The sequence below is a fragment of the Sorex araneus genome, chromosome 3, assembly GCF_027595985.1.
Source record: "Sorex araneus isolate mSorAra2 chromosome 3, mSorAra2.pri, whole genome shotgun sequence".
Classification (NCBI taxonomy): domain Eukaryota; kingdom Metazoa; phylum Chordata; class Mammalia; order Eulipotyphla; family Soricidae; genus Sorex; species Sorex araneus.
In genome coordinates this window covers 73,667,990-73,729,275 of record NC_073304.1, presented here as the reverse complement: position 1 = coordinate 73,729,275, position 61,286 = coordinate 73,667,990, and the positions used below count along the sequence as shown (strand labels likewise).

The following is a 61,286-nucleotide window of genomic DNA, read 5'->3' as shown; positions in this document are numbered from 1 at the left end:
AGAAGGGCTGCATAGAGTGATTTATGGGACTTTTATTCCACTGGAAAGCCAGTGTCATTGAGAAGAAACCTTCACGATAGAGGTCCTGTTAGTGTTCTTTTCTCTGCTACCTCTCCCAGAGAAGATTCCTTGGAGATAAACTCACTTTAGAGACCCTCAGTCACGTATCTCTTATGCCTCCCTCAGTCACATAGACTCTTTGTCCTATTCATCACATAGTTCCTGTTGGACTAGGTTAGCCTGGTTAGGTTAGCTTAGATCAGAAGGGGCACAAGCTGCAGCCCCTGTTCATCTCCCCCGCCCCCGCAGATTACTATAGGGCTGGATCCTTGGTCCCTCTCATATACTTCTTACCTCTTCCCTGCCTCTGCCTGGGTCCCACTGTGGGCTTCCCTAAAAGGATGTGCTTTGGGAGAGTCCCAGTGCTGCACCGGCGGAGAAGGGTGGGTGATCTGAGTCCAGAGGTGAGATTTCACGGAGGCCGAGCCCTGTGGGGTAAGGAGAGTTCCAAAGGGCCATATAGTCAAACCATCCCACAGTTCCTTTAGCCTGTGAGGACACAAAGGCAGACTATGCTCAAACAGAAGGTTCTCCCCAGGCAGGAAACAATACTCTTGGTGAAACTCTTAGAGATTTTCTCATGCCAGCCCAGGACAGGTGGAGTGTCTGTGTGCTGTCACTTGTGGGAGGCCAGGCTGAGGTTAGAGCTGCATCTCACTTGTCGGCTGTGTCTGCCAGATCTCAGGCCCATGCTTCCAGACAATTCTGTGTGAAGTTTAGTCCTCGGACAGTGTGTGAGGCAACTCTATGCCATAAATGGATGCGGGGAGCTCTGGGGTAGAGACCGAGGGTGGGAGCAGGGGAATGTGGGAAACAGGGCTGTGTGAGGACAGTGCCACCCTAGATGTGGGCCTGACCTTTCTCCAGTTGAAGGCTGACCTATCGGATGGTGAGGTCCTCAGGTAGAGCCTCTCTCTCCTCTCCTCTCCACAAGGAAGCCTGGGGGTGTCAGCTCCCCCAAAGAGGCTGTGAGTGAAGGCCCACAGAAAAGGCCTGCCTTGGCCCCTTCTGCACTCAGAAGGGAGAGGGAGTGAGCCACGAGACCTCTTGGGAGTCCACAGCTAAGGTTCCACATAGCTGAAAGGACAAAACACTCATCCCATTGCTCTAGGAGGCCCCCGGGAGAAACTCCATCTCTCTTCTTTGCAAAATAACAATTAAGCTCATTTTCCAAGCAGCAGCCTTCAGAAACTTTCACAGGAGGCTTTTAAGCATCAGGTTCAAATCTCCCGTTAATGGTTTGAGTGGCCCATGAGGCTGTCCCGTGGGGTTCCCAGAAGCCAGAAGATGAAAAGAATAAGGAGGCAGGAAAGGAAGATCAGGGAGGAGACTCAATAAGGCCAGCACACACACAGAACGGCCGGTCCTTCAATGACCTGAAGTCCTACTAGTTAAAGATACACTTGCTTACAGGAAACACTTTATACCAGTACATTTGCATGTTAGTTTTACATTTTCCTTTGCTTATTCCTAAGCAAAAGTCAGAATAGTTTTTGAATGAGAGGATCTGGGATGGGGGCAGTGGGTGGAGGAGGAATGTAGTGTCTCCTTTTGTACCACTTCTTAGTGGTAAGTTGGGGCCTTGGGAACCTGAGCAACTCAGGTGTGGGACTGATTCCTCACTAGTAACCCTGATCAGAGAAATAGGGATTCTTTAGGGTTGGGGAGAGGCTGAGTCATGATCGGCTGTGTTCAGAACTTACTCTTGGCTCTATTCTCAGGGATTACTCCTGGTGGGGCTCAGGGTACCATATGGGGTGCTGGGGATCAAACCCCAGGTCAGTCTCATATAAGGAAAGAAACAATTCTTGTACTGTCTCTCCAACCTTCAGCAACTGGAATTTTTTTTTTAAATTGAATCATCTTAAGAACAGTTACAAAGCTTTCAGGTTTAAGTCTCAGTCATACAATGATCAAACACCCATCCCTTCACCAGTGCACATGTTCCATCACCAAGAACCCCAGTATACCTCCCCTCCCACCCCCCAACCCTGCCTGTGTGGCAGATGATTTTCACTTTACTCTCTCTTTACTTTGATTACATTCAATTTTTATCCAAAAACCCAATATTATCATTTGGAATTTTCCCCCAACAATCAGACCTGCCGAAAAGGCATCATTAGATCATTGTTTTCTATTGCTGGTAATGAAGAGCATATGATGTCGCATGGCCCCAACAGTGGCTGCATGGTTTTGGAATTTTGGTATTTTAGTAATTAAGTCCAGAGTTATTTCTGCCAGTGGCCACTGTGTTCTGAGATTGGTTTGTGTGCTTCTGGGATCACGGCTGTTCAGGAGTGGAGGAGCCATCTGTGGGCGGCCGCTTGGGGTCCAGTTTGGACTGGGAGCAGGGCCGGCTCTGATCACCCATTGCAAATTTCCCATGCGCCCCATCACTGAGCAACTGGCAATTTTGAATCTTGCATATTTTGGGTCATATTTTACCAGGATGATGACATCCTGTCATCTAAAACCAATGGTTTTCTTGGCCAAAGGGATAGTTTATTGAAAACACCAAGAATCAGTCTCTGAAGTGTTTCTTTTTATAGGCTGGAGGGGGGAGTAGAGGAGGCCAAGCACAAGAAGCCATACTCTCCTCTCTGAAAACTATAACACAGACCCCACATCAGTTAGAGCTATTTCCAGAAACTCCCTCCAATTCTCTACTCCCTTTCTCCATATTAACTAAGTTAATCAACAGCCCCCTGCCAGATCTTTGCGAGGCTCACTGCCCCTCATACTCGGCTTTTGGGGTTAAGCATTATTGCAGGTATGACCCCATAAGAAGTTATAAGATACAAGACCACTTGATTGGTATGGGGGCTGTGTTTTCTTGAAAATGTTCCTGATGTCTCTCCAATGCACCCAATTTAGTCCTTTTCCAGAAGAACTTGAAAATGTTCTTCCCCTGCCTTGGGAACAGCAATGACCCCTCACCCAGGTAAAGAGACAAGAAGAGACGAGAGAGTGGCATGGCCCAATTGTCTAAGAAATTCCCGAGAGGCCCCCAGACCTCCTGAAAACCATTTGGAAAGCCCTGCTCTCCCATTAAAATGAGCTCAGTGTCTGCACTGGGGAGGCAGTATAGCATAGTAGCAACAGGAACTATTATCTGATCTCTATAATTCAGATGGATGCAGCCCAGCATTGGTAGTCATGGGAGCTGGCACAGTCTCACAGCAAGCCTTAGTGCCCTGTGGGACAATTCTAGGAAGCACCAATAGCTGTCAAGCTCTCCCCATTAACTTGGGACAGTAAGGAGGTGAGACAGAGGAGGCAGGTGTGGGGAGGGTGATGCTTATTAGGTAAAGTGGGGTAACAAGGCCGAGCCTTCCAGTAGCAGGGGAAAAGTGCCCCCATGTCTAACCAGTTCTATAGTCTGGTTCTCAAAGGCCCTGTATTAACCCCCAAATGTCTTGGGGGTGAAGGGAGGCGTTGTTTCCATCTGTATCAGCTCCTATCTTCTCAGGGAGGGAAGCAAAGGCATGAGACACAGGAGAAGCAAGCAGAGCCACCTAAAGTCAGGCTGGCTGAAGATCCCTAAAAGGGCAGGCCTTTGTGTCTCAGCTCCCATCTTGTAGTGTATCCTTAGTACAAAGCTGGCTTGGCATCTTAGGGGCTGGGAGGAAGACAAGGATGGTGGCGCCATGATCAAAAGCTGAGCTTTGCGGTCAGAGGCACTGCATCTCGGGAGGGGAAGCTCTGACTCCCCCACGAGGAGCTTATTTCCCAGGAGTGTTCTCAGGAGTTAATTTCCGAGGCCCAATAGCCTTTCTCTACAGTCTCTTTATTACCATGGAGACAATGTTCTGCTCTGACCAATGAGGAGTCTGAGCTGCAGGAACCATGACAACCTGTGGGGGCTGGAGGGACAGCTCTAAAGCACCTCTCAGACCTGAGCAAGGACAGGCGTGAGGACACTGTGATTGTCACACGCAGGGTGAGGGGAGGGAGATGGCCCGACGCTTCCCTGTCTCCCCCTATGAGCAGTGAGGGTGGGGGTTTGGTGGTGGCTGGGACGGCTGGATCTAATGTTCATCGTGCCACGCTTTAGGCTTTTCCCAATGTGTGTTTTCTGGGCCCCAGTCTGTCCAGTGAAGAGGTGACAGAGACACAGTGAGCCTAAGCAGGGCCCCTCGGTCCAGCCTGGGTGAAGAGAGGAAGTCATCTAGGAGATGACTCACAATGAAAAACAGTGCTTTGGGCTGGTGTGACAGTATGGGGGTAGGGCTGTGGAGTCAGATAGGCTTGGATTGAAGTCCACTTTCTCTGCATTTCTAGCCATGTGGTCTTGAATAAGTAAGTGACCCTCTTCTCCTCTCCTCCCTGGGGTGGAGATGATACCTCCTGTGTGGTGGTAACTCAGGGTGCAGGGCTTATGGTGTGAACCCTGACAGCAAACTTCTCTTTTCTGTGATGCAATCGCCAGATTTAAGCTTTGATGTGAGGAATCCAGCTCAAAGCAGGCACTGGCCAGAAAAATTGGGGGGTGGGGGAAAGGTTGGGCTAGTCAGAGTCCACATAAGAGTCAGATCAGCATCCTGTAACCCAAAACTCCTGCTGGGCCTGAGCAATACTACAGCAGGAAGGGCACTTGTCTGACATGCAGCAGACCCAGGTTCAATCCCTGGGCACCACATATGCACCCCCGCCCCCGCCCCCTGCCTGCCAACAGTGATTCCTGAATACTGAGCCAGGAGTAACCCCTGACCATGGCCAGGGGTGTCCCCCAGATAAAAAAACAAACCAAAACGGAAAAAACAAAACTAATAAAACAAACTCCTGCAAAACCAACCTCCCTGCAAAAACAGAATGACTCCTTGTTTTACAGATCCTGGTTGATTTAGACTTCTGGGACTGAAATAAGTGTCTTTCTTTTCCTCTGTTTTTTTTTTTCTCTGTATCTTTTCTCCAGCTTTAAATTCTAGCTCTTATGATTTCAAGAATAAGCCCCAGAATTCTTAGACATCTTCCCCCACCTCAACCTCTAGGGAAAACAAGACCCCAGACCACACTTCTCTCTCTTTTTCTGCCAGTGGCTTCCTAGAGACCCAGGTGTGCTGGGTAGTTTTCAGATCTCAGAAGGTGGAAAGCTCTTTTTAATTTTATTTTTTGATGGTACCTGCGCTAAAGGGCATCATGCAATCATAAAAAAGAACTTCAATTGCCTGTTCAGTAGTAATAGTAACTTAAAAGGGGGAATGAATAATCCCAGGCTTTCCTAACCCATGATATTTACATCACTAGGCTGGAGAAGACCCAAAATGCTGGCACAAAAGCAAAGCATCAATAGTTCGGGGCTCTACATAGTTATCTCTTATGATTACTTCTGGGTTCAATGTTGGCCAACTAAAGCTTGGTTCTGTGCATGAGATTCCTGCAAGTGACTGGTCATATAAAAGCAGGGTAGGGTTAGGTAGCAGACAACTCACCATATCCAATCCTGGAATGAAGCTGTTAAAGGTATTTTAGTTAGTTTTATGGGAGTCTGGAAGATAGAGGGAGCAAGGGGAAGAAAGGAAAATTACAGAAAAACATTGCCTGGGTTCCTTATTGTTGAGACTCTGGGGCAGACCAAGGCCATGCAAACGCTGGGTGCTGTGTAAGGCTGTAGCTGACTGTCATAGCAACTTCCACCCACTGCAGGAGCTAAACAGATTTGAAAATCGAGTTCTCTGTGTTCGTGCACGGATGCTCTAACAGAGACACCAGTCCAGAGGTTGCTAGGAATTTTAGGGGAATTGCATTGTGCAGACTCCGAAGGGCAGAGGATGACAAGTGGGAGGAGGGTCTGGGATCATCACTCTAGGACGTTATAGGGAATAAATAACAGATTCTGTAACGGTTAAGGCATCCTGTTCACCAATCAGTACCACATATGGCTTCCTAGCACCGGTAGGGGTCGCTCCTGAGAACAGAGCCAGAAACAACCCCCTGAGCACCACGGGCTATGGTGTAACAGTACCTCCAAGCACCACCTATCCCCCTCTCCACTCATTTAGTTAAACACAGCGCTTTCCAAAGTCGTTCATGACGATTAGTAACAGGCATTCAATTTTCCAACACCAGTCCCACCACCACTGTCACCTTCCCTCCACCATTGTCTCCATTTTCCCATCCTGCCCCCATAGCAGGCCACAACAATTTACTTTATATTGCTTGATGCCAATAAATAGCTAACAGAATGATCAAAACACATTTCCTTAAAAGAAAATCAGTGAAAAATGTATCTCATCACAGGGACATTAAGTCCTTGTTTGAGGGATTACCACCAAGATGTTGTTACAAGTTAAGCCTTCTGTGTTCATGTTTTTGTTAATCGAGATGGGTTGGCTTGCATGTGACATCCCGTCCAATCTGGTGTGACTACTGGATGGTCAGTTTTGTGAAGCTTTCCAGAAAATCCAGAATTTTTAACTGTCCAGCTGGAGTTAAATTTTTGACTGGGCTGTGTACCAGAAATTTTTTTATGGCTAGTTTATCTCTTTTGGGATTTATTTATGAGTCTCTGGAGCAAGGCCGTAGATGAGCTTACATTGCTGAAGAAGTGGTTCATGGGCACAGTTAGCAGGGCTTCCGGAAGTACAGGAAGGTGGAGGGAGGCATCCAACCCCAAGAAGGCCTGGAGTTATCAACCACAGGAACCCGTGTACTTGAGTTTTTCGGCAGGTATAGTTCTCCATCAGACTCAGTCCTGAGGCGAAGGAGTCCAGCTGGAGGCATGGCTGTGGCTTAGGGGTGTGAGAACAAGCAGCTGCTGGGGCTTTGTTTGGGCAGGTGCTGGCCCACCCTACTCTAAGACTGCCCTTGATGACTCAGCCAGGAATGGGTGTCTGCGAAATTTTTGTGGCTAGTTGATCTCTTTTGATATAGGTCTCTGGAACAAGGTCAGTAGGTGAATTTACATGGAAGCAGAGGTGGTTCATGGGCCAAAAATTAAGCATTAAGGGCGTAAGACTCTTGTCTTTCAGAGCCTGAGTGTTGGTACAACAGGGAACTTGTCTTGCACACAAGTAACCAGTATTCAATTCTTGGAACCCCATATGGTCCCTGGAGCCCCACCAGGAATGATCCTGAGCACAAAGCCAGGAGTAATTTTTGAGCATTGCTGGGTATGACAACCTTCTCTTTCATCCCCTCCCTCTCCACGATAAAAAGACACTCATCTTTCATGTGGCTGACCCTGTTTGTACCCTAGTACTGCATGGTCCCCGACACTATAGGAAATGACCTGACCCCTATGTACAGTGTCCCTGAGCACTACTGGATGTGCCCCCCAGCCCCAAGAAAACCCTAAAGCCAAACAAACAAAAAGCAGTTCCTAACACTTTCTTGAAGATGTTTCTCTTTGGTTCATCTGTACCCCCTGTGTCTTTAGAGTACAGAGACAGCACCCCTTTCTACTTTCTCTAACTGAGTCCCTTGATTCAATTTTTTTCCTTTGGGAAGATAAAGAACCAAGTTCCCAGGGCTGGAGCAATAGCACAGCGAGTAGGGCATTTGCCTTGCACACGGCCGACCCGGATTCGATTACCAGCATCCCATATGGTCCCCTGAGCACCGCCAGGGGTAACTCCTGAGTGCAGAGCCAGGAGTAACCCCTGTGCATTGCCGGGTGTGACCCAAAAACCGAAAAAAAAAAAAAAAAGAACCAAGTTCCGGGAGGTCCCCCACCCATGATTTCCTTTTTATGGTAACAAAGACCTCTAGGATCCTGAAGAAGGTTTGATTTTGCCACAAGGGCAGAGGGTAGGGATTCAGGAAGTACCCATTAAAGAGGTGACATTTGAGATGAAGGGCTTACAGGACAAGGAGATACTCCAGCGGAGACCCACATGAGGAAAGATACAAGGTCTTTGGCTCTCTATCCCTGCCAGAGGAGAGCAAAAGAGAGGAGCCATGTACTGGAGGAGCAGGAAAACTGGCCCCAAAGAAATCAAGCGTTGAATTCAGATTTTAAAACCAGCAGTTCAATTAGCTTAATCATGGCTGAATAAAATGGCTGAATAAATAGTAGTACTCCTACATCATAAAAGTAAATAAATGAATGAATAAATAAATAAATAAAGACCAGCAGCTCTTCTGGGCAAGCCATTGTCTTATCTTATCTTTTCTCCCAAAGCCTTACTCAGAAAGCCTGGTGTAGGTGGGCAAGTAAGATGAAGTATGCCTTAGGGACCAGCCCAGGAAGTGATTTATTGGCTGTTCTGGTTCCCACTGGCCTGCGACTGGCCCTTCTAAAGATGTGATTCCCTGCTCTCTCCCCTTCTTGTGACCAGGCATGCAAGACAGTTGCTTTAAGAACATGAGTCTGCCATCTTCCCACCTGTCACCGGTTGCCACTGATGCTCTTTTCCAGTCATCGTTCTGTCTCTCATTTGATTGGCTCTTGATGGCGGTGGACCAGAACCTTGGAGGCCCCAAGGGACTCTCAGCGGGAAACAAGGGGAGACTGAGGAAGCATGCATTCCCTCAGCCATGTTTGGTCCCCTTTTTTGGCCCCCTATCAACCTTCTTAAGACCCTCGTCTATTTCCATTTGCTACAATAGACTCTGGGGCAAATGAATTGTGGTTTTAAGCAACTATGCTCTGGGTACTTGTAACGAAACATGCCTGCCTTGAACTGGAAGTAGCAGTGACCTTGTTCAAGGCAAGACGGTTTTGGGTCCTTGTTCTTCCCAGGCAGTCTCAGACACTCTTCTCCAGCCCAGACCCATATAGAAAAACTGTGCGCATGTTCTCTGTTCTCCATGAATTCACCCTGTCTCTCGGCTATGGACTGACTTACCTCTCCCTCGATGTTTAAGGGAAGGACAGGTGCAGGGAGCCGTGATGGGAGCTGTCACTCCGGAAGGAGGACGGGCCGGGATGACTGATGGGTGCCCGTGCTCATTCTCCTGGTTAAAGGAGCGAGACCCAGCTGTGTCCTGTCAGAAGAGGGGCCAGGGAAGACAGTCAGGCGTGCAGCTCCCTGCCTGTCTCCGGGGCGACAAAGCTTCTGGATGACCCGCACAACAGTAATGAGATGGAAATGAAGAGCACTGCAGAATAATGAGCGCGATAAAAATAGAGACACGGCTAAGGAAGGGGCCAGAGCTGGGGAGCAGGAGCAGGAGACCAACCCAGAGAAGGGGATAGGGCACCCTGGCAAGGTTTCCGGCACAGCATACAACCCCAGGGTGCTGACAGGAGTGATCCCTGAGCACAGAGTCAGGAGTCAGCCCTGAACATAACTAGGTATTGTCTGACCACTTCCTCCCCCCTCCACCAAAAAAAAAAATGCCTAGTCTTGGGTATAACTGGTCACAGGGCTCCAGGATCTGAGAGAGCTTGTGGTGAGTCTGGACTGGAGGAGAAATTTTCCACCAACCTGCTCTGTTCCAATTGCCTCTGGCAGCACCCTGAATTTGAATCTCTCATGAGTGAGGGGACTCGGCGGTCTAGACAGTACAGACATAACCGAATGTGAGTATGGATTAGGCTCCAGTAGGGGGACTCCTCAGCATCCCTCCAATGACCAGCGTACACAGCAAGAGAGCGCTTTCTCCTGTGAACTTTACGGAAGTGGAGACCAGGAGGGGAGAGAGAAGGACTTGGGTAGGGGTGCATGGTGTCTGCGTTCCTGCCCCAGGAAGAATGAGTCCAGAGTCTGTGGATGAAGAGAGGCAGAGAGAGGCAATATCTGATTTACTACAGGGGACCAGCAAGTAACCTCTGAATTCAATGTCTGCTATCCTTGGGACTCACCCCCAGGAAAAGGACAGAAGAGTGAAAGAAAAAAAAAATCTCCTTGAGTTGGAGAAGACTGTCTGCTCAGCTCTCACACATATTTAAGGAATAGTACATCAGGTAGAGGCTGACGTGGGATAGTACACTGGCATGCATGAGGCTGACCCAGACTGTATCCCTGGCACCACACATGGTCTTCAGAGTTCTGTCAGGAATCACAGAGCACAAGGTAAGCCCTGAGTACAGCTGGGTGTGACACCCTCCCAAAAAAAAATACAGAAAAATAACACACCCAACTGTGTTTGTATTTGCACGTCTGTTTCTCAACATCTTGATTTGTGGGAATTGGTTTCTCCAGGACAGGAGCAGGGAAGTGACCCAAATTCCTGGTCCCTCAAGATGGAGCACCTGGGCTAAGGTGACTCCCGAGGAGACAGCCACAGTATTTTACTGAAGTCACTTCTCGATAACAGTGAGAAAATAGGATGCTTAATCAAATATAGTTTTGAATTTTTTCTTGTAAGTAGCAGTAAAGTCAAATTCAATTTTATTCTCTATCGCTTTCTACACCCATGTGCCCGCAAGCTCCCACGTGAGAGGGCGTGAGCTCTGCCAGCCATCCTGAAGTGCGTCGGCCTAGGCAGGATTGGGCTGTGGGCAGGAGCTCTGCCAATGAGCCCAAGGTGTGTCAGCATGAGCAGGAAAGGGCTGTGTGCGTGTCCTACTGTCCTATGGCAGCGTGCTCTGTTGCAAGTTGATATGAAAATACCTCTCAGGGGAAAAACAAAACAAAACAAAACAAAACAAAGCTGTAACTGTACCCTGGAATGATCATATTCCCTGAGGATGGGTCTTTGCCTCAGTAATCAATAATAATGATCAAGACTCGGAGGGGCTCTCCTGTCAAGCACTGTCATCTACTGTAGACTCCTGCAAGTTTAAAGCAACGAAGAAATGGGCCTGCTGAGGACCAATTCTTGGCTAGGAATGTTCCTAAAACTCAGAGGCAGTTTCACACCCAGTTGAGATGAAGCTCACCCCTGAGTGGCTCCGTCTCTCCCACTGCTGGACATGGCATTACACCAATACTGTCATTTTCCTCACTGGTCATAAGCATCGTCCTTTCTCAGCAACACCTTCAAGCTACCACGCACTCTGGGAAGAAAAGATGCCCTGAGATCCCCACCCACCTATAGTTCATTTGCATCTCCTGTCCTGACCTCTGTCTACAGGATTTATTCTATCAGCCCTGTGGCTGCAGGTCCCCACCATGGTTTCCATGGGGATCACTCCCAGGGACGTCATGGTTGAAGCCCAAAGAATAATTGCGCTTTCTGGTTTCAATCTTTCTAAGGCACTTTAATTATGGCCTGTATTATTTAAAAAAATGTTTGAAACTTTGTTTAAACACAGTGGTTAACAGAGTTGTTCATAATACAGTTGCTTCAGGTATTCAATATATCACACCAATCTCACCACCAGTGTGACCCTTCCCTCTACCAATGTCCCCAATTACTCAATCCTTTATCCCCACACCAACATGTCTCTTTGGCAACCACAAAATTACTTACTTTATATTGCTTGTTACAACATATATCTCATGATGGTGTCACTAAAGTGGTCTGAGTATTACTGACTAAATCAGGTGCTAGCTGGGCCTTCTTTGTCACTGTTTTTGTTCATTGAGCTTAGTGGGTTTCTACACAACTTTCCCATATAATTTTTTTTTTCTTTTTGGGTCACACCTAGCGATGCACAGGGGTTACTCCTGGCTCTGCACTCAGGAATTACCCTTGGCGGTGCTCAGGGGACCATATAGGATGCTGGGATTCAAACCTGGGTTGGGCGCGTGCAAGGCAAATGCCCTACCCGCTGTGCTATTGCTCCAGCCCCACCCATCTAAATTTCTGAGTGTCTACTGGACTGTCAGTACTGTGACATTTGGAGATACCTAGCTGCATGCTCTGAGAACTGCCACATCTCTCTTGAATATACATTTCTTTTTTTCTAGGGGGGGAAGCAAGTTTTTCTTTTTTCTTCTCTTCTCTCTCCCTCCCTCCTTCCCTACCTTCCTTCCTCCTTCCCTCCCTTCCCTCCCTCCCCCTTCCTTCCTTCCTTCCTTCCTTCCTTCCTTCCTTCCTTCCTTCCTTCCTTCCTTCCTTCCTTCCTTCCTTCCTTCCTTCCTTCCTCTTTCTTCCTTTCTTTCTTCCTTTCTTTCTTTCTTTCTTTCTTTCTTTCTTTCTTTCTTTCTTTCTTTCTTTCTTTCTTTCTTTCTTTCTTTCTTTCTTTCTTTCTTTCTTTCTTTCTCTCTCTCTTTCTCTCTCTCTCTTTCTTTCTCTCTCTCTCTTTCTCTCTTTCTTTCTTTTCTTTCTTTCTTTCTTTCTTTCTTTCTTTCTTTCTTTCTTTCTTTCTTTCTTTCTTTCTTTCTTTCTTTCTTTCTTTCTTTCTTTCTTTCTTTCTTTCTTTCTTTCTTTCTTTCTTTCTTTCTTCCTTTCTTTCTTTCTTTCACCATCACAAAGATATTTATGATTGAGTCTCAGTCATACAATGTTCCAACACACATCCCTCCACCAGTGTACATTTCCCACCACCAATGTCCCAAATTTCCCTCCTCCTTCTGCATCTGCCTCTGTGACAGGCACCTTTCTTATTGCTCTCTCTCTCTTCTTTTGTGCATTGTGGTTTGCAACTGGGTGGTGACTTTGGGTTGTAGATGTGACTACCAGGGTTTCCAGAGGTACTGGGAGGTGGGGGCAGGTAGCCCATCCCAACCCTGAGAAGCTGAAGATTTCAGTCACAAAACCTGTATACCCTAATTTTCAGCAGATTAATATCTTGGTGAGGTCCCTCCCAAGATGGTGGAGTCTGACTGGGGGCATGGTGACAATTCTGGATTGTGGGAGCAAGTGACTGCTGGGGGTTCTGTTTGGGCAGGCACTGGCAAACCTGCCCCCCTCCAATGTACACTGTACAGCCTTGCTCGAGGTCTGAGTAAATATTTTAAGATTTATTTATGGTCTCTGAAGCAAGGCTGGTAGAAAAGCTTCCATGTTGGCACTGGAGTTGGTTCACGGGGGTGACTTCCAGTGCTTCCAGGAGTATAGGAAGAAAGTGGGGTGGAGAGAGGTAGCCCATCCCAACTCCGAGAAAGCCCGGAAATGTTAGTCACACACAAACCTGCATACCTGAATTTTCAGCAGATTAATATCTCAGTGAAGTCCATCCCGGGACAGTGGCGTGCAGTCGGGGGCATGTTGCCGATTTTGGATTGTGGAATCAAGCAACTTCCAGGCTCTGCTTGGGTGGGCACTGGCAAGCCCACCAGTCTCCAATATACCCCGTTTGTACAGCCTTGCACAGGTCTGAGATTAATTACCACTTCTGATCTCTTTCAAGACTTTTTTATGGATCTCTGAGCCAGGCTGATAAATGAGCTTTTATGGCTGAGCTGGATGTGGTTTGTGTGCGTAACTCCCACATACTTAAATTTTAGTGGTTTAACTTCTCAGGAAATTTGGTCCTGAGTTGTTGGAGTCTGGCGGAGGCACAGCGGTGGTCTAGGGGGATCAGGAAGCCCGAGGGCACCATCAGGCTGCTGATGCACTTACCCCATGAGTACAGGTTGACCTGCTGGCAGCACGGTGCTTCCAGGGCCCCAGTAGTGACAGCAACAGGGGACCCAGCGGGATCCAGGACCTGGTCCAGGGCTGCCACAATATGCAGCTTGTGGGGCTGCAGCCACCATTCCAGCAGAACCTTACCAGGGGACACACCCACCTCCCCATCTTTGGTCTCCAGACAGTTGGGCGTTCAGGGAGGTTTTCCTCTATAACATCCTGCAGAAGGTGCAGCCTGGTCAGGGAGAAAATGGTGTTGGGGCTGCCCTGCTGGTGACTAATTGCCAGGGTCCCAGGTGGGGACCCAGAGCACCTCCTCAACTCCAGGATCTCAACCTGGTTGCTCTTCAGTGATGCCAAGTTGGGCCTCGGGAGCCCCGTTTAGATCTGTTAAAACTCTGCCATTGCCCATAGCGCTGGGAGCTGGGGGACCTCCGCTACCCCCATCCTCACACGTCCCACTCTGGGCTGTCTCTCTGCAGTGGGTGATTAGCTGGTTTCCTTTAATGGCGCTCTCCCTGAGCCAGAATATCCAAGTGGGTAATTGTGTGGCAGAAATAGTGTGGCCCCATCTGCTGTTGAGAGAGCTGAGAGCTGCTGTCCCTCTGAGGGTGCTTGCTGCTATTTCACCATCTTCTTTCAAATATAAATTTCTTAACCCTATACATTCTTAACCCTTAACATTTGCTGAGTATGACACAGGAAAGCCTGGCAAGCTACTCGTGGCGTACTCGATATGCCAAAAACAGTAACAATGAAGGTCCTCATTCCCTTGACTGTGAAAGAGCCCCCAGTACACCATAGGGCTACACTAGCATGCAACAGGGACGAATGGAGACATTACTGGCACCTGCTCGAGTAAATTGATGAACAAAGGGATGACAGTGATATAGTGATCCCTATAGAAAATCCTACCAAACATCCACAATAAGCCACATCCAAAAGTGAATTTTGATGACATTCCTTGCTTCCCTAATGCCATATCATTCAACCTTATGTTGGAGGTTCTAACCAATGCAATAGAGAAGGAGTGAGAAAAATATATAAATTCAGAAGGAAGACAAAGACTCTGATATGTAGTCTGTAATAAGATACTAGAAATAATAAAAATATAACAGTTTCTTAGCAACAAATTCAATAGGCTAAATCAATGATATTACCATACAATGAGATAAATTGTTTTAAATGTTTCAAAAAAACCATCTTTTACATTTATAGAATCTGTAAGATCTGCAGGATTGAGGCCTGAAGATGGCTTAAAGGAACCTGCCTGGCAAACATATGGTCATGCATTTAAATCCTGCTGTTTCACATGTACCAAGCACAATCTTGACAGCTCTCCTGCTTGCACGTGACCATGACCCCCAGCAGGACAAGCAAAGCTGAGGATCACGTTACACCACGTTTCACTCTTGCACCACAGTCAGGCATGTTTAAATGCCACAAAGGGGGAGGGGTGCAGACCCCAGCGCTTACCACAACTAAAAATGATGTACAGGACTGAGAGCCAGGAAATGCAACCCCACACAAGCACATGTGTGAGCATGACAGGGACCCTTGGGGAACACCACAATCAGGCCTTGTGTGCCTCAATGAGAGCTGTACCCGGCAAGCACATGAGCAAATGACTGATTTAAGGAGTATACACCTGATGACTACCACGGCTGAGTGTGTGAGCACCATGGTCTGATGCTCCTCTCGCTCAGAGCCCCACAGCTAACAACTGTGCAAACACCACTGCTAGATAAGTGTGTGAGCCCTGGTCATCACAAGCCCCCAAAGGGGCTTCTATTCTAGTTGTAGTGCCTGACTGGTTTGTTTTTTAAGATAAAGCAAATAGGGAAAAATGTTAATATTTGTTAGATGTAGTTGTTGGCAGCATTACCACTGTTCTTTTCTATTTTTTTTAATTTTAATTTTTTTTATTGAATCACCATGTGGAAAGTTACAAAGTACTCAGGCTTATGTCTCAGTTATACAACATTCAAACACCCATCCCTTCACCAGTGCCCATATTCCACCACCCAAAACCCCAGTATACCTCCCACCCCCACTCCCCTCACCCCAACGGCATAACTGATGAATTTCACTTCATTTTCTCTTTACCTTGGTTACATTACATATTTCAACACAAAACTCACTATTGTTGTTGGAGTTTCCCCCCAAGAAGGACAGCCCTACTACCAAGGAGGCATTTAATAATTAGTTTTCCATTGCTTAGAATGAAGAGATATGTAGCCCCACTGCTCCAAGTACATAACTTTTTTTTCCCTTTTTCCTTTTCCTTTTCCTTTTTCCTTTTCCTTTTTCCTTTTCCGTTTTCCTTTTCCTTTTTCCTTTTCCTTTTCCTTTTCCTTTCCCCCCCCCTCATCCCCCTTCCCGAGCCATGGTGGACGCCATGCCGAGTTTCTCCCCGAAAATGGGAAACAACCGGGAAAGAAGGATATTTCCTCTTCTCGGCTGGTGTGGGACTTTGCTTAGTTCAGTCTAGAGAAATGGCTGCTACTTTGACTACCTTCAATATTCCAACAAAAAACTCACTGTTGTTATTTGGAGTTTCCCCCCAAAGTCAGATCTGCTGAAAAAGGAACCGTTTCACATTGCTGACAATTAAGAAATGTTAAGTCTGTATAAAGTCCAGGGAAAATTCTGCCAGAAACTGCATAGCCCATCTCACAGTCCCAGTGCATTGCTGTAAGAAGCTGCGCTGGATGCCAAAATGTGTTAGAAGGTCTCTGGAATCAAAGTCTTTAGGCGCAGAGGGTCACCACTGTTCTTTTCTATTCTTCCAAAATATATCACAATGGACTGGAACCAGAGCCCAGCAGGAAGGGCACTTGCCTGGCATGTGGCCTGTTTGGGTTCACCCCATATGGTCCCCCCGCTTGTTGGGAGTGATCCCTGAGTACAGAGCCAGAAGCCAGGTCTTGACTGCGGTAGGGTGTAACCTGGAAACAAAAACAAATTTCGTAATTGAAGAAATATATGTCAGATGTAGGATAAAAGCTCTTCAGAGGTCAGATATGCACATTTTTTGAAGCTTTTGGGCATCAGTCTATGTCACAGCACAGCACTTCTGCATCAGAGAAACCGAGTCACAATGTTTCCCTTGTCAGGACTCCAGCAGAGTTTCCAAACATACCTTTTGGAAATGTGACACTTGAAAACAGCCGAGGTTCTAAACAAGTGTCATGGACAAGAGCATATAGTTGGACCAATATGTAACAGGAGAGTCAGAGGTGAGTTGGGTTGACAACAGCCTATTGACATATTTCCTTAGGGTTGTGTCACTGTAGTACCTCACTGACACACTCTGCTTCCCCAGTTTTCCCAAAGGGATGCTAGAACTTGTGCCTCTCCTTTTTTTTTTTTTGGTGATATATAAGTATTTTTTTTTTGAAGTAAATAGATTTTGTTCAGAGGTTTCTTTTTTTTTTTTTAAACTTTTTATTAAATCACCATGTGGAAAGTTACAAAGTTCTCAGGTTTATATGTCAGTTATACAATATTCAAACACCCATCCCTTCACCAGTGCCCATATTCCACCACCAAAAACCCCAGTATACCCCCCGCCCCCACCCCCTACCCCCTACTGTATAACTAATGAATTTCACTTCATTTTTTCTTTACCTTGATTACATTCCATAATTCAACACAAAACTCACTATAGTTGACATAACTCTCTCTCTCTCTCTTTTTTTTTCTTTTTCCTTTTCCCTTTTTTTTTTTTCCTTTTTCCCCCTCATCCCCCTTCCTGCGCCTCATAGTATGGTGTACGCCACGCCGCGTCGGCCAGCGTGGGGCTTTTGCTTAGTTCACAGTCCAGAGGTGGCTGCTACATTAAAAACCTTCAATATTTCAACAAAAACTTACTGTTATTATTTGGAGTTTCCCCCCCAAGTCAGACCTCTTAAAAAGGAACCGCTTCACATTGCTGACAATTATAAATGTTACGTTGGATTTCTGTATAAAGTCCAGGGAAAATTCTGCCAGATGCTGGAACCCCAATTCCTAAAGCTGTCTCTGGTTCCCGCTCGTTCCACATCCACCAGCTCTGCAGAGACATGGGCACCCGGGCCGAAAACCTGGCCAGCCGGAGCGGAGCCCCGGCCCTGGCGGGGGCTGGCCCTGTATCCTGTGGCTGTTTCAAGTTCAAAGCACACATTTTTTTTTTTTTCCCTAGCGCCAAAAGTTCATACCTTCTCAACGGACCCACAAAATGTCGGACCCCACGCCGTCTCCCGGAGGGGAGAGAGACCAAGAAGGAAGGTTATTTCCTCCATTAGTCGGCGTGGGGCAAAAGCTTAGTTCACAGTCTCCATACACGGGTGCAAGCATTTGCTGGAACCCCAATTCCTAAAGCTGTCTCTGGTTCCCGCTCGTTCCACATCCACCGGCTCTGCAGAGACATGGGCACCCGGGCCGAAAACCCGGCAGGCCGGAGCGGAGCCCCGGCCCTGGCGGGGGCTGGCCCTGTATCCCGCGGCTGTTCAGAGGTTTCTGAGGGAGGGAGGAAGGGATAAGTGGGAGAGAGAATAGTAAGAATAACGCGCTCAAGAGAGAACGCGGGCTTCTCCAAGGGTGGAGGAAGCTCTACACACATCCTAGCACGGGATAAGAAAGCATGAAAGTACACATCTCAAGGGGGGAGATGCGGGCGACACATGTGCTCGGGTACCACATGTGCTCTGCCACGTGGGCACAAGCAGCACAAGGGCTCAGGCAGCATATGCGCCTATATAAGCATTTTTTAAAAATGCTGGAGCGATAGCACAGAAGGTAGGGCATTTGCCTTGCATGCGGCTGACCCGGGTTTAATTCCTCTGTCCCTCTCAGAGAGCCTGGCAAGCTACCAAGAGTATCCCGCCCGCATGGCAGAACCTGACAAGCTCCCCGTGGCATATTTGATATGCCAAAAACAGTAACAAGTCTTACAGTCTCGGGGCTGGAGCGATAGCACAGTGGGTAGGACGTTTGCCTTGCACGCAGTCGACCCGGGTTCGATTCCCAGCATCCCATATGGTCCCCTGAGCACAGCCAGGGGTGGTTCCTGAGTGAAGAGCCAGGAGTGACCCTTGTGCATCGCCGGGTGTGACCCTAAAAGCAAAAACAAGTCTCACAGTCTCACAATGGAGACGTTACTGGTGCTGCTCAAGTAAATCGCTGAACAATGGGAGGACAGTGCTACAGTACAGTGTTATTATTATTATTATTATTATTATTATTATTATTTTGCTTTTTGGGTCATACCTGGCCCTGCATAGTGATTACTCCTGGCTTATGCACTCAGGAATTACTCCTGGCCGTGCTCGGGGGACCATATGGGATGCTGGGAATTGAACCTGCGTCAGCCATATGCAAGGCAAACGCCCTACCTGCTGTGCTATTGCTCCAGCCTTAAAAATTATTTTAAGCACCATGTTTTACAAACTGGCATTGTCAAGTGATCACAAGCCTGAGTTCAGCAGCCGACTGGGATGCAGACAGATTTTTCAAGGTTTTATTCACACACAGAAACTCACTCATATAAGGGACTCAGTGCTGAGAGTTAGAGAGCTGGGACTGCTCCCTGGGCTCGGAACTCCAAATGCTGGACTAACACTCCTTTTCTACATTGACTTCAAGGGCAAATAAGTTCTGTGTCACATTCCTACCATTCCCATTCTTATTTAAGCGAAGCAAATGTACAGAAGCAAATAGAATGGTTAATCCTCCCTATCCATTGTTGGTTGTCAAATAGTCTCAAAGCAAGTATGGTCTCAGCGTGTACCACTCAGCACAGGTTATGCAAACATCTACAAGTTCTCAATGCAGTTACTGCCTTACCTGCAGCCAGGCATTGAGACACTCACACAGGCGCCCTTGCAAGTTAACCTGTTTTTCTTTGTTTTTTTGGCATTTTTTGGGGTCACACTTGTAGTAATGAAAGGGGTTACTCTTGGCTACTTGGGTTACTCAGGAATTACTTCTGGCGGTGCTCAGGGGACCACATGGGATGCCAGGAATTGAGCCTGGATTGACTGCATGCAAGGCAAATGCCCTACCCGCTGTACTATTGCTCCAGCCCCTAAATTATTTTTCTTAATATTGAAACTTATGACCCAGAAGCACAGAATGGAGTCTGTCTATTCAAAATATAGAGTTGCTGTGGTCCTCTTTCATCATCCATTCCCTCTTCTCCTAGTAACTCTTGGAGGTCATCAGACAGACTCCTCCAGGTCTACTATTCCATCTAGCACTTCCTGTTGTTGTCTCACCCCCATAATTTTGATCTTCTCAATTTGGGATGTCACAAGCTATTCTATTTCCTCATTTGGCTCAGACTGACCCTATTATCCCTGACTTATTTGTATAGAAGCAATAGGTCTCCTCTAAGGGCATGCATAGTCCTCTCTGTTTTAGGAACAGGAGGTTCAGACCTCTATGATTTTGCAAGACCATTTCTGCAAGGGAGTTAAGGGACCTTTCTAGGTGACCTATATTCTGTTTCAGAGTCCCCAATTCATCTACGTGTTTTGCTCATCTACTTGTTTCCCCTGAGCACTGTCAGGAGTCATCCTGAGCAGAAAGCCAAGCATAACCCCTGAGCACTGTGGGATATGGGATGTGGCCCAAAAAGGAGGGAGGGAGAGAAAGTGTACAGGCTTCTCCAGAGCAGGATAGGCAAAGAAACAGATAAGTGAAATATGTGTTTTGGGGGAAAACAGGCTTGAAGAGCAGGACCCCATTACTATATTTTAAATGTGTTGAGCATTTCGAAGTGGGTAGGGCGTTCGCCTTACACACGACCGACCAGGGTTTGCTTCTTCCGCCCCTCTCGGAGAGCCCGGAAAGCTACCGAGAGTATCTCGCTCGCACAGCAGAGCCTGGCAAGCTACCTGTGGCATATTCGATCTGCCAAAAGTAGTAACAACAAGTCTCACAATGGAGACATTACTGGTGCCTGCTTGAGCAAATCGATGAGCAACGGGGTGACAGTGACAGTGTTTGCTCAAGGTGTTGTCTAAGTGATGGCTTCTCAAGTCTCCACCGCTGGGTCCGGTGGAGTCATGACAAGGTCCTGTAATCTTGGCAGCATTTCCCATTCCTCAGGCTCCAGTGGGGATGGGGGTGGTGTTGTGCTAGCTGGGGTCTTGGATGGGTCCAGAGCTTGTTTCACAGAGTCCCAGTTGTCCTTTAACAACTGTTGTAATGTCTTTAAAGAACACATAGGGGGGACAATAGCCACGCAGGAGGGCACACCTAGAGACATTATAGTTTCTGAGGGACAAGAGTAAAGTAAGAAACAATTAATTTTAGCAATCCAATGGGTGATGCATGCATATTTCTCAGGCTTCTGCTGGATGTAAGCCAGCCAGTTTCCAGGGGTGCCTGGAGCAGGACTGAAGGTTTCTCTGCTCTCCGTTCCACCAGAAATGGAGAGGGTTGGTGGGTTCTGACTGGCTCAGGCTGCAAGATGACCTTGAGGAGGCCAGGCAGAATCGCTACCTTCAGGTTAGAGACTATTGCTTGTCCAGGGCTTATCTTAAATCAAGCCTATTAAAACATAAGTATTCAACCATTCCTGTAAATCTTGAATCTAATTTTTACAGAAGACAAGTTGCTGAAATACAGTTTTCTCTCCACCTTCACTTTAAGTTTGACAGGTGGCTTAGCAAACCTGTCTTGTTCCTTTGCATAAACACAGCAAGACTGAGGAACTCTTCATTTGGGATCCCTCATTATTTAGTGAGAGGTCCTGAGGGCTGGCTAAAGATAGAGCAGGAATCACATCAATAACGGCATTAATATTTACCTGTTACTTCAGGGTTACCTAGCCAATGTGAAGATGTGAAGATCAGGTCCCATGATAAGATGAAGGTGACCTTGAGCCTGCAGGGTGAGCTGGAGGAAGTCTTGGGCCTCTCACCTTTCATAGGAGTGTCCTGACAGAAAGGAGTCCATCCCATCCCCTCTGCAGGCTGGGAGAGATTCTGATTTCCACAACAGGGCCCAGGCTGTGGTCAGTCATTTCAGATCTACCAACTAGTTGCTTTCCATAGAAGAGACAATTTCCAGTTTGTCCTTGTTGATAGCCTGCTCCTAGGGTCTCCCGAAGGCTTATAGGGTACTCGAAACAGTACATGTTAAATACTTGCTCTTGTCATTTAGACTAATCCCTTTGACTGTTTCCATGAAAGAGGGCTTTGGGGTTCCAAAGCTGGCTTTCCTGTCTACATGAGGGGTAGATCCTATTACAGAGAGGAATGACTTTTTAATCTGGATTTATGCAAACCAACATAGTGCTGTGAAACATCAAAAACATACTGAAGGTACAAAGAAGAGAAAAACAAATACTTCACTTTACTTACAATGAGATGCGGGTCCTAGTCAAAAGAAGCATTCGATCTGTAGAGACAGAGCATATAATTTAACAATATAATGTCTAATTCATTTAATCCCATGTGAAAACCTTGATTTCCAGTTATCAAAGAGCACTGTAACAGGTGTCCAGACCATCCCTCTAATATCTTTTTTATAGACCTTGCCCAAAAGGTACTAGAACAATTCTCAGATATAATTTAAAGAGTTTTCCCCCTTTTTTTCTTTAATTGAATAACCATGAGATAGTTACTAAGCTTTTATGATTGAGTTTTAGTTACACAACGATCGAACACCCATCCCTCCACCAGTGTGCATTTCCCACCACCAATGTCCCCAGTATCCCTTCTGCCACCCTCACCCTACCCCACCCCCTGCCTCTATGGCAGGCACTTTCCTTCTTACTCTCTCTCTACTTTTGGGCATTATGGCTTACAATGCAGATATCGAGAGTCCATCACATTTGGTCATTTGTCTACTTTCAGCACACATCTCCCATCTGAGCAATCCCTCCAGCCATCATTGACATAGTGGTCCCTTCTCTATCCTAACTGCCCTCTATCCCAGCACATGAGGCAGGCTTCCAACAATGGATCAGTCCTCCTGGCCCTTGTTCCTACTATCCTTGGGTGTTAGTCTTATACTATGTTATTTTATATTCCACAAATGAGTGCAGTCATTCTATGTCCCTCTCTTTCTGATTCATTTCACTTAACATGATACTCTCCATGTTGATCTACTTATAAGCAAATTTCATGACTCCATTTCCCCCCCTAACAGCTGTATAGTATTTCATTGTGTAGATGCACCATAGTTTCTTAAACCAGTCCACTGTTCTGGGGCACTTGGGTTGCTTCCAGATCTGGCTGTTGTGAATAGTGTTGCAACAAACATACAAGTGCAGATGCAATCTCTAATCTGTTTTTATCATCCCTGGGGTATATTACCAGAAGTGGTGCTGCTGGGTCATATGAAAGCTCAATTTCTAGTTTTTTGAAGAATGCCCATATTATTTTCCAAGAAATCTGGACATTTGGCATTCCCAACAACAATGAATGATAGTTCCTTTCTCCCTGCATATGCACCAGCACTGATTGTTCTTCTTCTTTTTAAAAAAATTTTTTTTGGTGTGGGGCTGGAGCGATAGCACAGCAGGTAGGGCGTTTGCCTTGCACGTGGCCGACCCGGGTTCGAATCCCAGCATCCCATATGGTCCCCTGAGCGCAGCCAGGGGTCATCCCAAAAAGCAAAACAAAAAAAAGTTTTTTTTGGTGTGTGTGGGGGTCACACCTGGCGATGCACAGGGATTACTCCTGGCTCTGCACTCAGGAATGACTCCTGGCCGTGTTCAGGGGACCATATGGGATGCTGGGATTTGAACCCGGGTCGGCGACTCCTGGCCGTGTTCAGGGGACCATATGGGATGCTGGGATTTGAACCCGGGTCGGCTGCGTGCAAGGCAAACACCCTACCCGCTGTGCTATCGCTCCAGCCCTATTCTTATTCTTCTTTATGTGTGCCAAAGAATTTCTTGTAATAATACAGCTTGATCAGTTCCTTTCGTTAAAACACAATCTCAAACCTTCTACACATTCCTTTACATTCTCAAACTTTTTCATTTTGTCCAATAATTTTCCTTCATTTCATTTCAAAACCAGCTTCATTTTAACAGGATTCCCTTCCTTTTTTCTACTTTTGATATCTTCATCCATTATCTTTCTTACTTAAAATATACATTTTTTTTTGCTTTTTGGATCACACCCGGCGATGCACAGGGGTCACTCCTGGGTCATGCACTCAGGAATCACCCCTGGTGGTGCTCAGGGGACCATATGGGATGCTGGGATTCAAACCCAGGTTGGCCACGTGCAAGGTAAACGCCCTACCCGCTGTGCTATCACTCCAGCCCCTAAAATATACATTTTCCTTGTAGTGACATCTCACAGGTTTAACCTCCTTATTTTTACAGAACTTAATACAGCTTGATCTCCCAAGAAGTTTGGAAGCAAGATGCTAATCATTATCTCATTTAAGATGACAAAACTGTACTCTGCAGTATTATTTCAAAAGCTTTACATCAATTTCATAGATATTAAAAAGGTTACAATGCCCACAATTAAAGGTCTTACAGCATACTACTCTTGGCAACAGTTTACTTCACATTAGGAATTAGTCAGAAAACGTATTAAAAGTTTTATCTTTAGAATTCTGAATTCTAGGAAAACAGATATAAAAGGATTAAAACACTCACAGATTACCAAAAAACAGTACAGATTTCACACTTATGAATAAAGTTCTCTTAAGGTCAAGACTAGGTTTTGATGCTTAATGCATGCACACTTTCATGTACTATACAGATTAATTAACAATATATCCTCAAAAGACTGGCAACAATGATTTACCACAATTTAAAGAAAAATTATGTAGTCTTAGAATCCAATAAAGTTAAAGGTGGCTCGTTGTAGCAGGCTGAATTTTAAAATTAGTCTCCATTTTTTTTTGCTCACCATTTAGTTTAGAAACCTTTAAACTTTCTTATGGTCCAGGACAGTCAAAAAGCACCTGAACCTTTGCAATTACCACATACAGACAGAAAATTCTCTACAAACACATACACACATACTTGAGCAATCATTTTGCTATTTCCCCAACCCAGGGGGATAACTGAGGCGGATGAAGAAGGATAGGACTGTCTCCAGGGCCAACTGAGTCCTGTAGGTCTATTGAGACTATCCCATGTTTCTCTACCTCCCTCCCCACCCCACTCCCACAAAACCCCTCTCCAAACAGGTTGGGAAAGAGTTCGTTTTGTACTTCAAAATTGACTTTAACCTCAATTTTTTCCATCTCCAGTACACAGCTCAAATAGTCACACATGCAGTTTAAGCTTATGTCTTTAAACAATCCTTGAAAATAACATAATATAGAGAAAGGGAACACAATTTTAGATCCTCTATGTTTACCTTAGACTGAAGGTCAAATATTCCTTCTGGTTTTCTGCTTTATCTCCTTTTTTTTTTTTCTCTCATTTCCCTTGAGATAAAACTCTTCTGTCAGAATGTTTTAAACCTTAAATTCCTTTTTACCACAAATACATATTTTGCTTTCTGGATATTCTCTATTCAAAAAGCATTCAGGACTTCTAATTCTTAGACATCAACTTCCTAACTTCAAAACTGTAACCAGAGTAAGACAGTGATCCATCACATTCTCAGTTCTCACTTGCCTCAGCTAGGAAAGGGGGCTGCTGACTCTCTTCAACTGCAAGTCCACTGATGTAGCAATGACAAGGAGAGTGGAGGCAGCACTGGTGGCTGCTGGGGTGACAGTGTGGGGTAGAAAGGCTTCAATCAGGAGGGAGTGAATGATATCAATTCAGATGACAGTATAAAGGGTCTGATCAGGGTGTCTGGCCTTTCTCCACCATTCACCCAAGACCACCAAGATCACTTGATAACACAAATTAATACAAATTAAGAGCCACAGTACCTTGGCTCGGCCAATCCACACCAAAAGAGGGCCACTCTAACTCAACATATGTAAGACAAAATGATTAAGATTTTCTTCTTTCTTCTCTAAGACTGTCCAGTGATTCATCCTTGACTATTTCCCATGTTACCCACCTTCTCCTCCAAGTCTTTACGGTAACTGAAATAAGCTCCAAGACTGTCTTCAAAAAGAAAAAGATAGAGAGAAAAAAAATTCCAAGATTACCCATTCAGGAGGATGGAGATAGATAACGTCCAGTGGTTGCCAGCAATGTCTCGGGGCAACCTGCCTATCAGGACTTAATGCTGCTTCCAGCTTTTGACCAAGGCACTAACCAGACATGAATGCATTCACCTGAGTCCACAGTGTTGAGGCAATCTGCCACTATACAGATCAACAGAAACTAGATGACATAGTGAATGGGAAACAGAGAAGAAACAGATTATACAAATCAACAGAGGATGCAGACCAACCATCAGATAGACCGCAAAGAACACAACTATGGATGGGCAGTGCTCAAATACTCGTCTGGTCGGACTTCTGTCTCAGGATCTTAAGGTCACCTTGGCATTGGAGTATGGATATAATCCCCCCACCTGGTTGCTGCCATTTACTGGAGTTCACCAGGGCAAATCTCCATAAGTCTTTATGTCCACTGAATGGTGGGTTAGAGGCAACTCAAATTCCTTAGTTGGACCCATGGGACCAACACACTCTCTCGCACTTGCTTCCTCTCAAAGGAGGTGACAGAAGTAGAAATCAGAGAAAGGAAAAGGAGTTCAGAGACCAGAAGTGAGCACACTCGCCAGGTTCCAGATAATCGGCTGGTTCCAGAGACCTCCAGAGGCACAAAGAAGAATCAGTCACAGGAGCAGAAAGGCCAGAGAGCTTGGTGCTTGGTGGAACCTCCAAAGTTAAGTGGCCACAAGCTTGAGTTCAGTCACTGACTAGACACACACAGACAGGATAGATTTTTTAAGGTTTTATTCACACACACACACACACACACACACACACACACAGAAACTCACGCATCCAAGGGACTTAGTTCTGAGAGTTTATGGTTTATGAGCTGGGACTGCTCCCTGGGCTCTGAACTCCGAGTGCTGGGCTAACACTCCTTTTCTACACTTACTTCAAGGGCAAACAACTCCTATATCACATTCTTACCATTCCCATTCTTATCTAAGTGAAGCAGTTGTACACAGCAAATTGAATGTTTAATCCTCCCTATCCATTGTTGGTTGTCAAATAATCTCAAAGCAAGTATGGTCTCAGCATGTACCACTTGGCACAGGTTATGCAAGCATCTATGTGTTCTCAATGCAGTTACTTCCTTACCTGTGGCCATGCATTGAGACACTCACATAGGTGTCCTTGTAGTTAACTTCTTTTTTTAAATATTTAAGTTTAGGACCCAGTAGCACAGAATGGAGTCTGTCTATTTAAAAAATGAGGTTGCTGTGGTGTTATTTCCTCTTTAATCATTGGTAGAGTTTTATACTCTACGGGCTGGAGTGATAGCACAGCGGGTAGGGCGTTTGCCTTGCATGCGGCCGACCCAGTTTCGATTCCTCCATCCCTCTCAGAGAGCCCAGCAAGCTACCGAGAGTATTCCACCTGCATGGCAGAGCCTGGCAAGCTACCCGTGGCGTATTCGATATGCCAAAAACAGTAACAATAAGTCTCACAATGGAGATGTCACTGGTGCCCACTTGAGCAAATTGATGAACAAAAGGACGACAGTGTTACAGTTTTATACATACAAATTCCAGAATCATTCCTTCTACCAATATGTCCGCTTCCCTCCACTATTGTCCTAGTGTCCCTTTGTTCCCCAGCTGTGGTAAGCTTCCTACTGGAAACTAGTCCTCAGTATTGTCTCTGGGGCATTTGTTATTCTCCTACCATGTTTATTTATATTCTATATATGAGAGAGATAATTGTGTGTTTGTCCCTCTCCTTCTAACTTCACTAAGCATGATACTCTTCAGATCCATCCACATAGCAGCAAATTGTGTGATTTTATTTTTTCTTTTAGACAAGTAGTATCCTATTGTGTATATGTACCATGGTTTCTTTAATCATTTGTTCTTGGACATTTGAGTTGTTTCTAGATTTTGGCTATTGTGAATATTCTAGTACCACAGTGGTTTGGTGTGTGTGTGTGTGTGTGTGTGTGTGTGTGTGTGTGTATGTGTGTGTGTTAATTATAGCATTATTTACAATAGTGAGTATATGGAACAACTCAAGTTTAACAACTTGTAAGTGGATAAAGAAAGCATGATACAAGTTCATAATAAAATTCTGCCACTGTCCCACAGTGATGGGGTATCTGGGAGCGATGGGCCATTCACAGTGTAAGACTGAGTTTATAGACACGAGTGTGGACCATTGATTGGGAATCAATAAACATGGGCTAATGACTTGTGTTTAATTGACCGGTTTATTTAGGGCAAGCAAAGATTATATGGAAGTAAAAGTGGGCAAGTGGTAAGGGGGGCAAAAGGGAAGGTCAGTGGCTTTGTGGCAACATAGAGTTGAGGATACAGACTCAAGAATCTCCAAGCTCTCTAAAGAGTAACAAAGCTTATTCTCCTTAAAGGTTTCCAAAGACAACCATGAAGCTTCCAAAGGCAACCATGCCAGTCCTCAAGCCCAGCCAAAGGTGAATTATTAGTCTATACTATATTAGTCTATATTCTCTTGGAGTGTTAGGCCCCTAGCATCCATCCATTGCCATTGTCTTAACTTAGAATCTAAAGCCTTGTCTTTAGGGACCCTGGAGTGATCCAGGTTACTCAGTCCAGGTGGCTTGGGAGCTGCACTAGCAGAAACTCCAACAAAATGCTACTCAGTTAAGAGAGAAGATGAAATCTTGCAGTTTACTGGAACTTGGATGGTATTTGTGGAGTTCATGCTAACTGAAGTTAGTCTAGGATGGTGGAGCTGTGGTGTAGGCCCTGACTCTGATGCAGATCCCGCATGGAGGCTGCTGGGACCCACCTGGGAGGGAGGGGCTGTTCCTCCATTGGAGCTCTGCCTCCCTTTTGGAATAGGCTCAGTGATATCAGCCAGAGGTGAGCCAACCTGAGATGGTGAGCAGCACACCGAAGGTCCCCACAGAGTTTTGATTACTATAGCTTTAGAGTATAGCTTGACATTGGAAAAAAGATCTCCCATTTTGTTTTCCCAAAGATTGCTGTGGCTGTTCAGGACAAGTTTATTACCCCATATAAATTTCAACAATCTTCGATGTCTGTTTTTAAAAAGTGTCATGGATATTTTTATAAAAATTGGATTGAATCTATATGATGCTTTGGCAAAATTGCCGTTTTCACAATATTGATCCTTCCAATTCATTAAGAGAGAACGAAGGGCTGGACTGATAGCACAGCAGGTAGGGCGTTTGCCTTGTATGCAGCTGATCTGGGTTTAATTCCCAGCACCCCATATGGTCCCCCGAACACTTCCAGGAGTGATTCCTGAGTGCAGAGCCAGGAGTAACCCTTGAGCATCGCCTGGTGTGACCCAAAAAGCAAAGAGAGAGAAAACATATTTCTATTTTCTTGTGTCCTTTTTTATTTTTAGTAGTGGTTTATCGTTTTCTTTATATAGTCTTTCACCTCTTCTGTTAAACTGATCCCTAGGTACTTGATTTTTACCTTTCTTCTTCTTGTTGTTTTTAGAGATAGGCTTATAGAAAAGTAGAAGAGAAAGAGGAACTTGATGTGAGATTAAATTCAGTACTGTTTTTTTTTTTTGAGGCACAATTGTGAAAGGTATTCTAAAAAATTCTCTCCCTTTGGGGCTGGAGTGATAGCACAGCAGGTAGGGCGTTTGCCTTGCACGCGGCCGACCCGGGTTCGAATCCCAGCATTCCATATGGTCCCCCGAGCACTGCCAGGAGTAATTCCTGAGTGCATGAGCCAGGAGTGACCCCTGTGCATTGCCAGGTGTGACCCAAAAAGTTAAAAAAAAATTCTCTCCCTTCAATTCCATTCACTTTTAGAAAAACCGTGCATTTATGTACAATGATTTTGTACCCTGTCACTTTATTGTATAAGCCTATTGTTTCTAGAAACTTTTCTACAGAGTCTTTAGGGTTTTCTAGGTATAGTACTGTGTTCACAAATAGTGAGAGTTTGACTTCTTTTCAATATAGATGCTCTTAATATTATTTAACAAAAAATATGGATGGCACTGAAGTGTCAGGCCATGTGCACACATGTACACACACAGGCACACACACACACACACAGAGTCTGGCCCAAGCACTGTCCACTGTCTACCCTCCTTCTCAAACTTTCCCTCTAAAGGCACTCATCACCCCATGCCCTCTGGCTGTATGCTTCCTGGGGATTCTTCCTTCATTGCCTCTTTGCACTCCATGGGCCTGTGGTTACAAGGAACTTACTGAGACAGCTTTGGCAGTAGGACAATAATGCCTTGGAGGGGTGTGTGTGGGTGAGCTCAAGGATACCACATTTTGATGAGATGTTTCATGACTCAACAAAGGGCTTGGGACTGGGTGGTCAGGGATCAGCTGAGCTTGAGGGATGTGCCATGAGAGACAAGAGGAAGTGGAAGGAACACTTATATAGCCCAGCATGGCCTGGAATCAGTCACACTCCAAACTGCTGAGTGCCACACTCTGTTCCGGACCCAGAGAACAAAGAGTGCTGAAGTCCAGGATCCCAGGTAAGCAGATCTTTTTCTTGCAGGGGTCTTTCTGGGTCCTCTGAAGGTTGTAGAGAATGGAGGAGCTGGGTCTTCTGGGAGCTGCACACCTCTTCCTAACACAGCTCCAGCTCTGTGAAGCTTTAGGATGACTTCTTCTTCTTCTTCTTTTTTTTTTTTGCTTTTTGGGTCACACCCGGTGATGCACAGGAGTTTTTCCTGGCTCTGCACTCAGGAATTACTGAGTCCTGGCGGTGTTCAGGGGACCATATGGGATGGATGCTGGAGATCAAACCCGGGTCGGCCGTGTGCAAGGCAAATGCCCTACTCACTGTGCTATTGCTCCAGCCCCTCAAGGATGACTTTCAAGGTAGCTAAAGGTCAGTGGTCAGACTGGCCACCTCCAAGAGGATCAGACTATGAACAGAGAGTATTGATGGGGAGATTGAAATTTCTATCAGCAATGGGGCGGGGATCCTTGTTCCTTTTATAGGGTTGTTTTGTTTTTGTTTTTGCTTTTTTTTGGGTCACACCCAGCGATGCACAGGGGTCACTCCTGGCTCATGCACTCAGGAATCACCCTGGCGGTGCTCAGGGAACCATATGGGATGCTGGGAACGGAACCCGGGCCGGCTGCATGCAAGGCAAACGCCCTACCCACTGTGCTATCACTCCAGCCCTCCTTGTTCCTTTTAAACCAACAATATCAGGTTGCGTCCTTTTCCCTATTGTGGTAGCAAGTAATGTTAGGACCGAGACCACCCTTCAGTATTCAGAGAGACAAAGAGTCCAGCGGGTCTGCAAAACAGTAGCAGCCATGGGCAGAGGCATCCTTTGGCTGCTATCCCTACTGTCAGAGACCCAGGCTCCTGCAGGGCAGGCCTGAGAGGGTAACAGGGCCACACCTGAACTTGTACTTGTGCCCTGCTGTCTCCAAAGTGTGTCTAGAGGCTTCCACAGTGAAATTGGGACACGTCATTTCAGAACACTTACGAACATTAGCCTGAGCGATAGTGCAGTGAGTAGGGCTCCTGTCTTGCGGTTTCAATCCCAGGCATCCAGTGTGGTCAGTCACCCAAGCTCCACCAGCAGTGATCCTTGAGCAGAGCCAGGAATAAGCCCTGAACACAGCCAGTGTTACCCAGCAATAAATTTGTATATGTATATACACACACATATACATACAGCCTAATTTTCAAAATCTCTAAAGGCATAGCAAATTTAATGTTGTGAAAATTTAATAACAGATTTTACTCTTCACGACTTCCTAGTGAGTACTGATGTTCTTTCTACCTTTAAATTCTTAGAGGCAATCTTTCAAAGTCCACGAGTGTATGTACAGTTAGCCACTGCAAAAATGCTTTTCATTTAGGAACAGTTTTAGATGTACTGAAGAGTTTACAAACAGGGCAGAGAGTTCCTGAATGCCGTAAGTCCGTTAAGGTAGAGAGATCCCAGAAAGGAGAGGTCGAGCCGTATCTGCAGTTGAATAAGCATCATTTAGTTAGAAAGAAAGCTACCTGCGTGTCAGAAAGATGGATAGGTTTAGAATCTCTGATGAGGGGCCAATGCTGTTGACTGAAGTAGAGAGCTGAGGAATAAGGAGGTGGCAGCAAGGTGGGGAGGTGACAAGAACATCAAGAGGTTGCCGCAGTCTGGAGGAAGTTGATAGTTAAGTCCGGAGCTATTTTTTCTGAGAGAGAATTGTTACATGTAGAACCTTGAAGAAGAATATAGTTCCCTTCCTTGTTTGGGGTACAGAGACAAGATAGTCACTTGGGCATGCACAGAGGCCAAGCACGATGACTGACTGCTTCTGCTGTGACAGTGTGGGTCACTGTGATGGGGAAGGGCATGGGCAGTGCTACTTCCCTTCAAAGTTGGGAGGTAGGGGGACATGGACGGGAGCCTTCAGGGGAAGCTCCCATGGCAGATGTGTGGAGACACTGAACTAATGCATTCCACCACATGACTGTCTTTCCAGGTTCTTCCCCAGCTTTGGGTCCACAAAGAAGGAATCCAGCCAGTAACTGCTGTGCTCAGGGCAGTGCCAGAAGTCTTCAGGGACCTTCATTGCTCCTTGGTCTTCCTCTCCATAAGAATGAGCAGCAACAGAGCTAGCAGGAACCTGAGCCAGAAAGTGGCCGTGATCACTGGGTCCACAAAAGGGTGAGTGATGGAAGTGCCCCAGCAGGAGCCAGACTAGGAGAGGTGAACATCACCGCCCAGAGCAGGATCTGCAGTCTCACCCCACTCACACACCTCTCTGTGACACCCCCTCCTTACTACACAACTCGTCTCTACTTTTAACTCCAAATCTCAGGGCTTCTTCTGAAGTCATTGGATCTGAGTGCCAAGATTGGAAAAAACCCGCTGCTTCTGAGCTCATCAGAGACATGTAGTCCCTGCCACTCACAACTGGAGAACTCTCAGTTTTCATTTAACTCATCATTGGGAAATTCTCCCCACTCTTCAGTGGCCCAGGGCCCTGGTCTGGCCTCTTTCTTTCTCTTGCAGAGCCAGTGTTTTTGGCAACCTTCCTTCCCACACCTGACAGCACTGGGGCAACATCTCAAGACAACTCAGAGTTTTTCTAAAAGAACCTCTACTATGGTCATGTTTCATCTTCTGTCCTTCCAACTCTACTACTCCCCCCACCCCCTTACCCCCTCACGCTGCCCCCCAGACCTATGTAATCACCAGATGACTATGAGTTCTGTGACTCTTGCCGCCTGCATTTGGTGGTCTCGCACCACTTCCCCACCCGGGACAGCTGATGCCATGGGTGGATGAAGGAGGAAATGAGGGCCAGGCTGGTTGATCAGTTGCCTTTTTATTTTTTTTATTTTTTGCGTCACACCTGGCGATGCACAGGGGTTACTCCTGACTTTGCACTCAGGAATTACCCCTGGTGGTGCTCAGGGGACCATATGGGATGCTGGGAATCGAACCTGGATAGGCTGCGTGCAAGGCAAATGCCCTACCTGCTGTGCTATCGCTCCAGAAGGACAAACCAATGATATCCTACAACCAGTTGCCGTTTATTCCATTCTCCCCACGTGCCTGTTCCAATCTCACTAAGCCTCTCATTCCCATCTCCTCCTGTTCCCCTTGCTAGTCTCTCTCTGCTCCAACACGCAGCCCTGGTCTCTTGTCTCTCTCCAACTCCCAACCTTGATTGTAGCAACCACACCCAGGTCAGCAACCACTGTAGCCAGGAGATCAGGCTCAAGGGCAAAAATACCACCTAGGGGTTTTTCTCCTTTCCTTAGTCCAATAACTTAATTAACATCTTAATTCTATTTTTTAATATTACGTATTTTGTATGGACACAGTAAGAGATACATTAAGCTTTGTAGGGTGGCTCACCTGGGGACATCTCACTATAGATCTCAGACTATAGTGCTCAGGCCAGATTAGTCTTTCCTAACCCTAGCAGGGTCCTAATCTAGTTACTTTTTGGAGCATGACAGAATTTGTCCATGACCATGCTCTTAAATTATAGTTAAATATTATGGCACTTTGGCCTGATCCATTTCGGTGCCAGGGTAGCTCACTACTTGCACTGGGTCCATCCAGTCCCTTGTCTGGACCCTGCTTTTGGTGTGTTAGGAAGTAAGGGCAACTGAGGCTTAAGTGGGGAGAACAGATGCCCAGGAGTGAATATCATTTGGAGTCAATTAACTCCCAGGTTAAAAAAGCATAGCATTAACTGTCTTCCTGCATCTATACAAACAGGAAATTGCTCTGAATTAACTACACAAAGGACTTAAGGAGAAGAGGAAAGCAATATTTACAAGTTAAAAAGGTCTGGTTAGGAGATAAAGGTGATTGACCGTTTGGAAAGCAGAGCACAAAGAGAGAGGTTATAAATAAACACAGAGAAATGGGAGTGTCTCAGGAACACTGTGATTGGGTGCAACCCAATAAACCTAAGCTCCCTGTGGCAAGGTAGAAAGAACAAACCAATGTCATTTTACACCCACCCAACTGTCCTATTGTTTTGTTTTTGGGCCACAACTGGCGATGCTCAGGGATTACATCTGGTTCTGTATTCTGGAATTACTCCTGGGGGTACTTGAGTTATATGAGGTATATGAGATGCTGAGGATCAAATGTGGGTTGGCCACATGCAAGGCAATGCTCTACCCTCTGCACTATCTGGCTCCACCCAACTATCTTAATGAGCAATAATCTATGCTGAGAGTTTGCCATAGGTGGGAGCAGAGGTAATTTCTGGGGTTACCCACTTCAGAGACACCATCTTCCTTTTCACTTCACCTTTCCTGTTCTATGCCATCTCCAGATTTCCCCTCTGTCTTTTGAACTAATAAATCGTTGCAGATTTCCCTTTGATGTTTACATCTTTGTGAGGTCCCCTAAGGTGAGGACTTTATGACCAGGGAACAGAACCAACATTCCATTCTGCCAGAGAGCTGGTTCATTTAAGAGAGGAGAACTCTGCCTTTGTGCTCCTCTCTCTTCCTTCCAGCAATATAACCAGCCCCATGGAAATATTACAGAGATGGAGTTGAAGGGAATAAGGAGATATAGACTTTCATCTGTAAGTCAGAGAAAGTTATGGACTTTCATCTGCAAGTCAGAGAAAAGCTATTAGGCTTAGAGGAAGTGATTATTGATACCAGAGGCTTCCTGCAAAAATAAAGGAAAAACAGAACTGAATATTCTCTTCCATTTAGCACTCAGACCCAGCCTGTTTATTACTGTCCTGTTAGAACATTTCTTTGGAAACACTCCATTTCACAAAATTGTTTCGAATATATTCTCACCTATAAGATCAGATTTTACCGATGTGATTATAGCTTATTGGAATTAAATGGGGTGCCTTTGCAAAGACCTCACATGGTAACATTCATCTAACACTTCTACTCTTGGAAGGACTTGGGGCAACCTGTGGGCCACATTAGGGACTCATCTACTGTGTCATGATGAGGGGCTTGGGGGAGGATGGGGACAGGTGGAGCCATCATCACAACATTTTCTGTCCACAGGATCGGCCTGGCCGTGGCCCGGCGTCTGGCCCAAGATGGGGCCCACGTGGTGATCAGCAGTCGGAGGCAGCAGAACGTGGACAGTGCTGTTGCCATGCTGCAGGGGGAGGGACTGAGCGTGACGGGAACCGTGTGCCACGTGGGGAAGGCCGAGGACCGCGAGCAGCTGGTGGCCAAGGTGAGGGATAGGGGGATGTGCAGATTCCACCCTGGCAGGAGAGAGTTGGGAAAGAGAGAGAGAGGGGGATGGAGGGAGGGAGGCTCCAGCAGGAGCAAAGGTCAGGAAAGAAATTTTAAAGAAGCCCCTGGATCATTGGGAGAGAAAAGAAAGAAAGAAAGAAAGAAAGAAAGAAAGAAAGAAAGAAAGAAAGAAAGAAAGAAAGAAAGAAAGAAAGAAAGAAAGAAAGAAAGGAAGGAAGGAAGGGAGAGAGGAGAGAAAGAGAAAGAGAAAGAGAGAAAGAGAAAGAGAGAAAGAGAGAAAGAAAGAGAGAAAGAAAGACCAAATCCCATTCAACCGCTCCGGTGAGAATTGAGTGTCTGTATCAATCACAGTGTCACAGGTCAGGCCTGCATCGGCCTCTGGCTTCCAGACCACCTGCTCATGATCAGGATTCTCATCTAGAAACCTCTGCACTCTTTCTTTTATCTTTCTTTCTTTCTTTCTTTCTTTCTTTCTTTCTTTCTTTCTTTCTTTCTTTCTTTCTTTCTTTCTTTCTTTCTTTCTTTCTTTCTTTCCTTCCTTCCTTCCTTCCTTCCTTCTTTCTTTCTTTCTTTCTTTCTTTCTTTCTTTCTTTCTTTCTTTCTTTCTTTCTTTCTTTCTTTCTTTCTTTCTTTCTTTCTCTTTCTTTCCCTTTTTTGATGGTTTTGAGTGCAACACTGGCTGTGCTCAGGGCTTATACCTGTCTCTGTGCCCAGGGATCACTCCTAGTTCTTGGGTTTGACCCCCAAGGTTGGGGAAACATATGTGGGGCTAGGAGTCAAAGCCGGGTCAGCCATGCTTAAGATCTCTCTACTACCTCTTAGCCAGAATTGCACTTGTAAAGGTTCCTAGTGATTTGTGTACCGTAAGTGCTTCGAGCAGGTCAGCCCCTGTGCTTCTCAGGAGTGTGGATGTGGAACTCAGGGGAGTTGAGGTCTGAATGAAGCTCTATACTTGTGGGACAGTCCTGGAGTGGATGAAGTGTGAGGTGACATCCAGAGGAGCATGAGGTGGGCGGATGCGTGCTGTAGAGAATGGGCTGTGCATGTATGAGGCCAAAGAAGGAAGAGCTCCAGAAAGGGGAAGGGTGAATGATGAATTGATGGAAATGGGAAGGGAGAAACACAGAGGTGGCAAGTGTATGAGAATCATCACTGATGGGCCAGGCTAGCAGCCTGACTTCTTTTTAGAACAAAAATGAGAGACTTCTAATGAGTAGTTGAGAATCCCTCAGCCTTTCATGACAGAGACTTATTTGCTCTCCACAGGTCTATGATGCCCTTCCAAAGGGGTTTGGGTACTTGTTCCTTATGTCCCTAGCCTGCCTTGATAGTATCAGAGGTTTCTGGACATTCTTTACTCCATCCCTTCACCTCAGGTCCTCTGTCACTCCCTTCACAGGCACTGGAGCACAATGGAGGCGTGGACTTCCTGGTGTGTGTGGCAGGAGTCAACCCCCTGGTCGGGAGCACTCTGGGTGCCACTGAAGAGGTGTGGGACAAGGTGAGGCCTGTTGCCCTTTTTTGTTGCCACTCTTCCTGTTGCCCTTTCTTTGTATACACACATGTGCACGCGCGCACACACACACACATACACACGCCAATATTGACTCTGGTGGGTCAGGATGAAACTAACCTGGTCCAAGTATCATCATTGTCAGCCAGCACCAAACATCTGGCCTATGCAGTGTGCCAACAGCCCCCTCTGCACGAATTTCCCTGGGCTGTCACTGCTCCAGGGATCTGAGATTCCTACTCTGTCTACACAAGAGTCCTGAGGTTTGTTTGGAGTCACTGGCACGCCCTTGGGACCTTTGGTCGGTCTGTGCCAGAGTTGTCTCACCGGCACACAGACACGACTCAGAAGAGATCCTCCTTCTGGGAATCCCTGGGGCCTGCCAGAGATCCTCCTGCTCCTGCAGCCCCACTCCTGATGACCCGAGGTTCCCCCTGCTATCCTGCCTTGGTCCACCTGTCCTTGTGTGAGGGGCTGCCGTACTGGGGCAACATCCACTCCTCAGCTTCTCTCTTTCCCTCTCTCTTGAAGACCCTGCCCCACTTCCATCTCTCAGTCCTCAGTTTCAGAGCTTCCCGACATCAAAGATACAATCAGGGTTTCCCAGAAAAATGAAAAAAAAAAAAAAAACCGTTTCTTGACAGACAAGGATTCATGTGGTCCCATCTCTCACTTCCTTTCTTGTTCCCGCTTTCTGATTCCCAGTGAGGCTGCTGGGCCTCTCCACACAGGGTTTCCTGAGTCACAGATTATTGGTGACACCCCCTGGTCTGAGCAGGACAGGGTTTGCAGCTTCCTTCTCTTGGAGGGTTCTGTCCCTCACAGGGACTTACAGAGCACTGCTACCTGCCACTCTGGCAGGTAGACAGGGAAGGGCCCCCATGGCAATGGAATTCCTAGGGAGTGGGAAAACCACCTAGCCCTAAGGCCGTCAGGACTCACCTTGGACCTGAGGCCTGATAAGACTCTCAACCTGTGGCCAAGAGACCCAGAGAAGGTGGACTCCCTCTTAGAAAGGCTCCAGCAGGAACAAAGGCCAGGAACGAAATGTTAAAGAAGCCCATGCATCATTCCCAACTCTATTGCCTTGGCTCTCACCCTAGCAATGGACTTTTACTGAGGTAGAATCCCCAGGTAGGGGCAGGTTGGAAAAACCTATAAAAGCTTGAACAAAGGAAGCGCACACATATGCTGCCCAAGCCCATGTGCTGCTTTTACCCACGTGACCGAGCACAGGTGGCACCCACATCTCCCCTCTTGAGATATGTACTGGGGTTCTCTCTGTCTTTGGAGAAGACTGCGTTCTCTCTTGAGCATGTTACTCCCACTTTTCTCTTCCTCTTTCCCTTTCCTCAAAATAAACCTCATTTCACTTCACTGTTGTTTACTCCTGAAATTCTTTTTTGTGAGGTAGGATAATGTACCTGGAGACACCGGGGAAGGCCTCGGACTGGCTTTCCTCTTCGGCAAAGACCAGTTCCTTGCTACCGCCTGAGTCCGCGGCTTCCCGGAGAGATTGGGGTGGTGGGGATCAACTCCTGTGCGGAGAAGACCAAGCAGACGTCAGGTGTGACTTGACAGTCCCCTGGTGGAGCTGGCAGGGCTCTTGTCCATTCTGCACAGTGGCCAATCGCAGACTTTATCAGTCCTAATCTCCCCCAACGGGTCCTGGAGTGGCAGAGGTGGATCAGGAGAAAGTGACCGTCTCTCTCCTCTCCACCTCACACCAGCCACCCATGGGGGCCAACCCACTTCACTTCCTGGCAGAGCTTAGCTGGGGTGTGGCCTGAGAATGGGCACCACACCCACTGCCTGTCTCCCCTCCCCCATGGCTCTGATTCCAGATCCTGGACGTGAACGTGAAGGCCCCGGCCCTGCTGCTGAGCCGGCTGCTGCCCCACATGGAGAACAGGGGGTGAGAAGGGAGCCGACACTGGGGTCTCTGCGCATCATCTTTTGGAGCCCTCGGAACGCCCCGGAAGTGGAGGAGGGCGGGGCGGGGGCGTGGCGGGCTGTGTCCTTGCCCCCCCGGCCCCCCCCGCCCCGTGTGGCCTTGTGGTGAAGATTGGCTGCTGGTGGCGGCCCTGCTTTCCTCTCCCTATCACAGACTTCGCCTTCCGAGCGGCAGCTGCAGGCAAACAGGGGCCTGAATGTCCCAGGTCCAGCCCTGGCTCCCTCGCTCTGCCCTGTTCTGGGGTCCTTGGGTGAGGGGCACGGTGACAGCTGCCCCACCTCACCTTCCCCTGCCCAGCCTGGCTCCTCTGTGTCCGGGCAGGGTGGTGGGGAGAGGGGCGCTCTGCTCTCGGGAGCCTCCTGGGAACCTCAGGCCACTGCCAGGAGATGCCCCTGGGCGACAGGTGTTCCTGACCCCGTCAGTAACCTTAAGGTCATATCTAGAAACTAGATATCCAGTTTCTTCCTGGAGTTCCATGTTTCCCCAACCTCCTCATCCTGAATCTCTAGCTGGTTTCCTCTTAGGCTATATTCTGTCTTTTCTGATGTTTTATTTTATTTTATTATTATTATTTTGCTTTTTGGGTCACACCTGGCGATGCACAGGGCTTACTCCTGGCTCATGCACTCAGGAATTACTCCTGGCAGTGCTTGGAGGACCATATGGGATGCTGGGAATCGAACCCGGGTCAGCCGTGTGGAAGGCAAACGCCCTACCCGCTGTGCTATCGCTCCAGTCCCCTCTGATGTTTTATTATTATTATTATTATTATTATTTTCCATCAATACACGGTTTTACTCTTTCAAATATAGCAAATGGGCAGCCATCCTGCATGTCTGTTTAAGCATTAGGTCAAAGTCAGAGAAAAGGATCTGCAACATCTCTTTTGACAGATATTTTTACAATTATTTAATATTATGTAAAAAATTTTACAATAATATTTCTTTACACTTGCACCTCACCTAGTGTTTTCACTGGACAGACTTCTTGACTTGACTCATCTGCCTTTCTTCTTGTAGGGGCGGCTCTGTGGTCCTGGTCTCCTCGATAGTAGGGTACCTGCCCATGCCAGTGAGTGTGAAATTCAATACTGGGGCTGGGTGAGGGACTCTTGGGGGACCCCACCTTGCAGGGTAGAACTACTCTGGATTACAGATGTGGCATTAGGTTGGGTAATGCCAGCACCAGGCTCAGTGGGATTCTGTCATCCACTGGGCCCTACGATCCCCCAAATCTGAGAGCGATCAGCCGTGTACTCAGCTGGGCACCATCAGTTTGTGATAAAGCAAGGCCTGCCTGTGGGTTTCTTCGTGCCCTGTCCTGAGTATCTAGAAGCATGGTGTGGCGTTCTCAGTGTCAAGCTTAGACACGCAGAGTAGTGGCTTCTTGATGTTTCTATAAACTGAAAGAAGCTCCTCCACCTTGAATCATTATTCCTTGAAAAAGGTTATGGGTCTTACTAAGGACACTTAGTTGGGAACAAGATCTAAGTGCATCTGCTTCATCTGGAGCCCAGAGTCCTGGGCTGGTAGGTCCCGTTTCCAATTGTCTTTATCTGTGTTTGCTTTTCAGAAGCTGGGAGCCTACAACACCAGCAAAACAGCCCTGTTGGGCCTCACCAAGTCTCTGGCGTTGGAGCTGGCTCCTAAAAACATCCGGGTCAACTGCCTGGTGCCAGGAGTCATCAACACGGACTTTGTTCAAGTGGTGAAGGTCATAATAGTTGCTGCTTCTTTCTCCCCCTCGTGTGCCTCGGTCTCCACTGCCCCTTCCCTGGCCATGCTCCCACCTGGAGCCTGGTACAATTGGACCACCCATGTGGCTTCACATTCCAGGCCAGCACACTATTCAGAAGCTCTGCCGGTGGGCTTTGGTGTTTTTGCTTTTATGTGGGGGTGGGGGTGCGGATAGTGCTACACCCAGGGCTTACTCCTGGCTCTGTGTTCAGGGATCACTCCTGGTAGGCTCAAGGGACCATGTGGGATACTGGGGAATGAACTTGGCTGGGCTGCATACAAGGCAAACACTCTACCCACTTGACTTGGGCCCTGCCCTGTGGCCTTTGGGATGGCAGCCTCCCTCCTTCCTGCATGAACAGGGTCTGTGGCTTTTGAGGGGTGCCTGACAATGTCATTTGAACAGGGCCATCCTCCCTCACTGAGGTTTTGTCTGCGTAAGGTCCCTGTCCCTCACCCCCCCACCCCCATAGCTTTGTCCCCACCCACATCACTTGAACTCTGCCTAACATTTACTTGAAATCTTTCCCCAGGAGGAAAAAACGCCACATTTGTTGCCTGGGTTTAAAGAAATCTTTGGCCTGCAACGGTAGGTGGAGCTTGAGAGTTCTCTAGGTGGACCTACTTTGGGAAGAAAGTTCTGTTTCAACAAGAGACAGACCTTTGTTTTCCCTCCCAGACTACTGGCCAACCCCCTGGTTCAGTCCGAGGACAGCTCAGTCCTGGGAGTGGAGGGTGGGCATGGTTCTGTGGAGCCCACCTTTCCCTTTCCCTGGGATGGGGTTTGATGGGAATCCTGTGGGTTATTGGTCTGTAGGGGAATGTGAGACTCCCCTCCGCCCGCAAGACCTGAAGTGAGAATTCAGTGCTGCATCCTCACCTCCTCTCTCTTCCCCTTAGGTTTGGAGAGCCCGAGGACTGTGCGGGCCTCGTGTCCTTCCTGTGCTCCTCTGATGCCAGTTACATCACCGGGGAGAACATTGCGGTGGCTGGCTACTCCCCTAAGCTGTGATGCAGGATGCTCCAGAGGGTGCAGCCATGGTCCTTGAGGGGAAGATGGGGGATCTTCGTTGGGAGTCTCAGGGTCTTTTGGGTCTTTTGGGTCGAGGGTTACAGAGAAAAATTTGCTCTGGAAAGTAAAACGCTTGAAATCTTCACTCAGAAATAAACATGTGTGATTGCTTCTGATCTGGGCTTCTTGTTTGATTGGAGAGAAACGAGCAGATCCTTGACCTATAAAGACTCATCCCAGAATAAGTCTTTCCCTTATCCCTGTCCCTCAACCCTGAGAATTTAGGTCTTCTTTACAATCCTTTCCCATAAAATTGGAAATTGGAAACTGAACTGGGTACTTTCTCTCTGTCCCTCTAGATGCCCTCGCCACATTCCTCTGTTCTCTGTTTTCAGGGACCCTGAACTCTAGGGAACGCTCTAATGCAGTTCTTGATTTCTGGGTTTGCAGCTGATTCAAGCAATGAGAGACATTAAGGAGGGTGGAGTGTAGGGGGAGAGTATGTTCAGGGAATCTCTTAAGCTCAGTTCTTTTATGTTTGCTGCACTGAGCCTTTATTCTCTACCAAAGACTGCCATTATTTATTTATTTATTTACTTATTTATTATTTTTGGGGGGGTCACCCCCTCTGCTATCGCTCCAGCCCCAAGACTGCCTTTTTTTTTTCTTTTTGGGTCACACCCAGCGATGCTCAGGGGTTACTCCTGGCTCTGCACTCAGGAATTACTCCTGGCAGTGCTTGGGGGACCATATGGGATGCCGGGGATCGAACCCAGGTCGGCCGCGTGCAAGGCAAACGCCCTACCCACTGTGCTATTGCTCTGGCCCCAAGACTGCCCTTCTTAACCCATAACGCTGTCCATACAGCTCAGTTTCCATCCATACTGTCTCCTTTTTTAACTTCAGGCTTATGAGTAGTAGTGGGTCCCCTTTTTTGGCTAGACTAGAAGAAACACATATGACTTGTTGGGTGCACTAAATTATCTCTGCCTAGTTATAAATTGAAAAAAAAAAGAAATCTTAGTTATCTATTTGAGAATATCAATATTTTCATAATATTTTTTAATAAAATATAAATTTCTGCTACTATTTGAAAGTAGAAAATTACTATTTGGTATGGTCTGGTAGATTATTTTGAGGTCCTGGGAAAACTCTTATAATTAATGTATAGGGAAACATTTTGACAATTCTTGTGCTTAGAAGCCAATATGTTGAGTATATTGGTAGTTCCCTCATATTGCTGAGTAATATTTTTTTGCATAAATGTCACTGATGATGTGTAGCTTAGCCTATTTAACCATTTGCTGTGGAATAAAGTATTGGTTGATGTCTTATTTTTCTCACTTTATTTAAATACCAAGTAGGCACTGGAGTGATAGCACAGCGGGTAGGGCATTTGCCTTGCACCCGTCAGACCTGGATTTGATTCCTCTGGCCCTCTCGGAGAGCCCAGCAAGGCTACCGAGAGTATCCTGCCCTCACAGCAGCGCCTGGCAAGCGACCTGTGGTGTATTTGATAAGCGAAAAACAATAACAAGTCTCATAATGGAAACATTACTGGTGCTCACTGGAGCAAATTGAAGAACAACAGGAAGACAGTGCTACAGTGCTACACTGCTATTTAAACACAGTGGTTACAAAGTTGCTCATGATGATTTGCTAGTCATTCACTATTCCAACACCAGTCCCACCACCTTCCCTCTACCATTGTCTCCATTTCCAAACCACCCCTCAACCCTACCCTCATAGCAGGCCTCCATTAATTTATTTTATATTGTTTGTTACCACTAAATGGCTAACAGAATGATCAGAAATATTTCCTCAGAAGAAAATTTGTGAAAATTGTTGTATCTCACCATGGGGAACATTAAGTCCTTGTCTAAGAGTTTACCAAGTGTTGTTGCAAGTTAAGCCTTCTGTGCTGATTTCTTGATAGTTGAGATTGGTTGGTTTCTACATTACATACATTCCAATCTCTTGTGCTACTACTAGGATGGCAATGTCATAGAGTTTGGAGGTATAAGTCCAGAAAATTCAGAATATTTAATTGGGCAGTCAGGCGGGAGGCACGGTGGTGGCTTTGGGGTATGAGAGTGACTGCTGGGGCTTTGTTGGGGGGGTGGTCCTTCCCCCTACAAGATGGCCTGGAGGTCTCAGCTAGGAAAAATGTCCAGGAAGTTTTTGTGCCTAATTGATTTCTTCAAAGGTTTATTTACGAGTCTTGGGAACAAAGCCGGTAGATAAACTTAAATGGCCGTGGGTCATGGGCTGGTTGATGACTTCAGTCTTCGGAAATTATGAATAAAGCTATAAATATATTTATTCTCTTTTTGACTCTAGGATTCCATTTCCTATTTTCCCAGGGGTTACTAATGCCCTGCTGATATTTTGCTGCCTCTTTAACTCTGTTCCATTTTGGGTGGACCTGTTCTCTGTCTTCAAGTTCACTGATCTTTTCTTCTTCAATGCTTACTTATTTTTAAGTATGTTAGAGGCTGTGTTTTTTTATTTTCAGAAGTTTCAACCTAATTTTAAGGAGGTCTGGGAAATATATAATAACAATGTCACCAGGGAGGAAAAGGAAAAGAGATATTTCTATTTAATTATGATGTAATTAGAATATTATTTTAAATATTTAAATTTAATTAAATATTCACCTGTCATGATGGTCCAGATTCTTTCATCTTTCAAATCTTACATAGTCTTGTTTTTACTTTATCATCATTATTATTATTATAATTATCATTATTGTTATTATTATTATTGTTGTTATTATTATTTGCTTTTTGGGTCACACCTGGCGATGCACAGGGGTTACTCCTGGCTCTGTACTCAGGAATTACTCCTGGTGGTGCTCAGGGAACCATATGGGATGCTGGGAATCCAACCTGGGTTGGCCGCGTGCAAGGCAAATGCCCTACCCACTGTGCTATCGCTCCATCCCTTTGTTTTTATTCTTTTAAAAATTTTTATTTTCATAAAGTTTTTCACAATAATGGATTAAATTCAATATTTCATCACCAGACCCACCATCATTACACCTTCCCATCACCATTATTTTGAATTTTCCCAACACCACTCAAGCCTGCTGAACAGACAGGTGCTAGATAAGTTATTTTGTATTGCTTGTTATGAAAAGCATGAGATATTGCCTCTTGAAATTCCCTCCATCATATTGCTAACTATTATTCTGTTGTATCAATGTCACCGATGATTCCAGATAGCTACTGGAATTCTAAAATTTTAGATAATTTAGTTCCAGAGGCTTCTCTGTAGCGAGCTGCTTGGTTCCGAGATTCTTGAGATTCTTTTGTGAGTCTCTGGATCATGGCCGTTAATGTGCTTAAACAGCACCTGCAGACAGTTTGTGGGTGTGACATCCAGGGTCCCATAGGGGTGAGGAGATGGGAAAAACCAGCCCATCCCTTATCTGTTGAGGCCTGGAGTTTGCTGTCACTGGTCCCATGTGCCTGGGCTTTTCTTGGGTTCTGGAAATTCTTGGTTGCCTTTTTGGCAGGTCTGAATGTGGGGGAAAATTTCAAATAATTATGGTGGATCTTTTGTCAAAATACTGAGTGTGATAAAAATGGAGAGAGTAAGGTGAAAATCATCTGCCACATAGGCGGGGGTGGGGGATGGGGGAGGGTGTGCACTGGTGAGGTGATGGGTGTTTGATCATTGTATGACTGAGACTTAGAATGGAAAGCTATGTAACTCTTCTCATGGTGATTCAGTAAAAAAAAAAAAAGAAAAAAAAGAGGTTTCTTTCTGTGACATCATACTATTTTATTTCCTCACAGTAGCTTTCACTGTTTGAAATGATCATTTTTATTTGAGTGTTTGATTTTTCATAGCTTATTTTCTCAGTGTTCCTTATGATCAGCCACACTTTCTTTTTTTTTTTTTTTTTTTGCCTTTTGGGTCACATCCAGCGATGCACAGGGGTTACTCCTGGCTCATGCACTCAGGAATTACTCCTGGCGGTGCTTGGGGGACCATATGGGATGCTGGGATTTGAACCCGGGTCAGACGCGTGCAAGGCAAATGCCCTACCCGCTGTGCTATTGCTTCAGCCCCAATCAACCACACTTTCATAGTTTTGATTATAGCCATGAACACTTTGCATACCACAGCTGAATCTATCATGTTTTGGTTTAGGCTTACTCTCTTGCTCATGTTTCAGACTGAGGAGCTATTGTAGTGAGGTCATTACTTACTAGGGGTCAATTTGTGGAATCTTACAAATTGGTGAAATACTTACAGTTCTGGATTTAAGGTCATTTTTTCTTGATCTGAGTCCTTACCTTCTCCCTGGACTTAATTTTCATCATTCATCATTTAACAAATGTTCTATGTTCCTGCTCTCTGTCTGGCATATTCTAGGTAGAATTGAGTCTACAGTGGTGAAAGAGAAATGTATGATCACTAGGATACATCATGGATACTTTGTTCTTATATTTAGGAAACCATGTTCTCCTTGTTCCCCAGTATCACTGCCAATCCAGTACTCCTTGCCTGTTGGACAAAACTATGTATACATAAATTAATGCCTTTCAGCCTCCAAGCCTTACTGCTCAGAAACCTCAATATCCTCACTAGGATATTGTGTATTCAAAAATAAATTCGAAGGCCTCAGCGGCTCTCTCTCCCACCTCCTGCGTTCGGTGGTCTCCGGCCACTTCCCCCACCCTGGGGCGGCTGATGGCGATGGGCGGACGAAGGAGGGAACAGGGGCCAGACTGGTTGGTATCAATAGCAGTTTATTCCAATCTTGTCTCCATTCCTCTTCCTCATCCCCTTCCCCGGTCCCCTTCATCCTCCTCTTGGATCCTGCTACTTCATACTTCTCAGGATTTTCGTTGATTCTCCCTGATTCAATTCTCTTGATTCTCTCCCCGCCCACTCTTACAGCCTTAGTTATATCCCAAAGCATGAGGGGTTGGGGATTATACATAGGTGTGGTCATACAATCAAGAGAGGTAAAGTCCTTCCCTCAGGGGAAGCTTCTTCTAGAACAGATTCTCATTGAGCAGAACAACGCACCCAAGAGTGAAATACCATCTGTGGGAGTGTTTCTCCTTTCCTTAGTCCAACAAACATATAGACATTCATAATATTAGTCATTTTATATGGATACAGTAAGAGATACATTAAGCTCGTAGAGTGGCTCTCCTGGGGGCATCTCACTATAGATCTCAGACTATAGTGCTGAGGCCAGATTAGTCTTTGCTAACCCTAGCAGGGTCCTAATCTAGTCGTTACCTTTTGGATCATGACAGAATTTGTCCATGATCATACTCTTAACTTGTTGTTAAGTATTGTGGTGCTTTGGCCTGGCCCATTTTGGTGTCAGGGTAGCTCACACAGCTTGGCCTGGGTCCATCCAGTCTCTCATCGGGACCCTGGTTTTGGGGTGCTAGTAACTAAGGGCTACTGAAGCTTAAGTCGAGAAGCCGATGGCCAGGAGTGAATACTATTCGGAGTCAATTAACTCCCAAGTTACAAATTAAATGTCTTCCTGTGTCTATACAAAAAGGACATTGCTTTAAAGTAAACTATGCAAAAGGACACAAGAGAAGGAGACAAGCAGTATTTCACTTATGAATACAAGTCCAGTGTCTTTAGAAGGATCTGACCGAACAAGTTAAGAGAGTCTGGGGAAGCAGAGCACAAAGAGGTTACAGATAAGCAAAGGAATGGGAGTGACTCGGGAGCACTGTGATGGGTGTAAACCGATAAACCTAAGTTCCCTGTGGCAAGGGAGAAAGGACAAACCAAGGTTAAGCCTAAAATGTTTAGAGCTGTAGTCCAACAGAATATGAGTACCTACTATGGGAAAGTGCCATAATTCATCTTTATATGCATTTTTTACACGAGCCATAATAGCCAGCCACTGCCATTCTTTTTATCATTTTTATCTTTTTATCACTCACGAGATTCCTCTTCACTCCAAGTTTCACCCTCAGTGTCAGTGACTTTATTCTTTACTTCATTTGATATTTAACCTTTTGATTCTTTGCCTTCTCAGTTCCAGTGATCTTCGATTCAACTTCCCTTCAGCCAATCTCAAACATGGCAGTAACATACTTTTCAACACCTAGATCTCTTCCATCTTGATATATTGAATGTACACAAGATAGTCTCTGACTGTAAATTCCCATCTCTCATATTTTTAGACTCTGCTTTCTTTCTTTTTTTTTTCTTTTTTGGGTTATACCCGGCAATGCACAGGGGTTACTCTTGGCTCTGCACTTAGGAATTACTCCTGGCGGTGCTCAGGGGACCATATGGGATGCTGGGATTCGAACCCGGGTTGGCCACATGCAAGGCAAATGCCCTACCTGCTGTGCTATCGCTCCAGCCCCTAGGCTCTGCTTTCTTTTACACAGCTTGACAATATTATGAGATTTCCTGTTCCCTGAAGTTATTTCCTACTATCTCAATCCTCACTCCCCTTAATCTCTTTCTTTAGGCAGTCTAAACCACACTAAATATTGCTTCAATCACTGTCTCATAACCACTAGGCTAGTTTTCCTTACATCATTAGCCAAGTGGCAAGAATGCTGGCCGACTTCGACCGTGAATGTGGAAAGGTCGGACTACAGCTGAATCTCATGAAGACAATATTCATGAGAAATGGACTAGTTCCTGACATTCCATTTGCTCTCAATGGAATGCACATCTCCTAATGCAGCAGTTATGTGTACCTAGGTCAAGAACTCAACATGATGAATGACCTGGCACCGGAGCTGTGCAGGTGGAAGAGAGAAACACCTTCAAGAGCATTGAAGAAGTTGTTAAGAGGACGAAGAATCTCCATCTCTGGGCACAGCTTTTTGACTCCACCATTCTTCTTGCACTAACATATGCCTCCGAGGCCTGGGCCCTATGAAAACAGGATAAGAACGCGATTCAGGTCTCCCAAAGAGGAATCGAAAGAGCTATGCTTGGAATATCATGTTTCCTTCAAATGAGAGAGGAATCCAGAGTTCTGACCTCTGTCGATGATTGAGAATCAGGGATGCTGTCTCATTTGCCAAGGCGTCGAAAATCAGATGGGCCGGACATGTAATGCGACTTGGAGGTGACTGCTGGACTAGACCTGTTACAGACTGGATTCCATGGGACGTCAAAAGAACGCCTGGTTGCCCACCAATAGATGTTAAGATTTCTTTGTCAAGGCCCTGAATGAATGGTTTGAGGCTCTTTGTGTTACTGGAGTGAACAGACGCCATTGGGCTACACTAGCACATGACAGGGACAAATGGAGACGTTACTGGTACCCGCTTGAGCAAATTGATAAGTAAGAGGATGACAAGTGATACAGGTGATTTTAGAGCCTTTACAGCAAAGTAACACAGGCCATGTGCCTTCAACAAAGGTCATTATTTCCTTAAATTTCTATACATGAGAAGTTTGATATCAAGGTGACATCAGGGTTGATTTCTCTAATGTGGTGTCTCTTCTAGACCTGTCTCTGTCAATTCTTCTTCTTGGACACAGAGCCTATTCCAGTCAGAGAGACTATTAGGATCCATCTTAATACTCATCATTTAATCTTGATCCTATTTTCTAATAAATCACATGCTGATGTTCTAGGGGTTAGGACTTTATTTGCTGTATGAATTTGGGGAAATGACACAGTTCAAACCTCAACGTCAATCTTCTGAAGTTATCTTCATCACTGCCTCACTCCCCACGCCCTATCTTCACAGAAGATGGTCTGAGAAGAGCTGCTTTCTTGTCCTTCACACTGCCTTTAGAATATGTCTATAAGGGATTCCTTCCTTTTCACACTCCCATCAGTGAAGATGTCTGTAAAAAAATATACGCACACAGAAGGATGTGTTCGAAGGCTCTCTGGGTGGCTGGATCTCACCGCCTGTGTTTAGTGCTCTCGAGCCGCTGTGTATGGACCGAATCGGGACGGCTATTGGCGACGGGCAGGCGAAGGAAGAATGAGGGTCAAGCTGGTTGCTGATTAGTTGCTGTTTATTCAATCCCTCACCTCTCCCATCTCACACACTCTTCCTTCCTAGCCCCTCATTCCTAGATCCCAGCTCCCAGATCCCCCTCTGATCTTACAGTCTTAGTTTATATAGCAATCATATAGCGTGGTAACACAAAAGTGGGCTTGAGCATTAACAAATCAACAAAGAGAGATAAGGCCACTCTTCCAGGAGATTAACTCAAGGATAAAATCTCCTCTAAGGAGATTACTCCAAGTTAGGAGTAATCTGTTTAAGGAGATCCGTTTGAGGGCGGGATCCCATCCAGGGTGTGTCACTTTCTTCTTTCCTCAGCTAGTAATCCACTTAAATAGTGGTAGTAAATCTACTTCTAATATTTCTAGCAATGTCATTCTGTATGAGCACGGTAAGAGATATATCAAACTTAAAGTTTGGTTCTTCCTGAAGACATTTCACTATGTATTCCAGACCACAGTCCTCAGGCCAGGTTAGTCTTCCTAACCCCAGCAGGGTCCTTATCCAATTACCTCTTTTGGGTCGTGACAGAGTTTGTCCATGAACGCGCTCTTAACTTATAGTTAAGTATTATGGTGCTTGACCCGGCCCATTTCGATGCCAGGGTAGCTCACAGCTTGCCCTGTTCCATTCAGTCCCTCGTCGGGACCCTACTTTTGGGGTGCTAGAAACTAAGGACAACTGAGTTGAGAAGGCAGATGCCCAGGAGTAAATATTATTGAGTCAATTAACTCCCAAGTTACAAAAGTATAATATTAACTGTCTTCCTATGTCCATACAGAAAGGACATTGCTTTAAGGTAAACTATGCAAAAGACATAATTTACAATACAAGTTCAGTGTCCTTAGAAGGATCTGATCTTACAAGCTAACAGAATCTGATTAGGGAAAAAGGCTATTAACTGGTTGGGGAGGAGGAGTGCAGAGAAGAATTTACAGATAAACAAAGGAATGGGAGTGACTTGGAGCACTGTGATGGGTGTAACCTGATAAACCTAAGTTCCCTGGGCAAAGCTGAAAGGACAAACCCAATGTTATCCTACAGGTGTCCTCTTCCATTCCAACTCTGCTCCAGTGGGGCTTCTCTCCCACCTTCCTGGGTCCCTTGAGCTATCAACTAAATCTCTTCAGTAGCTCAGGCAGATCAATATCCCCCACCCCCAGCCCTCACCTTCGTCACTGTTTTCAGTGCAGAATTAAACCAGAACAACTGGTCTACTACAGATCTTAAAGAGCCTGTGCAGGCTGGCAAATATTTTCAGTCTGTTTTGTGTTTTAGACCTTGCTGTTGGCTGTGGGTTCCTTGCCTGAAGCAGTTGTTCCATGCAATTGTTTCCTTCCCAGTGTGTGTGTATGTGGGGCGCGGGGGTGAAGAGGAGGAAGGTAGGAGCTCAGCTGACAACCTATCCCTTTAGTGCCTATGTTCCACTGCTTTCCTTGGGACTAGAGGCAGGCATGGAAACCAAGCAGGGTGGTTCAGTAAGAGCTAGCTTACTCTTGATTTGGGAGGTGGTGGGCAGAGCCATCCCTCTTCTTTAGACAGGAGCAAGAGTTTAAGTGTTTTTATTTTTTTTAAGCTTTTTGGCCTTTTGGGTTACACCTGGCATTGCTCAGGGTTTACTCCTGGCTCTGCACTCAGGAATTACTCCTGGCGGTGCTCAGAGACCATACGGGATCCTAAGGATTGAACCTGGGTTGGTCACGTGCAAGGCAAATGCCCTACATGCTGTGCTATCCCTCCAGCCCCTAGTTTGTGTTCTTGGACTCCTTTTATGACTTCTTGGCCTCCCCTCATTTCCAGAAACCTGTTCTCCCCTCTTCCTTATAAAACTGTTTTTACTATGCATTTCAGAAATTCAAACCCGAGCAAAGGTTAGGGTATAGGTTTTTATCTGTGAGAGATGCAGATAATTCCTACTATTATAGATGATCCCAAAGGTTATGGATTATTGTCTTGTTCCACATTAACCAGTTTTGTAGCAAACTTTCTAATCCTTTGTGTGTGTGTATGTGGGGGGGAGGGGTGATGCCCAGGAGTTACTCCTGGCTCTGCACTTAGGGATCTCTTCTGGAGGTGTTTAGGAGACCATATGGTATGCCAGGGATTGAACCCAGGTCAGTGTCATGCAAGGCAATTGCCCTACCCACTGTACTATTACTCTGGCCCCTAACATCCTAATCTTATTTTAACATTTTCTGTAAACTTCCAAAATGTTTTTTCTTTTTGAATTGGTCATAACATGTTATTATTTTATTATTAATGAGCCAAATAAAATCTTGACACTCATTTATTTTATATTTGTAGGAGTTGTTGGACACAGAGCAGGGCAGGAGCGACTCCATCATGCCAGGTTCCTGCTCCACGTCCTGTTTTACTTAAACCTTTTTTTTTTTTTTTTTTTGCTTTTTGGGTCACACCTGGCGATGCACAGGGGTTACTCCTGGCTCTTTACTCAGGAATTACCCCCTGGCGGTGCTCAGGGGACCATATGGGATGCTGGGATTCAAACCCGGGTCGGCCGAGTGCAAGGCAAATGCCCTACCCGCTGTGCTATCGCTCCAGCCCCCCTTTTTGTTTTTCTTAAAACCCCCGCTTCTCCCCCCAGTCATCTTCGAGGGAAGGACAACTGGGCTGAAAACTCGGCCTTGGCAAATAGTTTCATAACCGCTATTCACTGTCTATAGAAGCCACCCAGACACAAGCAGGGCGGGTAGCTGCCAGAATGTTCTGAAAACATGTCTAGATCACCTATCTGTAACTGCTTGTTTGTACTATTTGAGAGTATGTTTTCTTCTAAATCATGAAACTTACATTTTTACTCATGCTTTTGTTAAAATTCGTACGTGCGGGTTGGGATGTAAGCAGATGTAAGCACTGACTATAAAATTTGCGGCTTTTCCCTTGCTCAGGGTCTTGCTTGGGCCTGTGTGCCTAGAAGCTTGACCCCAGCTAGCTGGGTAATAAACTCCGCTTGTGTGTTGCTTTACTGTCTGAACTCTTTGTGCGGGCTCAAAGAGGGGGATACTATCGACACACTCATTTTAGTTTTGTGAACATTGCTTTTTACTCTGATTTATTGCATGTGATGGTAAACAAAATGGAGAGGCTATGAGACTTTGCAGTAGGACATTGCAGTTTTATTAATTATGCTGCTGATTTTCTGCCTCTCTATTATTTGTTTGCTTATTTTTTATTTCTATTATTCGCTTCCACTTTTAAGATTTGGGGGGCTGGAGTGATAGTACAGCAGGTAGGATGCTTTCCTTACATGCAGCAAACCCAGGTTTGATCCCCAGTGTTCCATACAGTCTACCAAGCACAGATAGATTCCTAAGAGCACAACCAGGAGTAATCCCTGAGTACCACAGGGTTGGTTAAAAAAAAAAAAAAGAAACAAAAAATGTTTAAATTTTCTCAATGATATAGAAAGCACTCAAAATTTTTTAAATTATTCTGCTGTTGCTGTATAATGATCATTTTTCTTTGAAAAGGTATATTTTAAAGTTATCTAAATGATTTTTAAGTTATCTCAAACCAGATTGCAAAGTCAATAAATGAAAAATACAGAATTATTCAACCTTAGGTGTGAAGCTTCCCACCTACGCAAACTTTATTGCCAAGCTTTGACCTCTGCCAGTCACTTTCAAGATCTCCACTGACCCCTTACCTAAATCAGCTTACACCAGCTTTCAGAGTAAGTGAGTGCTTCCAATTGCAATGACTCCGTAAGACTTTTTCATAAATCACCATAGAAACATGACCCTCATGTGGAAAATAAGTCACATTATAATGAGAAAGACTGTTGTAAAATATACATTAATGAGCTGAATTGCAAACAGAGTGGAACTTGCGATGACAGGGAGAGTAGTTGGAGAAAGAAGATAGCATATCTGCTGGCCTCTAAGGGAAAGGCAAAATGCAGAGTCTAATTTTTGTTCTGTGAGTCTAAGTTCTCACACATCAAAAGATCTGGCTGGAGACTTCCACTGTGATGATGGAGCATGGTAATAAGCAAAATATTCATAATGTGAGTTACTTCTGCATTTGGGAGATCCAGAAAAAGTAATACATAAGATGCAATAAGTATCGTAGATCAAACCCAAAGTCAGACATTGAGACTGAATTTCCAACTGATGATATTTTCAGAGGGGTCTTTGAGAAGCACTAAGTTTCTTGGAGCCCTGACAATGAAGAGACAAGAAGACTAACTTGCTCTTATCCTACCCTATGAAGATACAATGAGTCTACAGACTGTAACAAGATTCACTACCAAACTTGACTAGGTAGACACCTGATCTGAGACTTGCAGACTCCAGAAACGTGAAAAATAAATTTTTTTCTTTTTTTCTTTTTTTTTATTAGTTTATTTTTAATTAGAGAGTCATCGTGAGGGTACAGTTACAGATCCATACATCTTTGTGCTCATGCTTCCCCCATACAAAGTTCAATAACCCATCCCTTCACCAGTGCCCATTCTCCACCACCCGTAAACCCAACATCCCTCCCCCCCTCCCCAGTCCCGTCTCCCCCCACCCCACCCTGCCACTATGGCAGGGAATTCCCTTTTGTTCTCTCTATCTGATTAGGTGTTGTGGTTTGCAATAAAGGTGTTGAGTGGCCATTGTGTTCAGTCTCTAGTCTGTATTCGGCCCGCCTCACCCTTCCCCCACATGACCTCCAACCACATTTTATTTGGTGTTCCCTTCTCTAAGTTACCCAGAATGAGAGACCAGCCTCCAAGCCATGGAAACTATCTCCTGGTACTTATTTCTACTATTCTTGGGGGTTAGTCTTATAGTCTATTATTTTATATTCCACAGATGAGTGCAATCTTTCTATGTCTGTCTCTCTCTTTCTGACTCATTTCACTTAGCATGATACTTTCCATGTTGATCCACTTATATGCAAACTTCATGACCTCATTTTTTCTAACAGCTGCATAGTATTCCATTGTATAGATGTACCAGAGTTTCTTCAACCAGTCATCTGTTCTAGGGCACTCGGTTTTTTTCCAGATTCTGGCTATTGTAAACAGTGCTGCGGTGAACATATAAGTGCATATGTCACTTCGACTATACTTTTTGGCTTTTCTGGGATATATTCCCAGCAGTGGTATTGCTGGGTCAAATGGGAGCTCAACCTCTAGTTTTTTGAGAATCGTCCATACTGTTTTCCAAAAGGGCTGAACTAGCCGGCATTCCCACCAGCAGTGTAGAAGGGTCCCTTTCTCCCCACATCCTCTCCAACAGCGGTTGCTTTTGTTCTTTTGGATGTGTGCTAGTCTCTGTGGTGTGAGGTGGTATGAACAGAAACGTGAAAAATAAATTTTTGTCATTTTAAGTCACTCAAATCACTCATTTTAAGTTTTTTTGTTTTTCTTGACATTTTAAAAACATATGTTTATTTTATTTTATTTTGTTTTATTTTGTTTCTTTCTTAAATTTTATTGAATCACCGTGAGATAGTTACAAGCTTTCAAGTTTGGGTTACAATCTCACAATGATCAAACACCCATCCCTCCACCAGTGCACATTTCACACCACCGATATCCTGGGTATACCCCACTTTCCCACCCTCCCCCTGCTTCCATGGAAGATAATATTCCCCATACTCTCTTTCTACTTTTGGGCATTATGGCCTGCAACACAGACACTGGGAGGTCATCATGTTTGGTCCATTATCGACTTTCGGCATGCATCTCCCATTCCAACTGGTTACTCCAGGCATCATTTTTTTAGTGATCCCTTCTCTATTCCATCTGTCTTCTCCCCTCCGCTCATGAAGCAGTCTTCCAGCTATGGGGCAATCCCCCTGGCCCTTGTATCTACTGTCCTTGGGTGTTAGCCTCATGTGATGTCATTCTATACTCCACAAATGAGTGCAGTCTTTCTATGTCTGTCCCTCTCTTTCTGACTCATTTCACTTAGACATACTCTCCATGTCTATCCACTTATAAGCAAATTTCATGACTTCATCTCTCCTAACAGTTGCAATAGTATTCCATTATGTAGATGTACCAAAGTTTCTTTAACCAGTCATCTGCTCTAGGGCATTCGGGTTGTTTCTAGATTTTGGCTATTGTGAACAGTGCTGCAAGAAATATATAGGTACAAATGCCATTTCTACTGTGTTTTTTTGCACCATTGGGATATATTCCCAGAAGTGGTATTGCGGGGTCATATGGAAGCTCAATTTCTAGTTTTTTTTTTTAAGGAATTCTCATATTGTTTTTCAAAAAGGCTGGACCAGTTGGCATTCCCACCAACAATGAAAGAGTCCCTTTCTCCCCACATCCGTGCCACAACAGTTTTTGTTCTTTTTGATGTGTTCCAGTTTCTGTGGTGTGAGATGATATCTCACTGTTGTTTTGATTTGCATCTCCTTGATGATTAGCTATGTCAAGCATTTTTTCATGTGCCTTTTTGCCATTTGTATTTCTTTTCTGAGGAAGCCTCTGTTCATTTCTTTGTTTTGTTTTGTTTTTTTGCTTTTTGGGTCACACCTGGCGATGCACAGGGGTTACTCCTGGCTCTGCACTCAGGAATTACCCCTGGCCGTGCTCAGGGGATCATATGGGATGCTGGGATTTGAATCTAGGTTGGGCATGTGCAAGGCAAATGCTCTACCTGCTGTGCTATCGCCCCAGTTCCTCTTCTCCCCATTTTTTGATGGGTCAACAACATTTTTAAAAGGACAATATGTAATAGGGATTAGGGATGAGAGGTGTTTATTTATATGTTATTGGTAGACAGGAAAACTCTACAGCTTTTCAGGAAATCTATTTGGCATTATGAATAAAGGAATTTAATTAATCAGGATTTCCTCTTATATGAATTCGTATTAAAGAAATAATATATGAGGGTGGAGATATAGTACAGTAGGTAGGATACTTGCTTGCTTGCAGTCAACCTGGGTTCTATCCCCAACACCACACCTGGTCCCCTGAGCATCATGAGTATAATCTCTGAGCACAGAACCAGTAGTAGGTTCTGAGCACAGCCAGGTATAGAGGAGGAAGAGGAGATGGGGGAGGAGGAGGTAGAAGGTGGAGGAGGAGGAGGAGGAGGAGAAGAAGAAGAAGAAGAAGAAGAAGAAGAAGAAGAAGAAGAAGAAGAAGAAGAAGAAGAAGAAGAAGAAGAAGAAGAAGAAGAAGAAGAAGAAGAAGAAGAAGAGGAAGAGGAGGAGGAGGAGGAGGAGGAGGAGGAGGAGGAGGAAGAAGAAGAAGAAGAAGAAGAAGAAGAAGAAGAAGAAGAAGAAGAAGAAGAAGAAGAAGAAGAAGAAGAAGAAGAAGAAGAAGAAGAACTTGAACAACAAGAAGAACAAGAATGAAAACCAGAAGAAATAATACAATAGGAAAATTTTGGTGCAGAATTATTTATATACTGAAAATATTGGAAATAGGCTGAATGCACCCAAATAAGGACACTGTTAAACAAATGATGGCTGTTCTCCAGCAGCCCCTGGTTCACTTCACTTCAACTGTTGTGTGCTCCTTGATGCCCCTTGAGAGGGCCAGCCTTGCTCCAGCATAGCACAACGGGTAGGGCATTTGCCTTGCATGCGGCCCACCCGGGTTCGATTCCTTTGCCCCTCTCAGAGAGCCCAGCAAGTTACCTAGAGTATCTCACCTGCACGGCAGAGCCTGGCAAGCTACCCATAGAGTATGACAAAAACAGTAACAAATCTCACAATGGAGACTTGTTACTGGTGCTCGCTGGAGCAAATCCATGAACAGGATGACCATGCAACAGTGTTACAGTGCAGTGCTTTTTAAAATTTTTACATCATCTTTGTGTGATTTCTTGCAACCTTACCTCATCCAGACGTTTGTTCAAATGTCATCTTTGCTAGTGACACCCTTTACAAAAACTGCACCCTTCCCCTCCTCCGCCTCTCCTTTTTCTGGCTTCATTTTTATTCCCAGTCCTTATCACATCTAACATCCTAAATAGGACCTCAATTACAGGACCATCCGTCTATAAAGTTCATCATTGTCTAGTAGCCTTGAGAAAGGTTTTAAATTTTAAAGCCCAATTAAACTCTACATTTCATGCTGCTGCAGGTTATTGCGTGTTTCTAAATATAAGACAGAATGAAGGACCTTTGAATCAGATCAAGATGTAAAAGGGAAGAAACTCCACAATGTGAAATTGGCAAGTGAGAAACCCTCCTTCCTTTTTATGTGGTACTGTCGGGCTGGTTACCCACCCTGTGTCAAATTAGTGGTCTCAGGCCAGAAAAGAACATTAAATACCAGGATGCAAAAAAATGATCGGCTGATTCTATGGTCTTTGGTCAAGTCTGACAGAAAAAAAAATAAAACTCAAAAAACAAAAAAGAGAGGCAAGCTCTGATTGGAGCTGATGAAGCTGCAAGCAGAAAGAGGACAGCAAACAGTTTTGCTATTAGAGGCTCCTCAGCCTTACAGGAAGATTGCTGAAGCTCAGTTAACCAGGCTTCTTGCAGAATTGCAAAACCCAGAATTTCTACTCTGCTCTAAAATTAGCACAAAAGACAAAGCGGTGGAAGACGCAGCAGGGGGATAAAATTGGGACACTGAAGAGGCCAGAGAACTGCAGAAAGCCAGATTCCCCAAGCCTTCCCCAATCCATTGTACTCTGGGGTGTAGGTGCCCCTTCTTCCCATTGTCAAGGCCTGTCAGGGGGTTATAGCCTGGTCCTGGCTGCGGATGATGCTGTCTCCCCCCACTGTTAATCACCATGGAAAGTGAGAAACTCCAGAGGTCTGGGGGAAAGGCAAAGTTCTGAGGTTTGTATGACAGCTGAAAGGTTCTCTTAACTCCAAGAGGCTCTCAGGTCTGTGAACCAGGACGTTCTCAGGCCTGTAGAGCTTGGAGGGGAATGATTCAACACAATGGGACCCTCCCATCTTTCTCCAGCCTTAAAGAGGAAGGAAACCTCTGTAAAATGGTGTCAGCAGAAAGGAGGCATCTAAAGAAGACTCTGGACTTTAGTCCTGGCTCTCTTCTCTCTTTCTCAGGAATCACTTTGAGGGCTGTGGACAAGAATTCTTTGAGGGGGCAGGACTATGGGCAGCTGTCATTTGCCGGACAGGCACTCTGTCCTGTTCTGGTATTTATCATCATCTCTTTCCTTTTCCAGGTGATATTTTATTAATTATTTTAATTTCTTAAAAAATTGAATCACTATGAATTACAAAGTTATTCATGATTAAGTTTTAGGCATACAACGTTTCAACACCAATCCCTTCACCCAGTGTCCACTTCTTCCACCAGTGTCTCCAGTTTCCCTCCTGTCCCCAGCCTACCTCTATGGCAGGCACTTAATTTTTTCCTTTTAAAATTTTATTGAATCACCATGAGATAGTTACAAGCTTTCATGTTTGGGTTACAATCACACAATGATCAAACACCCATCCCTCCACCAGTGCATATTCCCCACCACCGATATCCCGGGTATACCCCACTTTCCCACCCTCCCCCTGCCTCCATAGCAGACAATATTCCCCATACTCTCTCTCTACTTTTGGGCATTATGGCTTGCAACACAGACACTGAGAGGTCATCATGTTTGGTCCATTACCTACTTTCCGCACACATCCCATCCTGACTGGTAACTCCAGCCATCATTTTCTTAGTGATCCCTTCTCTATTCCACCTGCCTTCTCCCCTCTGCTCATGAAGTAGGCTTCCAGCTATGGGGCAATCCTCCTGGCCCTTGTATCTATTGTCCTTGGGTGTCAACCTCATGTGATGTTATTATCATCATCATCATTATCATCATCATCATCATCATCATCATCATCATCATCATCATCATCATCATCATCATCCCGTTGATTGTTGAATTTCTTGAGTGGTCTCAGTAACATCTCCATTCATCCAAGCCCTGAGATTTTAAAAGCCTCTCTCTACCCGTCCTCCCAACGATACCATACTGGAGGCTCTTTCAGGGTCAGAGAAATGAGACCTAGCTTGTTACTGGTTTTGGCATATTAATACACCATGGGGACCTTGCGAGGCTCTCCCATGTGGGCAGGAAATTCCCATTAGTTTGCCAGGTTCTCCCAGAGAGAGAAGTAGTCTATAAGATATCGCATGGCTGCAAAGCAGCCACGCACTTCCAGGAGCTGGCTTTTAAGTCTCTGTATGCTGGCCATTGACAGGATTACACGGCGCCAGGGGCAGTCCTTGGGTGTGACCGCCTAGCTACTGGAAAAATGGGAAATCTGGGCAGAGGAGACCCAGTCCCCATCCAAGAAGCCTTGGAGGTCTCAGGTCCGGGTCCCACACACCTGGGTTCCTCTGCCAGTTCCTTCATGCGTGAGGCTCGTCTTAACGTGTAGAGAGGGGACTTGAGCATGGCTGTGGCTAGGCTCCGGAGGTCTTTGGCCGCCAGGAGCTCTGCTCGAGGTGGGGAGGGAAGCTGGAGCCCATCCCCTCCGAGGAGGCCCTAGGGAAGACAACCAGGCACGCGGGCAAGAGACTCTCTGCGTCGCTCTCTTCCGGGAGCTGGCTTTTAAGTCTCTGGATGCTAGCCATTGACAGGATTACACGGCGCCAGGGGCAATCCCTGGGTGTGACCGCCTAGCTACTGGAAAAATGGGAAATCTGGGCGGAGGAGGCCCACTCCTGATCCGAGCAGCCTTGGAGGTCTCAGCCCTGGGTCCCACACACCTGGGTTCCTCTGCCAGTTCCTTCATGTGTGAGGCTCGTCCGAACGTGTGAAGAGGGGCCTTGAGCATGGCTGTGGCTAGGGTCCAGAAGTCTTCGGCCGCTGGGAGTTCTGCTCGGTGTGGGGAGGGAAGCTGGAGCCCATCCGAGGCCCCAGGGAAGACAGCCAGGTGTGCAGGCAAGAGATGTTAGTCAATACTTTACAAACGACTGCAGTCCTTCTATGTCTGTCCCTCTCTTTCTGACTCATTTCACTTAGACATACTCTCCATGTCTATCCACTTATAAGCAAATTTCATGACTTCATCTCTCCTAACAGCTGCATAGTATTCCATTGTGTAGATGTACAAAGTTTCTTTAACCAGTCATCTGTTCTAGGGCACTTGGATTGTTTCTATATTTTGGCTATTGTGAACAGTGTTGCAATGAACATATAGGTACAGATGTCATTTCTACTGTGCTTTTTTGCATCCTCAGGATATATTCCCAGAAGTGGTATTGCGGGGTCATATAGAAACTCAATTTCTAGTTTTTGAAGGACTGTCCATATTGTTTTCCAGAAAGGTTGGACCAGTCAGCATTCCCACCAACAGTGAAAGAGTGTCCCTTTTCCCCCCAAAATCCACGCCAGCACTGGTGCTTTTGTTCTTTTGAATGTGTGCCAGTCTCTGTGGTGTGAGATGATATCTCATTGTTGTTTTGATTTGCATCTCCCTGATGACTCGCGATGTGGAGCATTTTTTCATGTGCCTTTGGGCCATTTGTATTTCTTTTTTGAGGAAACTTCTGTTCATTTCTTATCCCCATTTTTTGATGGGGTTGGAGGTTTTTTTCTTGTACAGTTCTACTAGTGTCTTATATATCCTGGATATTGATCCCTTATCAGATGGGTATTGGGTAAATATTCTTTCCCATTCTGTGGGCTCTTTCTGTATTTTGGTCACTTTTTTTTCCTTTTGGGTCACACCTGGCAATGCACAGGGGTTACTCCTAGCTCTGCACTCAAGAATCACCCCTGGCGGTGCTCAGAGGACCATATGGCATGCTGGGAATCGAACCCGGGTCGTCCGTGTGCAAGGCAAACGCCTCACCCGCTGTGCTATCGCTCCAGCCCCTGGCCACTGTTTTTCTTTTGAAGTGAAGAAGCTTCTTAGTTTGATGTAGTCCCATTTGTTTATGTTTGTTTCCACTTGCATGGTCAGTGCTGTTTTATCCTTAAAGATGCTTTTAGTTTCAATGTCATGGAGAGTTCTGCCTACATTTTCCTCTATGTACCTTATAG

General features: G+C 45.6%; 1 protein-coding gene across 1 annotated transcript; it reads left to right on the top strand.

The window, feature by feature from the left end:
* Window positions 1-9,998: 9,998 nt before the first annotated feature.
* On the top strand, window positions 9,999-41,365 carry LOC101545487 (dehydrogenase/reductase SDR family member 2, mitochondrial-like). Its single transcript, XM_055132715.1, has 9 exons — window positions 9,999-10,019; window positions 31,922-32,106; window positions 34,950-35,127; window positions 36,550-36,651; window positions 38,508-38,578; window positions 39,637-39,688; window positions 40,190-40,324; window positions 40,887-40,942; window positions 41,254-41,365. The coding sequence occupies exons 2-9, from the start codon at window positions 32,039-32,041 to the stop codon at window positions 41,363-41,365; spliced, it is 774 nt and encodes a 257-aa protein (XP_054988690.1). The 5' UTR covers window positions 9,999-10,019; window positions 31,922-32,038.
* Window positions 41,366-61,286: the final 19,921 nt, after the last annotated feature.

Coding starts and splice junctions, on each gene's coding strand:
- LOC101545487 (XM_055132715.1), top strand. CDS start 32,039: ATGAGCAGCAACAGAGCTAGCAGGAACCTGAGCCAGAAAGTGGCCGTG. Junction 35,128..36,549: donor GCGAGCAGCTGGTGGCCAAG/GTGAGGGATAGG, acceptor CTCCCTTCACAG/GCACTGGAGCACAATGGAGG. Junction 38,579..39,636: donor CCCCACATGGAGAACAGGGG/GTGAGAAGGGAG, acceptor TTCTTCTTGTAG/GGGCGGCTCTGTGGTCCTGG.